We start from the raw sequence: 72089 nt of genomic DNA, 5'->3' as shown, positions 1-72089 counted from the left end.
TTGGGAAGGAGGCAAGGGAAAACATCAATATCAAAAATATTAAAAATGGCAAATGTAAAGCAAGGAACTTCCTGTTCACGCCACCCGATATGCCTTCATTAAGGTGTACTCTTTACGGTTGGTGTGAGCAGCCCAAATGAATAGAGCAGAAGCCATGAACTGTAAAGGAGCGGAAACACAAGCCAGGCAGAAGGACCATCCAAATTCACCAGACACATTCTCAGGCAGCTCTAGTTTCTGGTGGAGTAGTTCAATTCCAGCAACGAAACAACTTACTGAGCCCAGTGTACACAGACCTTGGAGGAAAATTTGGAAAACAAAACATAGTTGGGTAAGAGCACAGAAAAGAGCTTTTCAGGCAACATGACAGTGCAATAATATGTGACTATGAATTATAACTCTTTGGTCCCTAAGGACACAGAAGAAGCTAGAAGTTAAATATGATAACAAGACCCACCTGCAAGGAGATGGAGAATGCCTGTGGCAATGGTGGGATACAAACTTCGGCAGATACAAGCACAAAGTCCAATCAAAGCCCCAAAGCACATCAAACCTAGACTAACAAAAGGTAAAAGGAACTGGCACCGCCAAAGATCTGGTTTTAAAAAGGAGAGAAAGAATAGAATTGTTACCATGATTTCATGCTTTGTGAATTAATCCCCGACAACTCTTACAAAAGATACTATTACTATTTCTATTTTAACTCTTACAAAGTGAGACAGTAAGCAGGAAAGTCAGAATTTGCAGGGGAAAAAAATGGTCTAACACTATGTACAGACAATATTGAAGTCCTTACAGGATTTTTTCTTTCATATCAGAGATTAAATTCAAGGGTGCTCTAACACTGAACTACATCCTCAGCCCTTGTTTTTATTTTTATTTTGAGACAGGGTCTCACTAAGTTACTCAGGCTGGCCTCAAATTTGCAATCCTCCTGCCTCAGCCAATAACTGGAATCATAGGCATGCACCACCATGCCCAGCCTCCTTACAGGATTTTAAAGGCAGGAATAACAAGTAAAGGGATGGTAATTATAAATGTCCTATCTTCAAAGCTATTGAAAGAAAATTCATAGAGTAGATCTGGAGTATACCAGGCACTCAATAGCAGTTTTAATCACCATAAATTTCCTTATCAACATGAAAAGAAAGGTGACAGTCTCACAAAGCATCTCATTCTATTTTCAGATAATTTTAATTATTAGTAATGTATTAATATCAATGTTACTCAAATTTTACTTTTTGGCACAAGTTTTCCTTTTTGGAACTTCATACAAGTAACTTCTTTTCAAACTCTGGTAGTAATAAACTCCTTCCTATGCATTCTCATTGAAAAATTGAGAATCTTCAGTTTATCCAGTTTTCCCTTATAAGTCTCTAAAGTTCTAAAAACTGAGCTCAAATCTAAAGACAGTACTTCATGGGCAGCCTGGTTATCAGGAATATAAAGTTCATAATGAATGCTTTTTTTTTTTCACATCTACACTTGTTACCACCACCTGAAGATTGCTTGAACACTTTTGACAGGACTGATACTCAGTGATCCCATTTACAGTTTGTAGTTAACTTTTTTCACATGAGTATCTGAATGTTGGTAGTGTAAGTGTTTAACTCAAATATCAGAATTTATTATTTAATCCCTAGTAAATTTCCTCTTAATAAACTGGGCCCATAACTTCTTTTGACTATCTAGACTTCATCATCCACTGTATTAGCTGCCTCCCTCAACTTCAAATCATTTGAAATTTGTTAAGTATATTTCTGCCTTCTAAAATATATTACCAATAAAAGAGAGTTCATTGGAATAGTGTTAGAGAATTTATTTCAAGTTAACACTATCTACTAACACATCATATTCCAGAAATACATTTCAATCAACTACAAATAAAATTATTTCTTTTCCTCCCCAACTGTCCTGCTCAGATCAAAGTACTCACAGGTTCGAAGTAGATCAATTCCACTATTGTGGTTTCCGGGATCAACAAATTTCTCCATGAACTGCTCATTTAGAGTGAAACTCATGCATTTTGTAACCACATCAAATGACTCTAGAACAAGAACAATGATTCCTTGTTGTTTTCATTATAAACATTTCACAATAATCTCTTTCATTAAATATCCTCTGAAGTATAAAGTGATGTAGAAAGATGTTCCCAAGGTAGTAAGCTAATTTTTGGCCACAAGCGACACACAGGTCCCTTTGATGCCAATGGATGCCACTGGTTCTCTGTGACAGATTGAAGATAGAAGCACGAAGAAGATTAAAAAAAAAAAAAAAAAAAATATATATATATATATATATATATACACTCACACACATATATGATGAGTAAAATGAATGGTAGAATAGATATGTAAGACTAAAAGGAGAGAGGACAAAGAATGAAATAAGTAAGTTTGATCTTGTCTCCAAAATGGTCAACATTTCAGGGGGTCACAATTCTACCCTTCCAGTTCATCAGATTGGAAACTTTAATCATTCTTGCTTATATATACTCCAATAGGAAATTCTGGAGGATCTTCCTCCAAAATAAATCCAGGATCTAGTGTCACCACATTGGTCTGATTCACAATCATTTTACACCTGGATTAATGCACCAAACTCCTAACCAATTCCCAAGCTTTCACCCTTCCCTGCTGCCTATCTGTTCTTACCACATCAGCCAGGGTGACCAGATGATGTCTCTCCACTGCTCAAAGACCTCTCATATGGCTCTACATTGTATTCAGAGTAAAAATTAAAGTCCTCCCCATTCCTGAAGTCCTTAACAATTTACACCATTCCCAGTCACAATCTGTCTCTGACAGTGTAACCAACTCTCCCCACAACTCATCCAGTCAGTGGATTCCTTGCTAGTCCTTGAACAAGTATGCTCCTGCAACAGGGCCTCTGCAGTAGTTGTTCCTTTCGATCTAAATGATTCCCCCAACAAACTCTGATTACCCATATGGCCAATTTCTTCTTCTAGTCTCTACCACCATCTTCTTTAAGTTGTGTCATGTCAATGAAGCCTGTGCTGATTACCCTAATGAAAATTAGAATCTATGCCCACCAATATTCTCCAATAGTCTTCTCCCCTTGTATTTCCAAAATCCCCTTTATTTTGCTCTATTTGTCCACAGCACGTGTCATCTTTTAACACACTATGTAATTACTTATTCTGTTTATACTGTTGTACTTTGTTATTCTGATTATTGCTTGTCACCCCTTTTGGAATACATGGTCCCTATGAATAAGGATTTGTTCTCCAATTGAGACCCAGGAACACAGAGGTATTCAATCAATAATTGTTGAATGAATAACTAAAGAACTGGTAGGATTCCAATATCAAGTGCTCCTGTGTCATCATAAGTAGAACTGAACATTTTACAAAGAATTTTAACCAAGTTTCTCACCTTTCTTTGCATTTTATCTCCTTTTTCATATATGATAGTCATTCTTCTGATATATAACTCAAGTGTGTTCTGTTATGATTTGAACACACTGCTTCCTTACCAAGAAACGAATAGAAGTTACCACAAATAGAAAAAAAAAAAAAAAGTGTTGTTCCTTACAAAGAGCTTTAAAGTCCTCCAATTTAACAACTAGAAATTAAAATCTTTTAAGTGTTCAATACGAATACTTGCTAAATAAAACTGAGAATCATCTTCAGATTTTTTTTCTACAATAAAAACTTTTTAACCTACAACTTGTATAACAAAATTGTTTTAAAATACTTTCAAATATATTTAAAGGTAGACTTGGTCAAATTTTGTCTTCTAAGTATAAAGCAAAAGGAGGATATTCACTATAACACAGCTAACCCCCCCCAAAAAAATATCAATGAACACTTATTAATTTGATTTTGGATACCAGTCCTTTTATCGGCTACCAAATATTTAGTCTTCCAATCTACTTTTCCAAGTATTTCCTCATACACATGTTGAGATTAAAAATATTTTAGTGAGTTAGTAAATAAAATGATTTCAAGTGGCTTTCCAAAGGCAAGAAGTTACTCATCTAACCCATATTAATGAGTAGTATGGAAATGCATAGAAGTTGGGAAAAGAAGGTGATAAGAAGCACACATAAGATTTATTTCTTTTCAATACATAAATGGGCAATCATTGGGACATTCTGTCTGTTGTTGTGTAGGTAAAGGAGAGAGAAGTTAAAATAGAGAAATACCTGTCCTTTCTGGTGGAGCGTACCAATGTGTGTTTTTGGGTATGGTGATACACCGTCTCCATAATCCCACTGTGCCATTATATCGAAAAAGTGCATCATTATAAGTCTTTTCATCTGCCTCATCACTAATGAAGTCTTCCCAGATGCTTTTATTCAAATCACTTGAATTTTCTTGAACTGGACTTCGATATTCATACCAAAAGTCTGTGCCAATTGAGGCAGCCATGTAGATGGTGGAAATGAGGCTAAGCACACAAGCAATTACAAACGCTGTAGCAAAACGGTTATCCATTCTGGCATTCAGACTGCTCTGTTTGAAAGTTGAAGAAAGAAGGAAAATTAGACTTCAAGAACAAATAAGAAAGAGTATTTTGAAATTATCTAGAAATCACCCTTTACCCTATTCCCCATCCCTTGTTTCTTTTAAGTAATGAATAAACATAAGGAATTGAAAAATAAAAAAGCAAACATTCACAAGTTTAAAACAAAACTCATTCTTATAAAAGTACTTATTGAATGCTCACATACCCAGGATGCTACGGAGACAGAAGTCTTGTTCTCTAGTCTATCACCTGCATACTAAAACAGACAACACTGAAATGGACATACACATTACAGATACAAACAATAGACATGCCCATGGTCAGCAGTGTACCGTACACACATTTTTAATTACAACTGAATTTTTACAAAAGCTGTAGAGCATTAAGTGTCAAGGGTGTGAGTGCGGGAAAAGACAGAAGGAAACGAAGCAGTGAAAACTGGCTCCTCCCAGTTTCCTTTGTAGAGCGAAGCCTCTCAAAACAAGGGCAAGAGTCAGGAACCACTTGGAAATCTGAGTCGAAGATATTAACCCAGAGGGAAAGGTTGTTCTAGGTGTATGGGAGAGCAAAGAGAACAATAACATATAATAATGCCAGGTATCAATCTCCCCAATTCATTTAAGTTAAGCCAAGCTTCTCTAGACTCAAATTCTTCGCTCCTATCTATTCTCCCCAATCATCATTATTCTGATTCTCAGCTGCAACCTTGCTCTCTCCTTAAATCCTTAAGTACAACATGGATCCATAAAAAAAAAAAAAAAAAAAAAAAGATCCCTTCCCAGCAAGAAAGAAAACTCTGAATTGGGCAAAATATGAACACTCCCTAGGCGTGGACAGGGCTCTACAGCAGTAGTAAATGGCCGCGGAAAATGACTCAAGGCGGATCACGCTGAGTCAAATACTGTCAAGTATATACCGTGACCGCCCCAAACACCTTACAAAGGTGGACAAAAACAGGCTCGCAAACTGGGGTTGCTGACTTTGAAAGATGGGAAGTGGCTCAGGTAAGATCAGCGCAATTGCAGTTTTTAACAATATCTCAAAACTTGGGTATTTGTTTTTTTTTAAATCCCCTTTCATCTTGGTGCTCTCAAATGACCTTAAAGGGTCCCGGTACTAGGAGCTGTGATTCCTGGTTCGCCCGGGACGGTCACCTCGCGGGCCGCATCCCGGGGCCGAAGGAGGCCCAGGCAAGCCGAGTCTGGGGCGGGGCAGCTCGGCGCGCCCCCAGCCAGGGGCCCCCGGCACCCGACCAGGCCCCTCCCCACCCCGCACGACCCTGGGAAATCCCCCGCCACAGTCCGCCTCTCAGAACCCGCCCATCCCGCGCGCACCGCAAAGGAGCCCCTCTTCAAACCGCCGGGAACACCGAACGGCGACGCGACCCCCGCGGGCGACGCCGGCCCCGCTCACTCACCGCCCATCCTCTTGCTCCGCCAGCTTCACCCTTCAGCTCAGACCACAGCACCCTACTCTCCCCGCGCCTCCTCTGACGCACTTCCCTGCAGAGCCCGCCCCCTCCATAACTCCCGCGCCTCCGCCTCCGCCTCCACCCCGGGCCGGGCCGCAGCCCCGGGCCGAGGGGACTTGTGGGAGTTGTAGGAAGGACGGAGGGAAAGCTGCCTAAGGCGGCGGAGTGCATGCCGGGAGCCGCGCGGCCCATTGTGGGGGATGTAGTTCCGCTTGGTAGACCAGGCGGTGCCCCTAGCGGAGGTCTAAACTAATTCTAGCTTTGAAAATATGGGGTGAATGTCTAGAAAGTAAGGCGGCCTGTCTCCGGTTGCAGCTAGGCAATGATTGTGACCTACATAACTAAGGTCTGCTTTGAGTCCTGTGTTTTCACTGTTTCACCACCCTCCCCTTGAAAGTAAGCACTGTATAAATGAACAGTGGGATTCTGCTTTTGAAATGTTAACCCCATTTTCCCACTATCCCACAACTACATGGAAGCAGATCTTTCTGGCCTGTTTTCATTTAAACTAAAAATGATATGACCTGGAAGATAGTATGCGTCTAGAGTATAAAGATTATATATATGAATATATATGAATTCTCTATATATATTCATAGCTGCCTTCTCTTCATGACGTTATATTTATTTTTTTATTGCAGTAATTTTTTAAAATATAAATTTCAGTTGATTTTTAAAGTATTTTTAAAATACTAAGTACTGAAGACATAATGCTTCAAAGATTGACTAAAAAAATTAAATAGTCTAAAAAATTTAAATAGTATTAAAAAAAACAAAGTTTAGGGAACATCATCTAAAGCAGTGAGGTCATGGATAACCTTGGAGATTGTGTGGCATCAAAGCAACAGAATGATTTTAAGCCCTCCGGTATTGCACAAAAATTTATTAACATGAACCAGATACATTTTTTTTTAATTATAAAGACAAGTTTTCTTCAATTCACAGTTCTAGTCCGAGATGAAGGGACTGCATTTGGTGATGAACTTCTCACTGGCAGAATCCCAGCATGGCACAGAACATCATATGGGGAAAGACCAGTAATATCAGGGACATCTTGGTGATAACTTGTGTGCATCCATAAATGAGGTCTGAGACCAACCAATAACTGGTTTCTCAACACTGCAGAGACAGCAGACTCAAGGACCAGAGTATCTCCCAAAGCCCCTCTTTACCACCAATGCCTTGGAACTTAGCCACTGCACAGGGGAAAGATGGAAGAGCCAACTTGAGATCAAATTTCTACAACCCTGAAAAACTGAAGGTATGATATCTGTTTTTCTATTTTGGATACATTTCTTTTACCTGAGTTGGTAAACTGATATTCACATTCATTAGATAAATAAAATAAATAGCCAAGTATATCATAATATTCAAATATGACTGAATATCCATCTATAGCATCTAATCAGGAAATAATTTTGTTAAAGGCACTAGAAAAATGGTAGAGGTGCATAAGCAAATGGTTAGTGTGTAATAAGACTTGTGATTGTATTTATGCACCATGAGATGTCTTCATCCATTGTCCCTCATTAGAAATCTGCTACTTTTGGATCTACCTGTCCACTGTAGTCACATGGACAATAAACCCAGGTAAAAGGAAAATTTAAAGGAAAAATAAAGAAAAAAAACCCCTCAGTTTGTACATAGGGAAACTGAGGCCTGGAGAGAGTAACTGAAATGGTAAACTTGAAAATTTGGATAAGTAAACTAGTTTTATGACTTTGGACAGTTTACGTAGCCATCTCTAAGTCTTGGTTGTCTTTTTTTCCAAAATAGGGACTTTTGACCACAGTTATTCCATGTCATCATTTTGAGGATTAAATGAGAAATTGCATATGAAATACTTAGCACAGGAACTGAGACTCAGTAAAGAATTACTGAATTATTATTATTTGCAAATATTTGTTGAGTACTTACAACATTTGAGTAAAGTCTGTATAAGGATCTTTTCAAAACTCCTGGATTCCTCCTGGAAACTGTAAATAAACCATACATAGAGGTATGTGTTCTTGCTCACCTCTCCTGGTTAGCCCATGGACTAACTGCCAGTTGTTTGGGAAAGATTTGTCAGGACAGCATTTATGCCGTCCTTTTTTGTCCATAATCAGGAAATTTTAAAGCCTGGGCTCATATCATACATCATGGCACAGGAAGTAAATGTTTCTTCAGGAACTTGCAGAGGTAAATGATGCTTTTGCCCTTCATGACTGCATGCTCAGAAAACACTCAGGACACACTTCAGTCACCAACTTAGTATGGGCATGTTTGAGGTTTGAGGTTTCAACCATCCTGACCATCTCAGCACAGAAAACCTGCATTACCTTCTCACACCCAGCTCCAACAACCACAGAACTATATTTCCAGTTTATCTCTGCATCTTTGTTTTTTTTTTCTAATTTTTATTTATGCTATTATATGTAGGTGGATAAAAATAAATCCTTAATAAGTTAATGGAAGTAATTCCTGTTTCTGTTTCCTATTCTGCTATTCGGGAAACAATAGCTGGTCATACGTTTTTACAAATGTTAAAGATGATTTAATGCAATCATGTACAGATTATGAAATTCAATTTAAAAATGAAGTTAAACTAAGCTTCTGGTTTAATTTGTTAAAGATATATCTAGACTTAGCAGGAAGATGACATAGTTGCATTGTAAATAAACCAAATAAGTGAAAATCTAGGTTTCAAATATTATAACATGTTTTTATTATGTGCTTATGAAACAACTCTTCACACAAGAATTCCCTTCAATATCAAATTCTCTAGTATCCTTAAGTATGATTGAATTTTTTAATTGCTTCTGGTTAAAAACTAAAAATTACTTTAAAAAACATATCAATATTTTTTCTCATATATTTGTATTAGTTGTTTTCCTTATGAATTTTGGAATTTCCTCATACATATTCACTATAGAACAATGGCAAAAATCAATCTAGGATAAGGCAAATCAAAAACTCTAAAAGACTCCTTTCATTTAGCAATTCCTGTCAAGTGCCTCAAAGTGTAACAAACTATAGTTGTTTGGATGTCCCTGCTTCTGAATAATAGTGAATGACCATATGTAAATGACAAATTCACATTTAAATTGTCCTTTATTTTAAACTCATCTCTGTGGGTCTTTGAATGATGTTTATCTGGGCTACAGTGACCTCATTAGGAAAACAGTTGTACTGGCGATGGCTAATATCACTTGAAGCTCTAAAATTTTATGATTCTTAATTCCACCAGAAGAAGAAGGTAGGTACAAAATACGGCATTTCCAGCCCAGGCAATATACAAGAAGCAGATGAACAGAGAAGAGGAGGAATGTTATATGCCTTCTAGTTAAAAAGATAGAACATTACGGCCTTTACTGTTTCAAAACATGAACAGCAATCATGGGAAAGGTAGAAATTATGAAAGGAAACATTTCCTTATTTCTCTTTATTGACATTTATTAGTTTATAGATATGAATGTTGAGTCCCCAAATAAAGTCTTTGCAAAATCTTTAATGCAGGTATTCTTTATAATCACTAAATGTGATTGACTGATTTGCCTATTTACAAGCTAAAGCAAGAGGTCTTCATTGAGCATGTCTCCATTCCTTCTCATCAAATTTATTGTTAGGTCATGGTAAATGTACTAACAGGATGCATTAAGTGGAAATGTTGGTATAAAATAACCAAAAATATGTTCTGCTAACTTAGAAGCATTTCTCCATGTTAGTTTATGAAGTGATGAAGACCCCAGGATTAAATAGAAAACAGAAGCTGCTGAACAAGTTTGCAAAAGTTCCTCAGAACTCAAGCACAATTCAATCCAGGTCTGCATGACAGACACTGTGCTATGTTGCCAGGAACACCAGTATAAATAAATAATTTTTGTTACACAGATCAAATATACACTAATGAAGAAGCCTTAAGTATGTGTTCCTAGAAAAATAAAATAATTACTATCCATGTAAACATGAGTTGACATGGGAAATAGTCCGATAAATTAAGTGGGGGACTGCACTGATAACAACAAATACATGCCATTTAATTTGGCATATGTTATTACATTGTTTGGTACTAAATTCTCCAAGTAACTGTGAAAATAAAAACAACTAAACTACAGTATAAATAATTTTCTCAAACTGGGCTGCTTAAATGACTCACATGTTATAATAATCAATAAATGGACAAGAGAGTGTGTCTTTTTAGCAAGTACATATATAATTGCATTGTCTTCTAGGTAAGGTTAATGAGAATTAGTTTGCTTCATGCTGTTTGCCACTTATTATGGGTCCTATCAGCAGAATGTGTCTGAACTAAAGGCATGTGTGAAAAGAAATCCAGGGATTTCTTTCTGCTTTGCTGTGTGCATATAATCTGGTGATATAATCTCCACCTAGTAATGGGGTCAGAGCTGAATGATAAGGAAGAAACTGAAGTAATATAATCACAATGCCAGGGATCACAGCCTGACGCTGGTAGCTCTATTCATACAGTATCTTGTCCTCCATGAGGCACAGGCTGCAAACCACGCTACAGCCATGTAATAGATGATAATAGATTCACTTGGGCATATGTCTCAATGAAGAAAACTTCTCTGCTTCTAAAACATCTGATCCAGTTCTGAACATATCTCAATAATTGGAAATACAATAGGTAAGGTGCAGAAATTCAAGTTAATTCCTAAACTGTGTGAGATACAGGGTAAAAGACTTTCATGAGTTTCAAATTTTGAAGTAATTTTTAAACATTTTTAAAACTAGAGTAATACCAAAGCATAACACCTTATGTTGGCTAATTTAGATGATTAAGAACCACTGTTCTAAACTTCAGTGTGTGTAAGATTCACCTTAGATATACAGTTAAATATAGAGTCCTAAACTTTGTCTTCAGTGATTCTCATTCCATAGATTTAGGACAAGGTTTGGGAATGTATACTTTAGTAGGTGTCCCAGGGTCTCTGATGTGGGTAATATGGTCTTGGCGTCCACCAGTTCAAAACAATGACTTTGAAAGTTCATAAAGACTTTAGTTGGGTAACTGCCTTCTGCTAGAGTTGAGCAGGGAGAGAACCAGTGTGCCGTCTTTAAGTTACTCATGATCATCTCAGGGGGTCAGATGCCAAGACAACTAACCACCTGATATGAGATAATAAGTACTTTATAAGCAGCACTTTACAAGTTCAAAGGCAGATGCAATTATTTCTGTCTGGGGTTGGGGAGGAAAATTAAGTGGGTTTTTCTGGGAAAATTCTTAAGAGGTGGCATACAGGCTATTATTCAGTTAACTAATATTTATACTTTTTTTCTTTTTTTTAACAGCTTGTTCACACTGCCTTTTAATATGCTTATGGAAATCTGTGTGTGAATTTCAAAGGGCATGCAAATTCTTAAAAATGGCCTTTGCAATCAACTTTGAACTATGATCTCCCTTGCTTTTTATAGCCAGCATATACTGTGCCTTCTCTCTTTTACTAGTATTGTACTTAGAGTTATGAAAAGCCCAGAACCATGCTATGTGTTCCTTTTATGGCTAAAAATGATTAATTTAATCTATTCCTTAATTTGAGTCTCAAGATACTATCCATAATATATATACTCATATTGCAACTTGTTACCACCAAATATCATACTTTGAAATAGCAACATGTGATAAGCAAACCACTTTATCTACAACTGCTTCAGTAGACTGCTGAGAAAGTCAGATTTATTTGAGATAGATGATATCATCAACCAAGCAACTTTAAAAATGCAGAAGAAATGTAAGGCCTACAGAATGATTGCAAAGTATAATATTTTCCTCCAGAGTATGAGTATGAACTCTTTTCCATTTTATACTTTTGTGTAGAACTCTTGAGACATATGTAAGGATTAAAAAAAAAATCTAAGACCCAAAATCAACCTTATTCTTTCAAATAACAAAAGAACTACTGATAGCAAAATTCTAATATTACAATTAAAGTATAATTAAAAATAAAGAATATATGATTAGTACTTGAACACATGTACATTTACATGTTAAGTAGTGTTTAAATATTTTGTCACTGTATTAATCTTTTTCAAGTAAATATTGTCCTACATCAAACTATTTAGTAAATGAATTCTTCTCTTAAATAATTAAGGTTTACCCAGTGGGAAAGATTTCTGTCCCAGAAATGTCAAGGCTATTAATTAGTTTCTTTAATCTGCAGTCTATATTTAGGGAAGGATATGCTTCCTGCCCCCGTCACCCTCTCCCCTCCACACGCTGGAATTAACGAATAGCACAAAGAAGCCAAGGACAAAGAAGGCAGCCCAGGTCCATAAATCAACCCCAAAGTGACTTCATGGGGCTGTCCCAGGGCAGGGAAGCCCTCATCCTTTCCCTGATCTTGCCTGTCTTGTCTGTGATTGAGATGACATTGAACCACATCAGGAGGGAGAGTGGAGAACAACAAGCAGTATTATTCTTTTCAATATTTCAATTACTGAAAAACTCAAAATGCCACAGAAAGGACTTTAAGTGTTTTACAATTACTTTTTCATCTACAGGCAAACATAATGTAATGGTTAGACCCACCTGAAATTTGAATTTTGGACATTAAATGAGATGCAGAGGAGAAGAGGATAACAGAGAATCTTGAGCCATTTTGGCCTGCAAAGAAATGAAATGAATAGAGACAATTTCAAATTTTGTTAAATTTGACTATGGTCTTCATAATATAACAGAAAACATGTGAAAACCCTGTGATGGAATCCTTTGTTTTAGCCTGTTTCTCAAATGTTTTAAGTATACCAAAAATCCTCCTGTTTAGAATGCCTCTGCTGGCAGCTCCATTATATCTTTATATCTGCTGCTTGGTCAGTGATTCCACAAGTGAAGTTTGCTGATGTGTGGAGGTACTTAATGAACAGTCATGGCTTAAAAGAAAAAAAAGGTCACTGCAACAAAAGTGTGATAAGAAGGAAAGGTCAGAGGCAACCTGGAATCTGATGAAGGGTAATTATTGAAGTTAGTAAGAGAAAAATCTAATCAAGGATGTTAACTCTTAACAAAAGGGAACTTCATTGGTCGAGTTAGAATTTCAGGTAAGAGGGTAAAAATAGCAGTTTGTGATTTTTAAATGTGTATGTAGAGTTCACAAATAACAACAATGCCTGCAGTTAGACCCAAGTAAGTTAATTTCTGCTAATTTTACTAGATCACAAAAACAAGAGTTTTCTGAAGCAAATCTAATAAATTAAGATTTCTAAGGCACCAACTATGCCTATATAATATATAGGTTTAACGTAGTACCTTCTAGGTACTATGATGGAAAATTTGAAATAATGGTAAAAACAAAAGATCACAGCCTTTTGGAGATTTCTTTTTTTTTTTTTCTTTTTAATCTTTAAACCAGACAGGGTTGATTATGTATGAGATGAAAGCCAAATGAATGGGAAGGCTCTTATGCCCTAATTGCAATCATGATGTTTGCCATAGGTGCAGATGGGTATGACTTGGCGAACTTTCAGTTCTCTCTTTATGCAATGAAAGATTAATATTCTTCATATATCAGCAACAGTGCAAATAAAACCTTCCAGTTCTAAAATCAAAACAGTATCTGAAAGATGAAACAGAAGGCTAGATCAAAAGAATTCAGTGTCAGAAAAGCAAAAAGAGGTGAGAATTTTAAAGTTCATTAATTTTTGGATTTAAAGAAAAACCAAATCAAATGTGTTGAATAAAGAAGTCAAAAAGTAACTCAGTTTCATGGGCAAGTGCAAATGAAGAAAACCACAACCACAACCAACCAAAACCAATCAGAGTGGTGTTCCTTGTAGGCCCTTTCTGAACATTGGTAGAAACTACTTTTTTAAATCTGTTTTCATGCTTGTCCAAAATCTTTAAGGGAAGGAAAAAAAAGCACTATATAAAAGAAGCTCCCTTGAGATTTCTAAAATTCATATCAAAACCTTCTAGGCAAGGAACTTACCAGATTTGGTATCTGATCTTCCGTGATGGACCCAGAAGCAACTTCGGTTTATTTGGATTATTACTATGCTACAAGTTCAAACTCTGATGTCAAGAAGACCCGCTCCTACATTCCTTATACATCTGTCTTCCTTCCCATCTTTTATACAGCTGTGTTTCTGACTGGAGTGTTGGGGAACCTCATCCTGATTGGTGCATTGTATTTCAAACGTGGTAACCGACGATTAATCGACATCTTTATCATCAACCTGGCCGCCTCTGACTTTATTTTCCTTGTCACTTTGCCTCTCTGGGTGGATAAGGAAGCATCTCTAGGACTGTGGAGGACGGGCTCCTTCCTGTGCAAAGGCAGCTCCTACATGATCTCAGTCAACATGCACTGCAGTGTCTTCTTGCTCACTTGCATGAGTGTTGACCGCTACCTGGCCATCATGTGTCCGGCTATATCCAGGAAATTCAGAAGGAGAGACTGTGCATATGGAGTCTGTACCTGTGTCTGGCTTGTCTCCTGCCTTCTGGGGTTGCCAACCGTTTTGTCCAGGGAGCTCACACTGATTGATGGTAAGCCATACTGTGCAGAGAAGAGGGCTACTTCAGTAAAATTGACATGGGCCCTGGTAGCTTTGATATTCACTTTTTTTGTCCCCTTGCTGAGCATTGTGACCTGCTACTGTTGCATCACAAGAAAGCTGTGTGCCCATTATCAGCAGTCAGGAAAGCATAACAAAAAGCTGAGGAAATCCATAAAGATCATTTTTATTGTTGTGGCAGTCTTTGTCTTCTCCTGGCTGCCCTTTAATACATTTAAGCTCCTGGCCATTGTTTCTGGATTACAGCAGAAACCCCATTTTTCTTCGGCTCTTCTCCAGCAAGGCATGGAGGTGAGTGGGCCGTTGGCATTTGCCAACAGCTGTGTCAACCCTTTCATTTACTATGTCTTCGACAGCTACATTCGTCGGGCCATTGTGCACTGCCTGTGTCCTTGCCTGAAGAACTATGACTTTGGGAGCACCACTGAGACATCAGATAGTCACCTCACTAAGGCCCTTTCCAACTTAATTCACACAGAGGATTTTGTTAGGAAGAGGAAGAGGTCTGTGTCACTCTAAAATGAGCACAACATTTCAAGACTTGCCGGTGCTCATCAGGAGTAATTTTTATCAACAGCGCAAAGAAGAAAAGTATTAAAAGATTCATATTGCTTGATTAAATCCAAGGAAGAATTCATTTTTAAAATGAACACCAAAATATGTCACATACTATATTTTCAGCTAAGGGACCTTATTTGAACCTTGTCAGTCAAGACAATCAGGCAAAATTCAATTCTCATCTGTCCTTTGAACTCTTAGATAAAGGCTCCTGCTTGGATCAGTTGCTGTCTTCATGACTATTAATGTACTTTACAGCCTTTTTTCTCAGGAACCTTGATATTTCAGTCAGATCTCCCTTCATATTGGGCTCAAATTGGATTACACTTAAAAGATTCTGCCCACTTTCATCAGTTGAGAAATGTGGTGGCCAGTGCAGGTAACAAGATATATACTACAACTGTTCTCTATAATTGATTGTCCCTGAGTTACTAAGATATTCTGGCCTCAGTCTTTAAAACTTGGAATAGTGATTCTTCATCATCTTCCAGTGTGGTCTATACTATGCCCACTCACAGAAACTTTGGACTGGCACAGAAATGTTCCTGAGGAAAAATCATTTTTAATTGCATTTATGATTCAGGGTTTTATCACTTGGTCTTCTAGAATATAGTAAAAGTAAGCATATTATCTTGTTAAAAATACAACTCATTATAATGCTCTAGTAACTTTTTAATGGGGTTGTGCTATGCTTTTTGTTTTCATTGCCTTTATAAGTTAGGATTTGACTTCACTTTAATTACATGTTTTTAATTGCCTGTTGTCTAGTCATCAAATGACAATGTTACTACTAATATAATTAAAGCTTGACAAATACTTGGTCCACCCCCATACAGATTATTATTTTGTATTTTAATTAAAATATTAGTGCTGCACATTCCCTATAGCATCACTTGCTTGATAAAATTTGAAGATGAAATCTAATAATACTGGAAGACAGGATGCTTCAAAGTGAAAAATCTGTGATAAAAATGTAATTAGTTTTTTTATACACATTTTTTCCAAATCCCAAAATCTTCCTGAGTTCTTTACCTAATAAAATATTTCTTGAGTCATTAGGTACCTATATTCCTTTTAAAGACTTTAAAGGGAAACATGTAATTTTAAAAGAAAAGAGTTTAGAGCAGCAAGCATACCATTGTAACCATCTTTTAAGTTAAAGAGAAAGTGGGTTGTTTTTACCCCACTGATGACCCAAATGAATTGCCATTTTATTTCTAACTATTGGTTTAGAAATAAGGAAAAACTTAAGAATCTTCTCAGAGATAGACAATTTAATTTTATCCCTTGTATCTCTCACATTAAGCGAAATCTCAAATATTAGACATCTTATATCATAACCTGCTTAGAAGTTGAAACAGTTATTGCTTTATTAGTTGTTACTTTCTAAAACTTCTGTTAAACCTCTCTTACATAAGATATAATTTCTGTATATAAATATTCTAAGTGTTAATATTTAATACTGTCAGCATTAATACCAATATTTTAACAGCCTTTTAATAATTTATCATGATTATTAGAGAAAAGAGTGTAAATCATAACAAGCAAAGCTTCTTGGAAAACTTCAAAATTGTACTTAAAATAATTGAATATATCTCCAAAAGTTAAACAAAAACCAAATATAAAAGGCAGTAGACACACATTTCTTTAAAACAAATCAACCAAAGCCCTATCACTAACCTTGAAAGTTATTACCTTTGAGAAATATTCCTTAAAAAAATAACTCAATTAACCAACTACTTGCTGGAAAGTTAGAAAACCTAGGTTAATAGTTTTAGCTTTGTTCTTAATGTCGGGGCATTGAGAAAGTCATTTTAATCTTTAATACCTAAATGAAACTGAAGGAATATTTATGTCTATAAAATTCTCAAAGATATTATAAGCTTAATAAATATAAACAAGATATTTTAAAATATTGAGTAAAAATTTACTATATATAGTAATTGAATTTCTGTTAATCAATAATTGAGTGATACTTAAAAATTTCTAGCATAGAATCTCAAGTGATGGTTAAATCACCCTCATTTAACATATATTAAGAACATGTCTTACTTTGATGCCTTTTATTTTTGCCAGAATAATCAAAATACAATCAAATAAAAAACATCTTGTTAGATTTTGAATACTTTAAATAAATATGATAATAATATGCCTTAAGAAAATCTTAGTATATTTTATATTCATAATGTACCAATTGTGGAGGAAAAATAGAAACAATTTCACAGATTGTATAACTTTGATAGAGAAAATTTTAAATCTTGACTGAGTTGGTATGTTATTGTGTCATATAAGAATACAGTATTCAAATTGTTATGAAATGCACTAATATTCTAGTAAGCATTAAAACTTTATTAAAAATGTTTAGTTACATGCCATTTTGTGTATTTTTAAAACCATATTATTTTCCAATGTTTAATATGAATTCAATTCATATACATATGTAGATACAGATACATGTAGAAACAGACATATATTTTATCTCAAACTGCTCCAAGGGCTAATTTGTCATAATTTAATGTCAGCATAGAAAAAATTAACACTCAGTGCCAAGAATTTTCAAAACATTAATTGGACATCCTAACATAATCATACCTTGCAGGTTACCTCCAAAGTTAGAAAAACAACAGAATAAAACTTATTAATCCAGAGGGAATGTGTAAGGAAAACACTACAGATTAACGTTACATGTTGTTATTTACTTACGCATTCTAAAGGTACTCCAGGACTTTAATGACAAATATAAAAGAATATAGTCATCTCTGAAGCATTTCTTAAGTAGTTTTTCTTTAATTTATCCCCCAAAACCCTCCATTAAGCCCTGGGTAAAGTGTTATCTGATAATTTTCAAATAAATATAATTAAGGCACACATGTCATAAGCATACATTTATCACATTTGGACCATAATGAAAGATTAAAACTAACCTGTTATTCCTTGGAGGCCTGTAATCTGTCTACACTAAGAAGTCAAAACCACATGTGGTGATGAACAAGTTATAATAATGATTTTGAAGGGAAGCTGTGTGCGTGACTGAGAGTGATCTATTACTAGGGGTCATAAGTTAATTTTTAAATAGATGCAGAAATGCACAGCATGATGGTAAAGTGAGTAGAAGAAATCTTCCTCTATGATTCATCTTAACTCCTCAAATCACTCTCTATTCTCCTTAGCAATCTCAGAAGTGAAAAATGACTCGCTGAGTGTGCATGCCCCAGACAAGAGTAAGCCTTGGTTTTCCTACAGAGCTCACTCACAAAGCCAAGCAATACTAAAAGAATTACAGATTTACTTCTAAGTTCAGGTCACATGTTAAGACTGTTAGTAACATGACAGCTCCAGTCTTGCTAGAAAGTGAGGTGACATCAGGGAAAAAATGCAAGATATTTGTAAAATATTTGCAATGTTTCTGGCTTCTGCAAATTCCCTTTTGCCTTCCACAGCGGCTGATGTGCAATGGATTTCCCCCTGCAGATACTTGTTCTTATTACAGTTCTTTTCTTTAAGTTAACAGACTGTTTTTATTAGTTCCAGGAGTAAGCAATAATGACTAGAATTTACATTTAAGTGTGCAGGGATAAGCAACATTACCAGTGACCTAATTTTATATCACATTAATGTAAAAATATACTTTACAGTGAGTTACCCTCATCCCTCTTGTTATCTTTGTCATTTTCTTAATAGAGCTACATTTCCTAAATGAACTTGATAAATAAGAATTGCATCCTGAGATAAAACTACAACATTAAAAAGCAAAACCAACTTCTAGTTTGTGCTTCCAGTGTATTGGACTATTAATAAAGAGTCTTAGAACTTAGTAAAATATAAGCTCATATAAAATGTACATTTATTAGCCTAACACTGAGACAAAGCATTCTGTTAGTTCTGCAGACATTATTAAACTAAAAAATTCGTAGTTCATGTATCCAAATACCAAATCTCTAAGATCCAAAGGTATTTTAAATACATTGAAACTTGTAGAGTTAGCTTTATGTAGTTGAGTTGTGGCTAAGTTACACGAAAGGCCCACTTAAAGGATTTATGATACAAGTTCATATTATGTTTATGATTCTTGGCATAACTAATAAAGAATGTCAACAGTCTGTCATTATTTAGTGACTGTCTTATTTGCTAATTAAAAGTACTCAATAATCAACTAATTTCCTTTTATTCCCATGTTAACAAGAATGTGGCTTCATCAGTGAACATTTCATATTTATCAACATTAATAGGAAATTAAACATTTTTATCTGAGTTCCTATCAATTCTGATTAGAAAGATTTCATTTCCATCTTACAGTCAGCTCACAGTAAAATAGAAAATGTTCTCCTTGCTGCATTTGTGATCTGTATCAATAAACGTACTCTGTATCATAATCTGTATCATAATTTGCTCTTAATTATGTATCAGACAGGATATAAAAGGTGACAAATACTTCAGCAAGCAACTCTTTCACTTATAAAGACCCTCTGTATTTAATAACTGTAAATTGCAAAACCTTCACAAATCCCTAAATTTGCCAGTTCCATGATAACATATGATCTACTCCATACAGATTTAGTTAAATATAAAATTTCAGAGCTACTGCCTGATGTATAGGAAATAAAAGTTGAATGGAGATATCAATCATAAGTGTTGGGTCTGACTCACTAGCTAAGTGACTCATTCCTCTGCAAAGATTGGGTCAGTGGTTTGAATTTATGCTTTTTATGCTGTACACCTGTAATGTTCCTTGAAAACCGTTAAAGTATCACACATTAAACTGAAATCAAAGTGTCTCTTGTATGCAGTGCATTATGACAGCCATAAGTTTGTTAAATCTCCTTATCATAACTAATAGATTTATATTGCAGTTACCTCACTAAAAACAACTTCCTTTCTCTTATACACATACATACACAAATACACACACATGCTATGTACAACCATAGCCAATAAGCTTGCATTGAATTTTGTTACTAATTTTCAGACTAAAGTAAGTATGGTATTTTATATCCAGCCAACAGAATACAGAATACAAAACAGAAAAAAACAGCAAATAGAAAAACCAACAGTAACGTATAAATATAAACATATAATATTTACCAAAAAAACACACAAATTGATTAAAATTTCCTACTCAAAGTTTAAACAAATACCCTGCAACAAATTTTGTCTATCTGTCATCCATCATTCATCCAGCATTTCATTGGATTCTAATATTTATAGAGGTAGAAGTTGTTTCTTCATGGTTTTCAATTCACAAACTACTTGTTTATTTAAAGAATGAAGTACTAACACTAGAGAAGAGCCTAATATTTCAATAGAAAATTACAAGTCTAATAACTTTCTTTAGTCTTTAACAGTGCTTAGGGGAAAGCCCATATTTAGCCCATATAGAACTCATTTCATGTAACTGCCATTTCAGTAGGGTTATTTCCTAAATGCTGTTGCATTTCCTTGCAGAAGCATTCACATTGGCATCCCCTACTGAAAATACTGTCACTGTTCTTAAATTTTTTTAGGCTCAATAGATTTTTCAAACACGAGTATGGATGTTAAACAGTTTGTTTTATGTTTATCTTAAATGACAAACTGAAAGATATATGTAAAGCAAAGTAGATAACTCTGCAAGAACCTTGCCCAGATACAGTGATTGATGAGATGCCCTCTCATTTAACCTCAGTTTAGAGCAAAAGCAAAACTGACAACTCAGGTAGAGAAGTGGTAAATGAGAAATGAAACTTGGCCTGTGGTTTCATTTTTTAAATAAAAATACAGATTCAAAGGACTTGAAGGTCAATGGAAACTACCACTTTATTTCTAATGGAAAAGGTACTTATGAAATGCAGATCTGACTCTTGTACATTAATAAAAATAGTATAAAATCAGAAAAAATCGTGAGGAATTGAAAAAAAGTCAATGCAGAACACCATAATTTATGCAGTCGTTGGGATTTCAAATCATAATGATTTCATTTCTATAACTAAAACACCAAAAAATACTGTCAATAAACTTACAAAAATATTCATATAATAAATAATAAAAGATGGCCAAATTAAAATAACAAAATTCAATTTCTACTTATAAAATTGGAAAAATGTGAACGTTAAATACTATTTGACTAGCATTGGCACTATAGAGTATGGGGAGGGATTGTTGAATGTCATTTGATTAATCTTTCTAAAGAAAATTTAGAAATCTGTATCAAAAGCAATTCCACTTCTAGAATTTTACACTAGACAATAAGAATGACACTGTGCAAAGATAATTGTATACACATTTTTATTGCAGTATTGTTTGTAAAAATAAAAAAGTGAAAACAACCCAAATATCCAGAATTGACTGAATAAGGTTCACATATATTCTTACAACTGAATATTATGCATCCTTTAAAAACACTATACTATATACTGAAATGGAAAAAAATTTCATAAAATTTAAATAAAATTGAGTTTTAAAAGTAGCCTAAAAAACAGTTATCTACAGGATGTCACATGTGTGTGACTATTTCATTTATATAAGAACGTAAAAATACTGGAACCCTATTCACCAAAAACATTAACTTCATTCATCACTAGTAGAAGACAGAGGTGATTTTCATTTTTACTTTTATTATTTCTTGTATTTTCCAAAAATAACATACATTATTTTTATATTAAGAAAAATAAGCTAAAATTAAGTTCATTTTTTAAGTGCAGTACACAAGACAAAAGTAGTAGCTAAAGTAAATTTTTTGTAAAACAAATTCTAAACAAGTCCTCCCATTCTTCATTGCACTGTGCTTTTGGTCTGAGTTAACCTCAGCATGAGCTTGAGACCTGTCCTAATGATCTTTGGATTCTTTCTAGGAATGGCCTCTGTCACCTTTACAAGTATCTAATTGCTTAAGAACAAGCAACAGTTTGAGGACTGCTATGTATTTAAAGTTTTAAAATGATGGTGACCATTCTAACATTCATATAGACTTTCATTTCCCCATGCTGTCCCTTCGTCCATTGCATCCTAAGTATCAAGTCACCTGGTGCCATGTCTATCTACCAGTGAGGAGGAGAAGGTTACCCTAACCCTAGAGGTGTGGGAAGGGAAGGGAGCCCAGTCTTCACATTTAAATATCCATATCCTTGTTTGTTCCATATCAGACACTTGTGATTATTCAGCTAAGCTAAATATACTAGAGACATCACATCATTGGCTAAAATTAAAGTGAAGAATTCTTAACTGTTAAAAGTTTATATTTCTATTTCTTTATGTTGAATTTCTTTTGTTTCTGGTAATGTTGTACTATGAGGGATAGAGAGTCTATTCCAATTCCACGTCATTTAGAAACAATCTTACCACTCTCCTTCAACTTTTTAGATCATTCTAGCCACATTGCGATTTTTAAAAAATAGATGATGCAGTAACTTTCACTTGATTTGCATTCAGATCTTTCTCTATGTAATACTGATTTTTTTATTTAAATGAAATACTTTTCTGTATATAAATCCAAAAATAATCACTGTGCAGAAGTCAAAGGTGCCTCCAGATGTTACCAGACATCTTTCTTCAAACTCCAGGCCTATATTCCATACTAGGTAATATATAACTTACATGACTGTGAACTTTTGAGAGGAAGTGAGAGGAATATTATGGAGTCAAATAATCTATTGGAAGAAATTGCAAGACGAACTCCATAATGACTGTGAAAACATTATAACCAGCTATATGGTCTTACTGGTATTTCCTGAAAAGAGCAGAGAAAAAAAATTTTTTTTTGTACTGGGTATTGAACTGGTTTTGAAATAGAAATCCTCCTGTCTTAGCCTCCTGAGCCGCTGGGATATTATAGGCATGAGCCATTGTGCTCAGCAAGCAGAGAAAATTTTATAAATTATATTTGAGAACTATTTTGGATAAAAGCAATATAACCACATTTTTAAATTTAACTATCTCGTGCTATAGCAAAAAATGTTTTTAAAAAGTGATCAGTACTTATCCCTGTGACCTTGTCTTTCCTTAGAAGTTTCTATAGATTTTTCAGTTATGTCAGTTAACACATATGAGTATATACATACAACTAAGTCAGAAATCATATAGAATTATTTATAAAGAGGGAGGAAAAGGCTTAAGGTTCTATTGAGCCATGGTTTTTCTCGGAAGATAGGAGAAAATGATAGCTATAGGCAAAATTTCTTTCTTCAAAGGTCAACAGCTTTTCTTGACTTCAACATTTTTTCTTGGCTTCAACATTTTTGATGACAAAGTACAGAAAAATCCACAAATATAGATCTGTGAATGTTTAAAATACTCCATCACACCACAAATTCCAAATATCATAAATATTTTATCCACTTTTTTAGGTAGAATCGAATTGGAGATATGATATTCTTCCCTAAAGCCTATAATTCTTGTGGCCCACAACACTGCCTTTGGGACTAATTAGCTGATTTGAGCCCGGTGGGCAGGGTAGGACCAAAAAAAAAAAAAAAACAAAATGGTGGGAGGTAGGAAATAGCATCATATTTTTGCTGATTTTCTATTTATTTATTTTAGAGTAAAAGAAAAATCTTACCCTGTAGTTTTTATATCTAAAGTTGTCTCTTTTTTTTTTTTGTTTTTTTGTTTTGTTTTGCTTCGTTTCATTTTTGTTTTTGCTTTACACAGTGCTGGTAGGGTTTCCATATATGCTTGGCAAACACTCTGCCTGATTTATATTTCTGGCCATGATTTTTGCATCTAAGGTGACTAGCGAAACCAAGAGGCTTCTTAGGGAGTGTTCGAGCAGGCAGGTAGAACCCTGAAGAAAAATGCCCAGCCTGTGAGGACATCCAGCCCCATGGGACTTGGGTAAATGTGCCTGCTGCACACCGGCCCTGTGAAGGGTGATCTTGCTAAGAGCAGCCCCTGTGAATGGATCACTTCAGCCACTGGCCTGTCTTCAAGTGAATGAATGACCTCCATCTAACTCGAATTTTCTTTTAACTATTTCTGTCATACCTCTCTGCTTTCCTTTAAGGTTAAAACAGGATTAGCGGTTTTTAACAGTTAAATGGCTGCATATGCAAAACACAGAAAGCGAGAAACAATAAGAAACCCCTCATACTGGTAGAAACAACGTATTTGAAAATGTCAATGTTGCGATCCAATTAAATTCAGACATATATTCAGTTAAATTTAACGTGCCAAATTTCAAATGGAAATTTGGTTCTCTGCATTTTAAAATGTGTAGCAACTGTTTATTCTTAGACAGACATATCACAATGTACATGTTAGATAGAATTAAAGGTTCATTTATATAAATTGTTACAAAATACAACACAAACTGTGTTCTCAGAGGAATCGTTAAAATGATCTGATTCAACCCACTATTTTTCAAATGAGAAAATGGAAATGAAGAGTTTATTCAGAAGTCAAATCTTGTGGTATTTGAAAAAGAAATGAGCTAACATTCATGGGTTTGATGACAAAGGTTAGAATGTTGACATGTGGCTGTTTGCACTGGTAATAGCCACGGCCATAAGTCCTCTGAGTGCCCCATACAGTCATGGTCCTCTACTTTCCCTCAGAGCTCTTGGACCCTCAACATTAAGCAGCTAAACAATTACCACATTCTAAATAAGAGCCCTTTAGGATTCAGGGTCCTGCACTGAGAGCTATGTCCTTCAGGATTGATTGGTGCCTACAAGGTACACACAAACTATAGTTTTCTGATGTCACCCCTGCATGCAGTCAATGACAGAAATTTCGATTTTTAGTTTTAGTGGACACTTGTTGGTTGACCTGGCACCCTTTCTCACACCTTTTTTTTTTTTCTAACAAGGACTAAGGACTCTCCAACCCTCACCCCCAGGATTATCTGTCTGCTTTCTTCCATGTAGCTCATATGTTTTGGTAAAAGTTGAACCCACTCTCTGCCCCAAGGCAAAGACTGAAGAATTTCAGTCCCTCCATGCCCAGGGTAAGCATGTGATAAACCAATCAGGATGTTAGGAATGCAGAGTCAGCATTGCTTTTTCTCCCACATGACCCACTGAAACATGTAGCTTCCTCATTAACAACTGGGGATCCAGTCTTCAAGTTTACATTGTTGACAATAAAAAGAGCAGCCAAGAAAACAAAGCAATTAAAAACAGAAACCTGAGTCTTTGTTGGCACAGCTGAGCCTATAGATCAACCAATCCAGAAGTCTTTCTCACACCTATGCCTTCCTAGAAACTTAAGTTAAATTTTTTATTTTGTTATTTAGGTCCACTTAAATTGAATTTTCTTTTACTTGAACCCTTCAGGGACCTAACTCCTACACTATCCCCCCCAGAAAAGTTTTATGAAGATTATCCAGTACAATCACTGTTATGCCACAAAGTTAGACACCAAATAAAATTTCCCAAAATATATTGTGAAGAGTACAAATTACAAGAGAAGTTAATAGTTATGGTCCTAGAGAAGAACCACTCAATAAACAAAGTTAAATATATAGACTGGGTTCATTTAACAAGAGGATTTGTGGAGTACTCAAAACAGAATTTTCATGTTTTATTCTTACCCAGTTCTTTTAAAATTTATTCAGTGGGTCAATCTTCCTCTGAAGAACTTGGAAGGTCAATTAGCTTTTCTGCTTACTCCTTGGAAAGAGTTTTGAAGTCACAAAACACAATGTCAATTCAGAAAATAAAGACCAACTTCTGTTCTTTCCTTCCCCTCATCATTCACCTACTCACCAGCTGCTCAAGGAAAGGTGGAGTGTGGATAAGGCTGCCAGATTTAGTAAACAGAAATATAGGATGCTTAGATAAATTTGAATTTCAGATGAATAGAAAATTACTTTTTTTAATATGAGTATGTACTAAAGATTGCTTGAGGCGTACTTATGATAAGAAGTATGCATAATTAGTCTAAAGTTCAAATGTAAGTGATAATTTTTATTTTATCCAACAACCCTGGGTGAGGGCAGGGAGAAAAGATAAGTGGATTTATAGTCCTTACTTTGCTGTGTGACTTCATGTTCTTTGGGCATGGCAGATAGTGAAGGTGACTCGTGTGGGACACTTGTAAGGGTTCTTTGAAAATTCATTTCATCACAGGAGAGGCATCGATTTTCAAAATTGAGTGATACTCCAGATTGAGTGATACCTTACAAGCATCACGAGGAGGTCCACCCTTCTTTAGGCTCTGGTAGACCTGTAGAGAGGTTCTACAACCAGTTATCACCCCCCACAATCCACCCTTTGTCCATGAGGAAAATGAGTCATCTTTGCTTCCATGAAGCAGTGAGCTCCTGCCTTAGTCACCAAGATGCTAAAGGACCAATTTTTCCACCAATATTTCCCAAGAGGAAATGAACTTGTCCTCATTGCTCCTGACATACTGGTATCACACACCAACTCTCCAGGTAGTCCCACTGAAGCCCCTGATTGGTGGGCTTGTAGGATATGCTAAGTTTTCCAAGTGAAAAAGGTTAGGACCCCATAGCACAGCTACTAGTAACTCCTGAGGAAATCTCACAAAACCCTTCTCTTTATTTTCTAAAGGAATACAAGAAACATGGAATATGTTCTCAGAAATTATGCTGTTTCTATCTACATGTTGTAATTTAGCAACCTACTTGGGAGCTTTGCATTTATTTTATCTTGAAGCCTAGTTGAAATTTCAATTTTAACATTCTGTTATATAGGTTTCTTTTCTGGGAAATTTCTCACAACTTTTAATATAGCATGACTAAAGCAAACCTGGAGGAGGCACTGAACTCCTTTTCTAGGCTGACTGTCTAATGCATGACCTCTCCCCATGACTATTGACTTAGAATATCTCCTCCATTAAAAAAAAAATGGAAGGAATTTTAGGGGACTAGATTGTTGTGGGATTCCTGGTGAAACCACAGTTCTCAAAAAATTCCTGCAGTTGATAGAAACATTTTCCCTTTTTTGTATTCTTCTATTCATTCTACTAACACTCTCACAGAATTTGCTCCTTGGTCTTCCAAGTAGTGTCATGTGTCAAGTCCAAGGTCCCTGGACAGCAGTATTAGACCAGGGAAAAAAGGGCTGTGGGTTTTATGAGATCTGGCACCCACAATAACCACCAGCTATGGAACTTTGGTGAGGAACCTCTAGGAGACCTCATTTTCTTCTGTGTGATGAGAGAAAGCTGGATTACATGGTTTCAAATGACCTACCTTGAAAATTCTGTGACTTTGATTCTAAGTTTACAAGGGAGTTAGGGTATGAATGCTGCAATGAGCTTAAACATCAGGTTAGTTTAAGAATTAAAAGAACCCTTGCTGAAAGGATAGTAACATTAACAAAGGAAAATAGAGAGCTTTGTGGTAGATTCCTGTGGAAAGTATTACAGTATTAAATGATCTTACTTGAAATAAGGAGAAAGACTTCCAACTACAGCACGCAAAGCCATTTCTGGGCAATGTATACCACAAGGCAATCAGAGACTTGGCGTTACTCAGTGTAGCTGGCCCACTTTCTACATTCCACTTTCTACTAAGTTTGAGATCAAGACCTGTTACGAATTGGGTGGTCCATTAATGGAATCTCAATCAATCCCTTCCTTTCTCTCGCTTTCTAAAATTCTTACTTCACACTGATAAATCTTCTTATAGTCTTTCATGATATTAGGTGATGTATCAAGATTCCAGGAGGAAACAACTCGTTTGCCAAAGTTTTGATAATTCAAGGGGGACTTTCTAATGGGTAATTATAAGGGACAGTGCAATGACCTGGGATTGGTAACAATGGAGGTTTTAGCTATATCAAAAGAGAGAGAGAGGGTTGGGGTTGTGGCTCAGTGGTAGAGTGCTTGCCTACCATGCATGAGGAACTGGATTCGATTCTCAGCACCACATATAAATAAATGAATAAAATAAAGATCTATCAACATTTTAAAAAGAGAGAGAGAGAGACAGAGAGCAATAAAGAGAACAAATTCCAGCCTCTGAAAGAAGAGTGTGCAGTTGTTTGTATAGCTATCTCTAGAGAAGACTGACAGCTTGAAACAACCTCACAGAGAGGAGGGCATCAGGGGAATACCTGTGAAGCCAGTACAGGTATTTTGCAAACCTCTCAGCTCTTGCTAGTGGAAGTACTTCCTGAAGCATTACTCTTAATGTCTCCAGTCTCCTGAAAAGAGAAAACAGAGGTAGGAAATTCTTCTGCCAATGCACATTCCAAATAATGCTGACTTTCTGATGTGGGATAGGTGTGAGTGTAACACTAGTCTAAAATGATTCCCTAAATACATTCTTCTACCACAGATGAAGATATAGGGGGAAAAAGTGCTAAGACTTTGCTAGTTGTTATTCTTGTAATTAAATACATGAGAGACTGATTTTTTTCCCCCTCTGGATACATTTAGTGTGAATATACTTAACCCATGACCAAACTCCTAGATTTAAATCTGAAAGGAAGGCAGCTCCAGAGTCCTCTCCTACATGCCCAACATCGTTTCAGAAGGCCACTGGGGCCAAACTGCCACACTCTTGCCATAAAGTTATTTCAATCTGAAAAGCTTTAATGGAGTCCTACTCTATCTAGGGTCTGTCTTCATTTAAAACTTTCAATTGGATCTATTCTCTTAATTATATTCAACCCAAAAGAATAAGCCAAATTTTTGGCAAGGTCTAACCCAGATTAGCAAATACATAGCAAATTACTTCCACTTGTCATTCCTGTACTTGACAAATGTGACTAATCAACTCAGGTGTGACTAATCAACTTTTTAATTCCTGAGAATTGTAAAATATGATTGTTAGCTTCTCAGTCACCATATTCTCTGCCGGCAGAAGGAAATTGGCCTCTGTCTCCTCCCTCATTTAGTCCCTTCAGGTCTTCAAAAATGACACTAATATACACTATAAAAGCTTTGCTAGGGTCTGTTGCAATAAATCATAGTCACATAGTAATAGCTCATTCCCCTGTAATTATCTTTCTACCAGCATTACTAATAAACCATGTTTCTCTTTCTTATCTGCTCCTATTAATCTTGTAACATCCCTGTGTTAAGTAGTCCTAACTAATTAGCATTTGTTCTTCAGTGAAGCCATGCTACTTACTATAAACGCTTTGCCAAACCATGTATCTCCTTACACGTTTATTGTTCTTTACTTTCCAGTGAGACTGGTATTCTGCTGGGGTAACAAGTAAATCTCATGGCAGGTATATTCCACTTCCTTGTCTTTAAGACTAGACAAATTAAGTCTGTAATACCAACGTTAGAAAAGAATTTTGTTGATGCTTAAGAGAGGTGCTTTTTAAATAATTTAAGATATTCAAAGCAAAACAAAACAAAACTTGCTGTATAAAATATGTAACATCAGATGAGCTTCAAGGGTATTTAGATAATGATGGGAGGGTGTCTTTTTCATTCATATAAACACACCCACGCCAAACACTAGCCAGGCACTGTTCTATGCATCGTACATGCTCTTCCTAAACTTTAGCAGCTCTCTGGTGGGCAATCAACCAGTCAGTCATATCAACCCTGGGCCAGTCTGAAATGGTAGGATTAGGGTCGCTAGAACATACTTTGGGTTCAGTTTGACATTTCTTTAATGTTGCAGTGTTTTTGCTGTGTATATTGACTTACTCTAATGTGTAAATATCAAGGTACCTCCAAACCCTTTGATTTGAGTGATTTTAAGGAATTGGTAGAGACAAAAAAATAGACTCAATTCTTATCTCTTCACTTGATTAAAGTTCTATTTCTTTGAAAGACAAATGCTTCAACCAGAGTTGACTTTTTCTGATCTGTATTACTGGATGAAACCAGTTTCTCAAATATCAAAGTTTCCTTTTCCACTACCTCGATCCACCCTCCTCATGCCCAGAGTTCCTATCTTCAGACCTTCACTTTATCCAAACTTACACACTACATTCTAAAGAACTAGGAGAAGTGCTCACAGAACATGGTTAGCAGCCAAACTACTCCAAAATGCTATGGGTTTGCTTTCTTTCTAGAGGATACACATACATGAACAATAAACAAAAGCTCAAAAGAACCAAAATTATTCTCCCTAATTCTATCACATGACTAACCACGTCCTTTGTAAGCAAGTGGTTATTCACAAAGCTGGTTTAAAAAGTAGTTTAAATTTAGGTGTCAGATTTCTTTGGTCCCATGTTTGCCTTATTCCTGCAATTTAAGAATTATTTTATTGTACATCCATCCAAGTATTTAGAGCAAAATACTGTTGTTGTTTAAAAATATAGAAAAACAACGGAGGAAAAAACATGGCAGGGGGCTGGGGAGATAGCTCAGCTGGTAGGGTGCTTGTCTTGCAAGCACAAGGCCCTGAGTTCGATCCCCAGTACCGCAAAAAAAAAAAAAAAAAAAAAAAAAAAAACATGGCAGGGGTTATGAAAACAGTCACTGAAGCAAAGCTTATCTCAGGAAGAAGAGGAAATCAACAGTGCAGCCTAAACAAAAAGATCTTTCTAAAATTGTACTTGTTGACTAAAAGGTGACAGATAATCAGGAGAGCTAACACACCTGCCCTCTTCTACTTTTCAAAATACCTGTCCTCACATATAATTATAAGAAAACTTAAAGGGGAAAAATCTCAGTTACCGTATCAGTTTTTTATTCAAACTAAAAATAATACATTGGCATTTCAAAAGGTTAAATGAAATCCAGAAAGCCAAATAAGAGACCAAGAGAAAAAAAGAGAAGGAAGCCAGATGCACGCCTGTATTTCTGGAAGAAGGGTTTAAGAAGGCTTTTTTTGGAACCTCTTCACAGCGAAGGCTGAGGTTAGTGTGAGCATCGCGTGCCATTCTTGAAGGGTCCTGGGGGATGACTCATTTGTTTTATCATTTCTCATGAAAGCAAGAGGTGGTAGCCATCACTGGAGAGCAGAGGGTGATTTGCTGACTGATCTCGTTACTGAACTGAGGAAAGCAATCACACGCAAGTTTCAAAACCTCCCTGCTCCCAGAGAAGCCCAGCAGCTTCGTAGAAAATAAGTTATTTCCACCCAAGAGGGCAGGTGGCAAATGAAAACACAAACACGGAGAAATGAATAAACACCTTTTCCCCAGACTATAACAGTGGTAACAAATGGTCAGGATTTTCCTAGTTCCCATCTTGCTCTTAACTGCACATTGCAAGTTACAACAATTAATCCCTGTCCTGTATTTTTAAAAATTCTCTCTTTTTCTAAATGCATCATTCCACTTTGAACTGTCCAAAGAACATTTTATAATTTACTACTTCTCAAACAGGTGCAATTTTAATAAGAGTGGAGAGGGCAAGTGTCACCTGCCCACCCAAGGGGTCGTTGGGTCTCAGGAAAACATACTCCAAAGCATGGCGCACTGGCATGCCACATATTCGGATCTGGAGAAAACTGAAAGATCCAGAAGCAACCTCACAACCAAGTTCTCTGACCTGCTTTTGCTCTCCTGTCTCTTACCCTCTTTCTCCCTCAAGGTATAGGAAGGGGCTTCTTTTGAAGTCCCCTCATTTGTTTAAGCACAGATCCTTCAATAAGGAACTCAATTGTCGTAAGTCCCCTCCCCAGGAATTTCATCAACTGGAGGCACTGACAGCATCACAAGAGTTGAGGCTGAAGGTACAGCATACTCAGACTCTGTCAAACTGTCATCACCCATTTTGATGACTCTGAGACAGCTTTTATTACCTGAAATACTTTTCTCTGTATGAAAATAAAATCTTTACTCACCGTACATTTCCTCCCCTCAGCCACTGCATAACTTGTCCCCACCTGCCTGCAGAAGCCCCAATTCCTTACTCCTTTCTTTAGCTCAGCACGCTGTACAAACTTCATCAGCACTTCTTCTAGTCTCATGTTTTGTGGGGCTTCCATCAATATGCACATAATTAAAATGTTTTTTCTCCTGTTAGTCTGTCCACTGTTGGTTTAATTCACAGACTCAATTGTTGGACTGTCAGGGGTAAAGAGGAAATTTCTCCCTCTCAGAATTGAGGAATGAGTGGTGGAAACAATGATCCAAGGGAGGTAGCAGATGATAAATGCCTGGAGAGAATAAGGCATTTATTTCTTTACTTTAGCAGTCGGGCATCATTTTTGAGCTAAACTTCAGAGACAGACATTAATGCTGTTCCCTGTAGATTTTGGAAGGAAAAACTAATAACTTTACTTGAGCATTCACTGGAGTGGGGAATAGAGAGACAGGTACATTTCTAAATAAGTATTTCTATTTCATCCTTTAAAAAGTCAGAAATAAATATTGTTCTCCAAGTTCTAGAAATGAGATGTTATCCCAATTTTTGAGACACCAAGATAATGGGAAAGCAGAGCAAAATTGATGGAATTCAGGCAGACTGACCCCTTTCCAGGCTGGAGTCTGCATGCCTCCAAAGCACATCTGTCTTGTGACTAATAACCAAAATGTGTGCAGTATTACAGTTAATGAAGCAAGTCTTCATATATCATCTCAACTTATGCCCATTAAAGCACGGAAAGGATGTTGTATCTTCAGTTTATTACTCAGGTGAGAAAGAGGAGTCTCAAGTAGTTCTCAAAATCACTCAGCCAGGAAGTGATGGAGCCACCACCAGAACCCATATCCTCAGCTCTTTCAGTTTTCCCCCCTACTCTCATGTCTGCTCCCCTTCTTTCCTCATGATTTATGGGAAAGCTGTAGGTACTGTAAACTCTCACACCTACGTGCAACCTGAACCAGTACTTTTAGCCCATCAGCTTTACAGGGATCTTCCCTTAAAACACAAGTAGCCATCGACTCTTTAATTAGTCATTTGCACTTTTATAAAACAAAGAATCCGAGATGAGGGTTTTGTTATTGCTTATAATGAACTTTATTTTTTAGAGCAGTTTTTGGTTCATCACAAAACGGAGCAGAACATATGGAGGTTTCCTATAATCCCCTTGCTCCTTCACATAGATGGTCTCTCCATCATCATCCCCACCAGAGTAGGGTGGCAACTGATGTGCCTACACTGACACTTCAATGTCACGCAGATTCCATAGTTCACTTTAGGGTTCATTCTGTACTGTATATCCTATGGATTTTTGACAAATGTATGATGATATGTATCCACGAACGTAGTAGCATACAGTACAGTTTTAAAAATCCTTGTGCTCCACCTATTCATAACCCTCACCCCCTACAACAACTGATCTTTTTACTGTGAGATGAGTTATTAATGGGAGGTGAAAAATGAAAAATAGAACAGCACACACATGCACAGAAGATGAGGGTATTTAGTACCTAAGGCATATGGGGAGATGTAGGTGGGGGAACTGAAGACCTAAAGAGAAACTAGCAACTTTATGAGTTAGAGACACACCTTTCTCCACCCTGACCATCCCTACATCTTTCTGAAGTCTTGTCTCCTCTCAGAGTTTTCAAGCATTTTGCTTTTTTCTTTCTTTTTCCTTTTATTTTTTAACAAAAAAAAAAAAAAGAAAAAATACGTTGAAGGAAGAATTGACATTTATATACATTATATATTAAGTAAGAACATAATGGAAATAAATTTATGTTAGAACGAAGGATTACCTATTTTAATGAGTCTTCACATGCACTTCAGCATCTGCCATAACTGGATAGAAAAAAAGAAGAAGAAACGGATGGGGCTCCCTTATGTTAAAATATATGTCTTATGCAGTGGGGCACTAGAGCTGGCAGTTACAAGCCAGCAAAAGCCAATTGTATACACCTTTCTTCCTAAATCTGTGTTCAGTGAAGTCTCGTTGCTAGATTGAAATTAGACCTTCCAGTCACCATTGCTAGTAGGAAAAAAAATGTACGATGCAAATCAGAAAATAATATGGAAAATTTTCTCTTAACAGTTTTAGTTGTGGTATGTTTTCATAAGTTGAAAATATTTTTAAAGAAAAAAATATCTATTACCATGAAAAGCCAAAATCCTCTACCTGAAAAAAAATCATAAATGATGTTACGAAAGAATTTTCAAAATTGTGGAAAAAAACAATACACATATTAAAAGGACCAATTTTATTGCACTAACAGTTTTAACTAACAAGAAAAAGATAAATGATCCATTATAATGATGATTAAATGACACCAACTGGCAGTTAACAGAAATATGAGTGGCCAAAAATATGTGGGGAAAATGCTCAACATCATGTAAAACTAAGAAATCCAAATTTAAAAAAAAAATCTTTTTAAACTTATAAAACGACAAAATTCTAAAGCAAGCTGCAATGTTGACGGTTTGTGTGGGGAAGCCCACTCACTTACTGTGGGACATTGTTAAATTAAATTGGACATTCTTTTCAATTCTACTTCTAAAAATTTGTCTTATAAACTCATACTCTGACAAAAAAAAAGTAGATGTAGATGATCACTGTGATATTGTCTACTAGTGATCTATTGCTGCATTAAAAATTTACCCAAAACTCAAAAGTATAAAGCCATAATAAGCATTATTATCCCATTCAGTTTCACATCTCAGTCATTTGACAACGGGTTGTAGTCTATGTCCAGAACAGGCTGCAGTCATCTGGGGATCTAACTGCAGCTAGAAGATTCAACTCCATTGCCACTCACCAATGGTGCTGCCAAGTTGCAGGAGACCTAAGCTTCTCACCCCACAGACCTCTCAATATGACTATGAGAGAATCCCCGTGACTCGCTAACTGACTTCCATTAAGAGAAAGCAAGGAAGAAGCTACCACACTTTTTATGGCCTAGTACTGGAAGCCATATATTGCCATTTCCACAATTTCTTCTTGCTACAATTCAAGAGGGAAAGGAAATGCACAAGGGCCTGGATACCAGGACATAAGGCTTATTGGAGGCTGCCTTCTTTTGACTGCCTGCACAGTTTGCAAGAAAGAAAGGATGAAAGAAAGGGAGGGAGAAGTGAGGGAGAAAGCATCTCAATATCCTTTAATAAGTTACTAATTAAATTTTTAAACTTCATGTAATATTATAGGGTCATTAAAAAGAAAAGAACAACTTAAATATGGATTATGCCCTTATTATAAAATATGTAATATGTATTTATATACTTATAATAGGTTTCCACAGTATTTTTTATAAAAATGGCATTTGTACATAGTTGTATGTATAGGAGTGAGAAATTTCTGCAAAAAATTTAAGATCTATCAGTAGGTAACAGAACCAGAAGTGGCAGTGGTTATTGATAGGCAACTTTTATTTTTTACTTCATATTTATATTAGCAATATTTGAAAACAATATTACTATTCAAATATATTTACCATGATTGAATGTGTCCCTCAAATTTCATGTGTTAGAAACTTGATCCTCAGTCACACGTTGATGGTATTTGATAGGTGTGACCTCTGAGAAGTGATCTGGTCATGAGGATTCTGGCCCTGTGAAAGGATTGGTGGATTAGTGAATTCATGCACTAAAATGTTATTAAAGGAATGGCTTTTTATAAATGTGAGTTCTCTCTTGTCATGTGATGCTCTGCACTGCTTCAGGACTCTGTAGAACATTCCCATCAGTAAGAAGGCCCTCACCAGATGTAACCCTTTGACCTTGGACTTAGCTTCCAGAACTGCAAGAAAGGTATTTATTTTCTCTGTAAATTATCCAGTAGTTACAGGAATTCTGTTGCAGCAACAGAAAATGGACTAGAACAATTCCCTTCCAAAACTAAGATTTGCTGACCCTGGGAAAACAGAGACTTCATTTTATTACCCTTCAGGTTGAACTGAATTGAAGCTTTGCATTGCAATAGACTGAACTGAGTATATTTGCTGAAATTGTGGAATTTTAATAGTAAACCCTTATCCTATGCCTGGCACTGTTTTGAGTGCTTTACATATATTAACACAGAAATCCTTCATGCCACTTTGGGCTTCTAACCTTAAAATCTGGCTGCCAAGTCCACGCTCTTCAGTGGTCTGCAATATTTATGCTCCATGTAGTGACATAAATACATGACCTTATAAGTGCAGAAGAGTGTAGCTCAAACACTGCAGATAGATGAATAAACAGAAGCAGGAAGTGGTTTATTGCATAATGCTGAGTTTCTATTCTATGTCTATAGTTGTATCATCAAATCAGAGGTTGACACTGAAAAAAATCAGTGCCACAAAAGCCTTCATATTATTAATATTCCTAAATTCTGAACTAAGTAAAAAAAATCAGATTAAACTAAAAATGTTAATTCAATACAAAAAAGGATGAGAAAATTATAAAAATATTCATAAAAGACAAGTTCTCTAGTACTTTTAACCTTGTTTCCATAACTATAGGATTTGTTTTCACAGAGCAACAACGACAGATATTTCCAGATTCTTCACTGAGTGCACATCCTGGTTGGGGCTGCAGTAACTGAGCTCTGGGTAAGGGCCTGATTCCAACTGAGCCTTGGTAATTCCATGCCTCAGAGTTGAAACCTTGGAGCCAGAGTTATTCTGGCTCTGTGTTGTTGAGAATATCTCATTCTTCCACACCTTGGTTTTCTCCATGCATGTAATGGAGACAACTCTCTCAGGATTATTTCAAGTATTGAATATGTTAACTTAAAATTTTAGAACACAGCCTGGCACAGGGTCACCCCTCAGTTAGAGTTACTATTAGTATTCGCTGATGTGAGGGGAAATGGATTATTTAAATGCAAATTTAAATTTAGAAAGACATAAATAATATTACTAAATGTCATGGGAGAGTCAGATTCGAGTTAGAGATACTAAATACACCTGGGTTCAAGGTGGGGTGAAGTCGTTATGGGTGGGAGTGTTTGGAGCCACTGAAGTAGACTTTCAGGGTGAGAAGGCTGAGCAAGGCCAGGAAATAGGTTATTTTGTCCGTTTTGATGTGGCTCAGGTTCACATGCTGTCACAAGTATGATGTTTTTGGCTAAGCTAAGGTGGTCTATAGTGGGCACCTACCACAAAGGAAAAGAACAAAGAGAATAAAAAAGTCAAACAATGGGTGGGAAGTCCATACTAAATGAAGAAGTTAAAAGACACTGAGGGTGACAAGTTATTTTCTTCCCAAATAAAACATACGTACATAGAAAAGTGAATATATTAATATTTTGATATATATCTCAATATCTATCACTGAATTGTTATTTTCCAGCCAAATTCCTTCATCAGATGACTCAATTACTTAGCTTAAAATCAGTTATTTTTTATGATGCTCAGAGAAAGTGAAAAGCAACCTACTGATGCATCTGTCTGTATGATATAAACATATATGTCCCTGTGTTTCCCACTGGGAGGGGAGTAATCAAGGTCTGAACATTATTAACTTGCCTCTCACCAATCTCCACACTCTTCCTACCTTTAAGGTACTAACCAATCATATGCCCAATTTCCTACGTATAAAATATCTGATCACCTGTTTTAATGCTTTGAATGTGGCTTCCACTGATTTCCTCAGTGCCTAATGTCCACATGGCACTTAGCAGTTTATAGAACTCCTTCCTGTACTCACAGCAGTTTTTGAGGGACACATTACTCACTCGGTCTTACAGACGAGTTACAAGGAGACATCCCCTAGCTCACACAGCTGTGACTGGTCTGAGACCTGGACTTAGATCATATAAGAATATTCTAAAAGTTTTCAGAAACGACTGTTATGTATTTAAGAGCCATGATTAAAAAGGGAAGGGGAAACAATACAAACTGATATTTGAATCCTGCCTATAAAGTGTTTTTTGTTGTTGTTGTTTGTTTTGTTTTGCAACTTTGCCTCATGTTTATTTCTTTTTTGTTTTTGTTTTCCCTCTGAAAAAAAGTTATATTTTTCCTCACAAGTTTCAGAAGCCTGCCAGGGAGGGCAAGTGAGTCCCACAATCCTGCCTGTGGTCTCGACTTCCTATTCTTCAGGCGAGCATGAAGTGGAGTGGTGGGTCAAGTTCCTCCAAATGTAGCAGAGACAGACGAGGCCACTGCATCCTGTGTAACTCTTCCCAGGGACTGTTCCTTTTGCTCCCTTATGAGGCACTAAAGAAAATTGCTAAACCCATGACCATGAGATAATTTGCAAAGAGAACCCTGTACAGTCTTCATAAGCACCCAGAAAATGTGGTCTAGGGTAGGAAAGGTAATTCTTATCATAAAACCCGTCAGCAGAAATGGTTCATGATGGGCCTGTAAATAATGAAAGGAACTTTTACAAAGAACTGGGAGTACGAAGGACAGGGAGGCAGGGCCACTGGAGGAGAGCTAAGCTGGAAAAGCAAGAGAGCCCAGAATCTTATTTATCAGCATTCACTGGTCACCAGAAAGGAGAATAACTTCATGCAGTCCAGGAAATATGAACTCATGACCTGACAGTCCCTCTAGAATCCTGAGTATCTCTAGTGTAATGTGTGAGAAAAAAGGAGTAAAGAGAAGTCTAACTGACACTTGTGGGTTAGGGAAAATGGAAAGGGGGCATGGAGGAAGGAAAAGAGAGACAGATGGTGGGTGAAGGCAAATGACTGTCCCTAGTATTGTGACGGTGAATGTTATGTGTCAGCATGGCTGCTGGGGCATAGTGCCCAGATATGTGACCAAACATTCATTATTCTGGATGTTTCTGTGGGAGTATTTTTGGAAGAGGTTTATATTTAAATCTGTGGTCTCTGAGGAAGACTGTTTAGCTTCCATAATGGGGGCAGGCCTCATCCACTCAGTGGAAGTTCTAAACGGAAGTCTGACTCCCCCAAGCAAGAGGAACTTCTGCCAGCACACTAGAACTGCAGATTTTGGACTTGCCAGCCTTCATATTCACATGAGCCAATTCCTTTAAATAAAGTTCTCTTTCTGCCTGTATGTATACATCCTATTCACTCTGTTTCACTGGAGAATTGGCTACAAAGAGGAGGGACTTGAATCTCATGAACAAAAAATGGGGGCATAGCACCAAGCCAAACTGCAGCTCGGAGCATGTGGGCCTCAGCTCAATTTTTCACTTGTCTTTGCTAGCTTTTCTTACTTTTAATTGAATCCATTCTACTATATTTTATGCACTATTCTATATTGCCTTAATTCCTTCTTCAGGGTAACTTAGGAATTTAAGTAAATAAGTAGATGTTCATCAAATGAAACAATGACTTAAGCCTAGATTCAGATTTTCTCCACACACAGAAGGACAAATGAATTAGGCAAATCTAAGAAGAAAATGATGACAAGATGTAGAAGTCCAAGTGTGTATGTGAGGGAAAGAATTTAGAAATAACAAATTATTGAGATTAATTGAGGGGATAAAAGATCAAACCACAGATTTGTAACCAGAAACCAAACATTCTTCACTTAAAGAAAGGTAAAATGAGTTTTGCGTTCGTATGCCCACTGAAATTTCACGAGCATCATGAGCATTCACAGAGTATTTTCTGATGGTAGAAAATTCAAGTGTTCAGGATGCAGATAAAGCAATGAAGGTACGGTGCCGTGTTGACTTTGGACATAAATACTCTTCTAACTCTGAACTATTTCCCTGAACTAATAAAAATTTAGGTGCAGTTTTGTGCTTGTCCACAAGAGAAGTTTATGGCACTTCTGACTTTATCTAAAATTACAGCAAAGCACTAAAAAATTGAGGAACAAATAGTAGTGAACTCAGAAAGTCACACCGCAAAAGCAGAGTAAGACTAAGAGTACTCCACCCTACCTGCCCACATAAGATCCTGGCCAGTGCCCAAAGCAAACCCTGTGACATTTGGAGGAAGGCCTATAGAGCTCAAGAGGACACATTCATCTTGGGACCCCTATTTCCAAAACAGAGCGTCCTTTGCTCTCTGCCCTTTGTTCACCTGTGTTGTATCTCACATTAATCAGACTATGCAGCGACAAAGCTGTGGTGGCAGCAAACAGATTGTGTGATAGCCCAAGAAGGGGGCCAGACACTTTCTCTCAGCCCCAGGTTAGCTCATTCCTTTTGTTGAACTTCCTCTAATTTGATGGGGACCAAGGCAGGCAGGGAAGGGCTGTGGGTTTTTTTACTTTAATTAGGTTACTTTTCTTTCATTTCCCTGTTCTGTCGATCGCCAAGAAAACTACTTTGGGGTTTTGTTATTTTTTTAACCATTGATAGCATCTCCTTCAAATTGTCACTAAAATATGATTTGAAGAAAACGTAAAGTAGAGCCATAAAAACTTGAAAATGCTTTCAAAGTTTCTTTCTGTATGAACACAAATACGTTCAAGTTCCTTTAGAACTCATGAGATGTTATCAGGGTTGAGCCAAAGGGCCACGTATTTAGAAAACATAACCCTAGACAATATGGTCAAGGTGTTCAAGGGTCATTGATTTAAGTGTAACCTGAAACTCTCAGGCAAAACTTTTCAAGAGGTCATATGTCTCTAACATCATTCAACATCCACCCTCTGAAATCCCATGTCCATATACCTCTAGGTGGGCAAAATCTGTGATTCAACAATTTGCATTTTACTTACTTTTGTAGGTAGAAAAATACTTGGTATCACGCAGAAAGTTCTATAAACCTTTAAGAACTATTTGAACTTGTTAATTCTTTTCTCTGAGCAAATCTGAGTTCTTAAAGTTAAAACTTGTTGGAAAATAGTGTGTAATTAATCTCAACCGTGAGTTCAAAAACAGGAAGAAGTCTTTAAAAACACTGATAAAATAATGGCAACTCATGATAAAAACTTAATGAAACAGAAGAACAAGTTCTTCCTGGATTAAAAAAAAAAATCTCTAAGTGATGGAAACATACTTAAAAACATTATTAAAATGATGTTTTGAGGGGCTGGAGTTGTGACTCAGTAGTAGAGTACTTGCCTAGCATGTGTGAGGCACTGGGTTCAATTCTCAGCACCACTTGTAAATAAAAGAATAAAATAAAGATCTATCAACATTTTTAAAAAATTTTTTAAAAAATTGTGTTGAAGGCCTAAAAAGTCCATGTCATCTAGTTTCGGATACCTCTATTGACCTAAAAAGTATAATCATTTAAAAAAATCAAATGTATAAAGGCTTATAATGAAAAACATTAATTCCACTCCTATTTCACCCCCATCCTGCTCCAAAAGCATCCACATTTAAATCGTGCCAGCCTTTTTTCTCTTTACCTCCACATTTTGTAAACATTTGATTTCATATCTAAGGATATTAATTAGAGGTCTATCTGTGTCCCTTTGCTTTTCTTTCCCTCTTGTTTGAAGATTTTCCATAAATGTCTGATGATCCTTTGCCACCCATTTGTGCAAAAGGGCCCTAAGAAGCTGATTGGAAGCTCTTGGAAAAAGTTACAGGAGCAAAGAAAGAACTAGTCATTTTGTGGTGAAAACGCCAAAGCCTCCAGAAGTAAATTACTTTTTCTCTGGAACTATTCATTTTCTGCAGAAAAGAGCCCTTGAATCTCCTGCCCAGCTGGAGACCGAGTTTCCTTGGAGAAAGAGGTGGGCCCTGATTTATAGGCCCCAGGGAGTAGTTCACTCTCAGGAAAGCCAGTCTTTTCAGTCCCAGTCTATTCTCTGCCTTTGAAGTTTTTAAATTATAGGGGGCAGTGTTTATAGTATAAAGTTAAGGGGAATGAATCAAGGTAAAAATTATGTATGTAGACACACAATATGATTTAACTATATTAAAATATGCACAATATAGCTAGAAAGAATGTTGACTGGTCATGGTTATTTCTCAGTAAAGGAATAAAAATGTGATTGTTTTTTTTTTTTCTTGACATTTTCGTTTTCCAAAAATTTCACCAAGTGTACATGGTAATTTAAATATCAGAGGAAAATACTCAATTTTCAAACAAATGAATGTCAAGACACCAACAAGAAAAGACACTCAGGTGGTTGTTAGTATCAGAATGGAAAAGGTATTCTTATTCTAAGTTAAAAGGTTTGAAATTAGGTATTTGATATACATTAACATTTATAAGATGTAAGCAGGATGTTTATCAAATATAAGCAGAAATAGTTATTGACATATTGGAATGGCCAGAATCCGGCTCAAGAAAGAGAGTACTCCTAAGCACTTTGAAGTCCTGGGTGAATCCAGCATCTATCCCATTGCTCACTCACCTGAATTTGGTGTTTGTCATTGACTTTTCATTAGAATTTTATTAACTGTGTGTATCCCTAAACAACCTATGGTCTAGCTTTGCAAATTTTGAACTATGTAAAATGTAATCAAAGTGTATGTAATATTCTACAGGTTGTTTTATTTTCCCTTAATATTATGTTTGTGATACTCAGCCATGTTAATTTTCACTGTTCTATACCTTATAATAGAGACCATATAGCATTCCATTTTGTTAATATATCAGAATTTATTTATTCTGTTATGGAGTTAACTTGTATTGTTTTCAGGTTTGCATCAATAAAACCATTTACTTCTTTTCTGGTCTTTGTACCTCTAATTCTTTCTCTTGTCTGTCTTGTCTTGGCATCTCAAATACAATGTTAACTGATAGCAATGATACTGAGTATACATGGTTTGATCCTGACTACTAATTTCTTCTTTTTCCTTTTGTTTGTTTTACTATGTTGTATTTTTATAACTTTTCTGGTTGAGAATTAGCTTATTTCATTCTTTCTTATTTAGCAGGATAAATATTTAAAACTTAAAGAATACTGCATTAGTTTTGTCCCATAGATTCTAGCAAGTATTGTTTATATCATCAATATTTCATAGGTATTGAATAATTTTGGCTTATATTTCATGCTAGAACCAAAGTGGACTAAGAAAAATAATTGTTTTAATTTACATGATGTAGGCACTTTTAACTTTTCAGTTGCTTATTGATTTTTTTGTTTTATGATGTTATGATGTTATGATGTAATATGATAAATGTCAGTATACTAATTTTATTTATTGTAGATTGTTTTATAATATGTAATATGGTGGATATTAATATGCTCTATAGATACTTGTAAAGGTTGTCTCTATTTTCAGGGTGCAAAGTTCAAAATGTATATAAGTTAGAAATACCTTATTAATCATATAATTTAAATCTTCTACATCTTCATATTTTACCCACCTTACTCTGTTAGGAAGTTAGAGGTAAAATAACTCATCCTTCACAAGTGTGCTTGTGTCTGAAGTATGTCCCCTTTAGTCAGTTTTTTATTGTTTCCTTTGTGAATATTGTTATGTCATTTGGTCCATTGATGTTCATAATTCTTTATATTCACACTTTAAATACCCTTCATTTTCTGCTTTTATGCTTTTAGATGTGAACTCCATGATGGCTACTATATCATAACTTCTCCATTTTTAAAATTTGTAGTTGGCTGGGACAGCTAGAATTCTTTACTTTCTAAAATATTTTCTTAAGTGTATCTCTTTATATTTGAGTTTTGTTTTAAAGCTCCATTTATTTAACTTTAACAGAAGATGATATTTTTGTTGATGAGATGATAGTATGTTTGCTCTAGTTTTATCATGTTTAACATATTTTCTAAATTTATGGCTTAAAGTCTCTCACTTTTGGTTTGATTTATAACTTTCTCTCTTTATTTTACATCTTCGTTCTTCATTTCTTTAGATAGTACCTATCTGTTGCCTCTAAACCAAGGGGAAAATCACATAATTCCATTTCTTTTCCTATAACTCCAGCCAGAGGGGGAAAGCCAAGTTTTATTGTCATTAGATTTTCTTTCTTGACTTATCAAGATAGTCTGATGTTTTTACTTCCCCATTTTCATTTTTGGTCTCTAGAAATATAAAACTCAACAAACTACTTGGATATATTACTTTTGAAATTTTTTGGTTATGTGCTGCCAACTCCATGCCCCCCACAGGTGCTCACTTATTTGTGGACTCAATGCATGTATTATTGTACTGATTTATTGTGGATATAATTAAATTATATGCAAAAATTGAGCTTTTGAAAAGATAAAAATATTTCTTGACCTTTCCTCACTAAGTATCACATCTAGCCTCTGGAGTTCAGATACCCTATGTTGGATACTCTATTTTGGATGAATAATTCTTGATTTTTTCAGGATCACATATCTGTGAGAGTCAAATTACCATTATTCATTCTCTACAGATGCACACATTTGCCTAATGATTTCAGGAAAGTCTCAATTCAGGGGCTCCCTAGGAACTCAGACAAAGAACTCTGCCTTGGATGTTCAACATTATTTCAATTGTAGATATTGCCAGCTTCAGAATGTCCAGGGAATAACAAGAGAACTTAAACAGTGGATCCATTGGACAGGTGTAAGCAGCATAGTCAAAGTAACCATGCTTGATTGAGTATGTAATAACTCCTTTAGGTAATCTCTCCAACAACAGCATACTTAAGAAAGCACAGATTTCTAATAGTTCTCACATCTTCCCTTCTTTCCTGCCTCCCTCTTTTCTATTTCTGCTCCTCCCTTTCATCCTCTTCCTCCTTCTCCCTGTCCTTCTTTTCCTTCTTCCCTATTCTTTCTCGCTTCACTGACCTCCCCTCCACAAGAAGCAAGGATTACAGTTTCTTGAGCAAACTTGCTCCACCTACTGGTTCTCTCAGGAGTGTTGTGTTTTAAGCACAGTTTGAGAAAGAGACGTCATCTATACGTCAATGGAAATGATTTTAATACCTAAATTTTAGTACCTGAGAAGACCTTGCTAATTAAGAGTCTACAGTCATTTTTAAAATTAGAAATTTGTTTCTGAACTTATCAAACATATTAGCATAGAGACTATAATATGTTAATATCTATTATCTTTGCAAACATCCATTGTAATAATTTAACCCATTTTGCAATCATACCCAACTTGTCTCTTTCTGTTTCCTTCTTCTCTATTCCATTTGTTTGACCAGCTTCTCCTTCCCTGACACCTCATTTCTCTTCCCCCAGTTCAGCCTGTGTCTTCCTTTCTTATTACACTGTAGGCCTTTTCTTGGATTCCTCGTCTTCTACTTTTTAAATTATCACACTTACACAAATGATAAATAAATTTGTTTCTGAATTGAACTTCTTTCCTAAACTGTGAGGCTCTCCAGAAACTCATCTCTGAAGACTGGTCTAGATGCCTTGCAGGCATTTCAATTTCCCTTCATTTTTGTTGTTGGCGTCCAACTTGTTCCAGTTACCTACTGCTGTTTTACAAACCACCCCACATTTAGTGACATAAAACGACGACTGTTTTATCACGCTCAAAGACTCTGTGACTCAGGAATTCTGATAGGGCGTAACAGGGATGGCTTGTCTCTGCTCCACACACCAGGGCGTCAGCTGAGCAGACTGTCTTGTGCTGTCCCTATCTCCCTCACCTCACTAAAGTGGGGAAGGGGCAGCAGTGCAGGGAGTAAAGATGAGAAGTAGGTCCTTGCTCTTTGCTTCCCAGAAACACATTATTTTTAAGTACCACCTTCATGTTGGAGAACTTACAAGATCAAATACACTTTAAATACTTCCAGAAAAAGAAAGTTTATTTGCATAGTAGACATTAATTGAAAGGTTGTTTGAATATATCTACTGAACTAGTTACTTTTAATAGTTATACTATAATGTGAACTATAAGAAATCGATACGTTGGATTGAATTAACATACTATACTCAAGGTTAGGAGGACGTGAAGCTGCAGGCATGGAACAGAGTTAAAAATGCCTGTCTACCTCACCGAATTGGAAAATGAAAGCAACACTGATCAGATCTGAGCATAGGTAGATCACTGTGCAGTCTTTAAGTTGTGAATGTATTACTATTCACTTGCTATTAAATAAAAGTGGCACTCATCCTTCATGACTTTGTGAACTTCAGTTTGATACCTCCCCAAACATGTCATAAGCAAAGGTGTCCATTACTGGGATGGTGTTGCAACTCTAAATAACTACGAAGTCCCTTGCTTTTTTGAGTGACTTTGTGTCAACTTGTTGAGATCATGATGGCTTAGATCATGCCAAATATTTTGTTTAAACACGTTTAGAAATGTGAAAGGGAATTAGCAGATGAAAGATACTTGAAAATATTTGCTGAATGGAACCAGGCACATTGATGAGCAGAAGGAATGCAGTTTAATTATCTTGTTCTGCTGGTACATGTGTGTGTTCCTGATTTAAAACCACCTGTAGAAACAGGTCTGTGAGGTTTTATGCTACACAACCCATGACTTGGTTACCTGAAACCAAGGAGATTAGTCAAGCCATTTAGAAATATCTAAGCTCCTAAGCTTTACTAACTTAAATGTGCTAATTAAAGTTTATTATGAATTTAGAATTTAGCATGTGTGTCCTTTGGGAAGAATTAAATGTTTAAATGTGGAATTTCAAACATGTAATTAACACTTGTGGTAGGAATAATACATCTTTGAAAACAATGTCTGAATGGACTTTTTTTTCTTTCTTTTTTTTTTTTTTTTTTTTGTACCAGGTTTTGATCCTAGGGGCACTTAACCACTGAGTCACATCCCCAGGCCAATTTTCTATTTTATTTAGAGACAGGGTCTCACTGAGTTGCTTAATGCCTCACTTTTGCTGAGGTTGACTTTGAACTCTCAATCCTCCTGCCTCAGCCTTCCAAGCTGCTGGGATTACAGGCATGTGCCACTGCACCCAGCCTAAATGAGCTTTTAAGAGTTGTGTACTGGGAACATCTTCCTTCACAAATTAAGAATAATACAGATAGCTGAGTGGTACTAAGCTGGACACCATAATATATTCCAGACCCTGTTGGCAAACAAAGGGTAAAAGAGCATTTATAAGGAAAACCCTCATCTTAAGTATTTTGTAGAGTGGAGGTATGTTGAATGCCTGTGAATACAGCCTGTGGGGAGAGCAATACTGAAGGTAAAATGTGCTGAGGGAGAAGAGACTTCCCAAGGAAGGTTTCTAGGAGGAGATTTGAACTGACCATGGAAGAATGGACAGGGACATGAGATTCCAAGCAGGAAAGGCCAAGAGGAAAGGCCAAGAGGGGTCGTAATCCAAAGGATATTCAGAAAAATAGTCTAAGGCCCAAGTACATGGGAGAAATGTAGAAGAAAAGGCTGAGAAAGGCAAGGGCCAAATGTATTGCTCTGGATATCAGACTGAGTTTGTAACCTTTCTGTAGGAGTACTTCGAATATTTCAAGAAAGTAGTGATAATGAGATTTGGAGAAATAATTCCGAAGGGAAGGAATGGAGGTCAGAGTAACTAGAGGCAGGTAGGGTACTGCAAAACTCAGGTAAAGTAGAATATGAGATCAAAGCAGAGTGGAGGCATGGGCACAGGAAGGAAATCAAGAGACATTTCAAAGGTGGACTCTACAAGAAATGATTAGAACAGTGAAGGAGAGGTGTCAAATCTTTTTTGTGGTTTCAAGTGTGAAATGCTAGGTTCAGGTGTTGAAGAGGCCCACAAATTTCTTGACTCCCATAGGGAGTTCAGATTCAATTGCCTCTACTTGAATCTGGAACTAACCTTAATATTTCACTTAAAACTGGAATGTGGAGGAAGTGATAGGACATAACCTGACGCTAGATCAAAAAATAACTATGCTGCTTTCACCTTATTCCGGGGAATATGTGTCCTGAGCTCCACTCTAGGCACTGTAACCTACAGTCCATGGTGTGACCTACAGTCCAGGGTGGGCCTATTCTGTGAGTCATCCTCCAGGCACAAACATTCAATTAAAAACCCAGAGATGATTCCTGCCTTGATGAATTCCAACAACACACATGGAAGGGTGAGGTCCTAAAGGAACACATTTAGCATTTAGATCTGGTTTTCTTTAGCACACAGAATTTACCTGAAACATTCAGTTGAATAGGTGGGTAGTATTGTTTGGACCCCAAAGGTTGATGTTTGGGAGATTTGGTCCTCAGTATGGTGATGCTGAGGTTGTAGAACCTTTGAGATAGGTATGGTGTGAGGTAATTAGGTCAGTGGGGGTGTAGCCCTTTGTTGGCATTAATGCTGGCCTTCTAGAAATTGGTTCTCTTAAGAGTGGGTTGTTATAAAGCAAGACTACCACACCCACTTGGCCTCTTCTGCAGATGACCATTTCCTACTTCTCTGCCATATTGTGACACAGCCAAGAAGTTCTTTACCAGAGGACAAACTGATGGGGCTGGCCAATCTTGGATTTCTAGCCTCCCCAATTGTGAGCTAAAGAAATGTCTTTTCTTTATAAGATATCCAACCTCAGGTATTTTCTTACAGCAACAGAAATAGGACTAAAAAATGGGTAAGAAGAGCATAGTGATGGACAGAAAGTAGTGGTTAGATACTTTATCCAGAGCATTTACATCCCCTCCCACAACACCCCTTGTGATCACTCATATGAATGTGCTGTCTGCAAATTAGGTGTTCAGGGCATTTGGAGGTGCCTGGTCTTCTAGTAGACTTACAATAGACATCAGTGAGAATTTGGAACAGAAACTCACTTTGAAGAACAGTAGAATGATATTTTTCCAATAGTTATGCAATTATATTTTTTTCCAGACATGGCTTTATCCATAATAGAAATGATTATTGAAGAACATGAAAATGGACAGAAAAGTTTTGAAATTTCATATTTGTCCAGTGCCCAGCTAACAGCCCTAATTAAATACAAATAGACTAGCAGATATATCTAAATGACTATCTTTCATTTTTTAAGTTGGGCACAGTGGCACACACCTGTAATTCCAGTAGCTCAGGAGACTGAGACAGGAGGACTGCAAGTTCAAAGCAAGGCTCAGTAACTTAGTGACGTCCTAAGCAATCTAGCAAGACCCTGTCTCAAAATAAAAAATAAAAAGGGCTGGGGATGTGGCTCAGTGGTTAACTGTCTCTGGATTCAATCCCTGGTATGCCCCCAAAATAAAATATGAAAAAAAATAAAATAAATGACTGTCTTTCATTTTTTAAAAGGCAAACAGGTTTATTTGAAATTTGTGCCTATATGCATATATAATGTTGTTTTTCCCCAATATTAGCTTTCTTGAAGTATTATTCACTTATACAATAAAGTTCCATGATGTTAAGTGTAAGTTCAATGAATTTTGATAAATGCATACAGCCTAGAAATCACCACCACAAAGAAGATTGAGAATGTTTCCATCACCTCAACATATTCTTTGATTCTCTTCAGTCAAGTCCTCATCTCCAGTCTTTGGCAATATGGATCTGCTTTCTGTCATCGAAGTTTTCACTTTTCTAAGTTTTCATATGACATTATCATACACTAAGTACCCTTGTGCCTGGTTTCTTTCTTGTGGCACAGTGCTTTTGATATTCATATATATTTTTGCATTCAACAATAGCTACTCCTGTCATCTCTGAGTAGTGTTTAATGTATGTACAGGTCACAAATTATCCATCCATTCACCTGCTGATGACCATTTGAGTTGTTTCTAATTTGGGTTGTGAAGAAAAAACCTGCTATGAATATTGAGGACAAAATTTATATTTCTTTTGGGTAAAACACCAAGGAATAAGGAACTATGATTTTAATACTGAGAAATATTTGTTTTCCTATCTCAACTATTCCAACAAAATAAAGAATACAAATATTTCTTAATCTTATTCTATAATAAAATTTATTAGTGAGTCTATTGTAAGACAGTTGAAGAGTCTGTACATTTTTCTAGTCCTAAAAGAGCCACACACAATCACAAACATTTAACAATCCAGGATAATGCTTAATGTATGAGACACTGTTTCTCACAAACATCAATATATTATGAATCAAATAATACATTCATATTACTATATGTTGTGGTTTTTTTTTTCTTAAGAGCAAAAATAAAAGTTGAAGAATCTCTAACTTAGGAAACAGGACAATTTCAATTAGTCCAATTTATGAAGAAATACATGCACGAAATACCTACATGTCAACACCAGTTGTATTTGCTTTAAAGGAGGAAAATATTTTTCATTTTCATTTTCCAAATGAAAAACATTTTCTAAATTCACATCCTAGGATTGATCTTAATCTAAACTGTCATGTAAAAATGTCTGGAATAGAAAAATTTTAAGTATCAGAATCCAGGGATATCATGTTTGCATTCAAGAATGCAAAGAATCTTAACATTAACAAATTATGACTCCACAAAAGTCAAAGTTACAACTTAGATGCCCCTTATTTAAATAACTGTAATGTCACTAGGAATTAAAAACTATTGGTAATCACTGAATTATAACACATGCAGACACTGAGAAAATTTCAAGTGCTTTTAAATACCTGTCATTATAAAAATGAATACTTTACAATATTATGGTATGTAGAGAAAGATACATAAAGATTACATCAAAGAGACTTCAATAATGACAAGTCAAAATTTGACCTTCAAAGTTTCATTCCAAAATTACCAAGAAGTCTCAACTTCACTGAATTAATAAAGATAAAACACATCCCATGACTAACTACTATGGTAGAATCTAAAATTTTAAAAAATACACGAAACAAAAATAAGATGAGGAGTTTCCTGGTATGCATTATAGTATTTGTATTCCCTTATCTTAATACCTAGAAACTTGATTCAAATTTTATAAACTAGACACATAAAATTATTCTAAAAGTATAAATGAGTTTATGCAGAACAATTGACCAACCATCTGCCACAGTCTGACAGCATCCAAAATATTTTACCACCTGACAAGATCAGGCCCAGACTGGAGAAGACTGGGGCCAAAGGCACAGGGAACTCAGTACCACACAGTGGTAACAGTGCCTGCTGGTGGAGGGGGCACACAACTGTGTCCTCCAAACCCCACACAGCTCTGCCTGCATCAATGCACCCAGTCCCGCGGATGGCGCAGAACTTCCAGAATTTCAGCTTCTTTGGAATTCTCCGAAGGTGAATGCATGTACTCCCATCTAAACATGATCAAAACAGAAGCAAAAAAAAAAAAAAAAAGTTAAAGAAAAGTAATAATAAGTAACATACAACTCTTAAAATAAGTGAAAAACTAACAACAACAAAAATAGTCTTGTTTCTCTTTATCTTCACTGGGCTTAATGTGCCTTGCTCCTACTAGCTTTTTAAAAATATCTACTGCTGAAGAAATAGTTTTGTTTTGTTTTTTTTTTAATTCTTGGGCATACTTGGGCTAATATGAATATCCCAGAGCCTACATACACTTTAAATGTAAACCGAGGTTTCATAATCTGTAGTACCTCAGATGATCCATGGGCAGATGTTAGCTTAATTCTTACACAAAACTCTTCCCGGGGGTCAGGGGGGATCATGTAGGTAGGGAGGGACAGTCAATCTGGACCCCTCAAACACCATTTCTCTTTCCCCGTTCTCCACACACAAAGCTTTGACATTCACCCTGTAAAACCTGATATGATTTACCTGAACTATTTAACCATGATTTTCTTATAAAATCAGCAAAATCAAAACCAATGAAGTCTTAGGTAAGATGCTGTCGGCATCGCTCATATTTTAGGAGGGTTGGTGGGCTGGGCATGGACGTGTGAGTTTATCTGCTTACCGGGCAGTTAGAGGTAAAGACATCAAGATGCTTTCAATCCTGGATCCTGGAGTGAAGAGGCCAAACTTTGTGCCCCGATCATACAGCAGATTAAATTCTACATACCTGAAATAAACATACCAAATAACATTAAGGGCCTGCCGAATAATATCTTTCTATTGAGCCTGTAACACATACTTAAAGGGGGGGCTTCTCCCTCCTACTCTGTCAGCTGGAACTGGCACAGAGAACACCAGCCTACAGCCCACTGAGCTTCCTCCATCTGGCCAGCATAAATAAAAGGGCATTCTACCCCTGGAACAATAGGATACACATTCTGCCCCAACACAGAGCAGTTACAAAACAAGAAGGTTATGTTTCCCATAAGTAAACAGAATGAATACAAAACTGGGAACTTTAAGGCACAACAATTAAGGGGAAAAAATGGCATCCTTTCTTAGGATAACACAGCTCCTTCCCACCCTCCCCGCAGGCTGATGTTTCAGAGCAGATGATTTATTTCACTGCCTGGAACTCATAAGTACTACTAAGACAGTGTAAAACTTATGTAACCATAGACCAAGTACAGCTACAGGTAATCTATCAATAATGATTAGAATATTCTAAATATTTCTCTTTCTCAAAATAGGCAATACCATTCATAAGCACTGGTATAATTCATTCTTCCTGCAGATTAGTAGCAACCTTAATAAAAAGTAGTGTTTAGAATCACAGTGCTGTTTTATCTTTTTAGAAAAATATCGCTGGCATCAGCTAAAACTTGGTTCAGTACATTAACTTGTCCAAGTATTCCGTTAACTGCCATAGAGAAAGATATGGACTCCAGCTAGCTTAAAATTCTGTATCCACCCTTAATAACATGGGATGTCAAAGGGTTTCTTCTCCCAAATTTTAAAAGGATCATTTCTACAACCCAAGGAATTTAGAATGATTCATAAAAGTGAAAATTTCATAAACAGTCCCCTTTAAGATCATTTCTCAACTCATTCAGAAACTACGCTGCTGGTCTTCAATTCCCTCAGATCATCTCATTTATCCCACTGGTTACTATCTTTAAGACCACCTATAGCAAAATATTCTTTAGAATCCATAGTATTTCATTTTTTTAAAAGGCATCATCTTGTGTGAAAACTTGTAAAAAAAAAAACCTATAAAATTAAATAATTTTATCCATGTATCCCTTTCTAGTTCTCTCCATTTATCACTAATTGATTTTTATATACTAACGACTATTTTAGACCCTCATATTCCTGATTCAAAAGATTATTTAAGTCAATTTTCTTAATATTTTTCTTAAGATCATAGAAAAGAGTTTAATCTCTCAGCTACCTTTTTACTCAATATTACATTCTAAAACATGATCTCTAAGTGACCATTGATTTCCTAGTGTATATTGATGTACGAAGAACTATATCAAAGGTCCTTGTAAGGGGTTCCCAAATGCATTCCTGTGATTATGTGATTCCTGTGTTCCTTTTCTTTTTTGAGTGAATTATATTCCTTTCTCCACATCAGCCTCCCTGACTCCCAACAGGTTTCACTTAGATCTGATCTTCCTAATCCTTTCCATATATTTATCCTCTTTGAGGTGTTTATAAATTATGAGGTTTAATCAACCTCTTTGATTTAACTAATGTCTTCATTTTATCCTGCTTCCCTTTCCCAAATCAAAAATAAGGTAAAGGTCTTTAGTTTCGATACTATGAGAAAAAAATGACTTTGAGACTGAAGTTCAAAGTCAGAGGAAATAATAGTAGTAACAGAGGGCAAGAGACTAGAAGAGGTGGTCAAATAAAAGACTAAAGTCAAAAGGGAACCAGAATGACCACTGAAAAGGAAACTCATATTTGGAAGGGTGGGGCAGGGGAGAAGTAATCTATAAAGGAGACAGTACATTACGAAGCATGAGAGACTGAAGACAGCACAGGCACCTGTGAGTCCCTCCTATGAGGAAAGAGCTATTCTCTTGCCATCTTAAGGCCCAGAGATAAGGGCAGCAGAAGGAGGCTGTCTCAAAGAGAACTCCTACACCATACTACAGAAGAGAGTTTATTAGTACTAATCTAACACTCAATGCTTCTAAACGCAAAAGACCAGACAAGCAATGGTACACATACGATGAAACTTTCAGAATGATCGGCCACCAACCAATGTAAAAAAGAAAAATAAATAATTAAAAACTATTCCTATGTCTAAGAAGTTTTAAAAGCTTCATCTGATTACTTGTCACAAAATTTGCCAGCTCTGCAAATGAAATCTTGCACAAAACTAGGACACTTTACTTTTCACAGTTTTAAATTATCTTCTTAGGTATGTCTTCCCCACTAAATGAAGACCCTCTTCTCAGCAGGTCCATGTCATGTCCTTTTGTGATAGAGATAGTGCCTGACCATAGGAAGCCCACAATAAATGTCAAGTGAAAGAAGGAAAGAGTGGCGAAGGTATATTTGAGAAATTTGACAGCAGGGTGGGGACGTTAGTAATGTCCCAAACAGATGCATTGTTTAAGAAATTTCTAAAAGGAAAAGTTTAGGAAACTTTCATTTTTCCAAGTTGATAAATAGGGACTGGATAAACACAGGCAGTTATAAAAATGGATAAATGCAAATATTTATCTTTAGATTTGGAATATTACTCAAGTTGACATCTTTGGAGCAAAAGTTTTATTTCCTTAGTAACCAAAGCTTCATGTGCCTGAGAGAATTAACATAAATTAGAAAAGCTATGTCATGAATGAGTGGTATAGGTGCCTTTAAGATGGTAATGAGAAACTGATGTGGGCTGGCGGGATGGATAATTGGAACAGATTCACAAGTATGCCATGGCTGTAAATGACCCATTTGGCCACCCAATCAAGTTCCTCAAGCTCAGTGCTCTGAGCAGGGTTGAATAAAGTGAGTATCACAGCTTGCTGTTACACATCTCGCTTCAACCACTCTCTTCCTTGTACAGAAGGAAACGTTGGAGAGTCAGGATGACCCAGTTCCACATCTGGCATCTTATGTGTACCACCTGTGTCATCTCACAAAGACAAGGAACTTTCCTTTCAATGCTTTATCATTTTAAAATATTACACCTGTCTCACAGGTCTGCTGAGAAAACCAGATAAAAAATACCTAACATAGGTGCTGCACACATCAGTGCACAAGGTTCCAAAATTAGTAAAGTGTTCCTTAAGCGTAAATAATTTCTGTAATTATCTCTATTAAAATAACTTTTAAGATGGATGAAAAGTATGATCGCAAATTTACAAATCAGCAAAAAACATTAAACACCGCCCACGTCTTGGAATAAGACTGGAGGGCACTGCCAGAAGTCTAACAGAAATTAGCTGAATTTCCTTTAGCAAATACTTACTGCACACCTACTATAAGTCTCTAATGTAGATATAAATTAAATAAACTTTATTTTTAGAATAGTATTTTACTGTGTTTTCAGTTTCACTTTTAATACTTATCTGGTTATAAAATGAAATCAGACTGCATATTAACATCTGCCCAAGACAATATGACCCCCACCCATTATAGTTAGACCTTCACCCACTTGCTCCAGCTGTACAGAGCCAATTTATTCTCCTGTCACTCACCGTCCTCTTCTAAGTTGCTGCCACAGCTTCTCCTGGGGGGTGAATGAGTCATCACAGTGCTTTTTCACAAGGGGAATATAAGAAGGAACCACAGCCTGGGCACAGCTCTGCACAAAACGAAACACCTCCTCCTTTGATGGAGAGTCAAGATCATCAAAAAAGATACCACCAATGCCCCTGCGCTCTCCACGGTGGGTTATAAAAAAGTAATCATCGCACCTAAAAAACATGGCAGGATCAAATTAGGAATCAAAGGAGAAAAAAGACAGACATGGAAAATCCCTGTGAGTCTCTTAGTTCAGAGCCCTATCCTCAATTAATACCAGCACAGGGTCCTTAACTTTGTGTCTAACCATGAAAATGAAACTAGGACTTTAGACAGATACTCTTATCCACAGTGTAACCAGGCAACTGAACCATGTCTGAAGGACATGGGATTCCAAGGACTTTAGTAAAAAGAGCAACAGAGTTCAATGGTGAATCCGGTCCTTGAAACAAGTGCTGCTGCTGCTCTGGGAGGCAGTGTTGCTTTTGCAGGAAGTAGGAAGACAGGAGTCTTCCAACAATGACACCAAGCAGGGTGCAAACCTGAGCTCTCTAGAGTCAGTTCTCTATTCACCAAAGGAAGTTACTGAAATAATCTCAAAGATTTCCTTCAGCAATAGGATCTGATGACTCCATAGCATGTACAACTGAGGGAAGGGCTGATGGAAGGAATTTTTCAGATATCAAGTCTTTAAGAGCTTGCCCTCATTAGTCAGCTTGTAAAACTATCAATCTGTTCTGGAGTCTTTTGCCTTCTATGTCTGTCCAAACAAGCTTCCTAAGTCATTTCCTAAATGCTAAACTTGCTGAGTAGTTTACAACTTGCAAACAGTTTTGATGATCTCTATATAATAATGGTCCCTCAAAAGAAAAAGCTGTTTCAACAAATAAAAGTTGTTTAAAAGATCACCTTATTATAGCCTCAAATGATTAAACTTGGGGTTGGGGTTGGGGTTCAGTGGTAGAGCATTTTTGTAGCACGTGTGAAGCACTGGGTTCAACCCCCAGCACCACATTAATATAAATAAATAAATAAACCAAATAAACCAAATAAACCGAATAAAGGTGTTAAAAAAAAAGGATTAAAATTCAAAAGAAAAAAAAAAAAAAAAAACAGCAAATACCTGGAACTGACCTCAGTGGTGAGCTGCTGGTTTTCCTTTATATGCATATTTTATTAGCACAGTTCTTTTCAAAAGTATGTCCTGAGCAAGTGTGTGAAGTTAGCTTTTAACCCAAATCATCTCTCAAAATTTCTCTTTATAATATTATAAAATACAGAGGTTTACTAATCACTCACACTAAGAATTTATTGTTAACTAGTCTTCATCCTAGATACTTTACTAACGCTACTTAAAAGTCATTTCAGTAACAGCTGGAAGAAGAAACCAAAAATGAGGACAGAACCCCACCAGGACTCCTCCTGGAAAGATGCTGACTTGTGGGAAAGAGAAAAAACAAGACATAAAACCTGAATCTTTTTATTTGCATGCATCCATAGCTTATAATTTTCATTGGTAATGTTAAATCAAGAAGATAATATTCCAAAGTTTGATCTTTTGTTTAAAAATATTTTAAAGCTGAATGTCAAGCTCTTGAATAAAAGATAACTTTCCACAATTACTAGCCATAAAAAAAAAAAATTCTGTTATTTCTTTTTAAGAACAGAATGGGGTTATTTACTCTGATTCCAAACAATTTATGCTAAGATTCCACTTGGTATATAACAAATATCCTGAGTCTATTCACAGCTTCAACGGTTTATATTATACCATTCTAAATCATTTGAGATCAAAAAGAGATGCTGCTACACAATATGTATTACAGACATTAAATATAAATTTCTAAGTAAATAATTTATTTAAAACATTTAAAATTGGCATCCCATTTATTTTAGTGAGCAAAATATTAAAACAGTTCAATCTTTATAACTAAAGAAGGTGTTTAGTGATATAACAGCTGCCTTCAGGACTCACCAAAGGAATGATACATACTTTTAGGGTCATTAAAAAGTTCAATATCTTTACCTACCATTTTTTAAATTTGGGGTAGAGATCTGGACCATGCCGGTCACAAGCCTCCTTTAGAGTTCTGTGAAAATGTACAGCATCCTCTTGGTTCAAGTATGTTGGAGTGAGGTCACATCCACCACCAAACCACCACTGCTTGGTACCTAACGGTCAAGACACTGGATTCAATGTGGACTCTTGAGATTCCTCACACTGCTGACTGCATTAGCAAACTTAATTCATCAGCTTAATTTATTAAGCATGATATAGTGATAATCAAAAAACATTTCACTAAATTTATTTCTGAAGGTCAGTTAAGGCTTAGGCAGAAGAGACAAAAGGAGAAAAAAAGACATAGGAAATTAGAGGTGAGAAAGGAGCTGCAGGCAGAGAAATGATACACAGGGCAGTGAGTGAAACACCCACATAGGTGGACCAGAGAATGAATCTCAATGCTGGCTGTACATCAGAATCACAGGAAGAACTTAAAGACCTCTGCTAGATCACCATTTTCCAAAGCAAATTTCTGGCCCAGGCATGTCTAGTTTGTAAAAGCTCCCTAGATTCTGAAACTCCCCAAATTAACAACTACTGCCACCCCTTCCCTTTGCCCAGAAATGGACAAAACACTTTCTAAAGTCTTATCATTTGAGAGTAACTGTTTCATGCACTTACTTTGGTTTGTTGGTAATCAAGACCAGTTACCAACTAGTCTTTTGTTTGTTTGGTGCAGGAGATTGAATGGGGCCTTGTGCATGCTAAGCATACACTATACCATTGAGCTATACTCCCAGTCAGATAGAGTTTTAAACATTAAAAGGTTGAACCAAATTGAATAGCTTCAATATGAAAAATTAACACAGTGACTTTAAATGCCATCACCTGTAGAGACATAAACAGGAGTGGGCATGGCATTGCATAAATGCTCCAACAATTGGTAACAGAAGGATCTGCTGATGGCAGTCATAGGCTGGAATTACATGCACATGAGGCCAAATGCATCCTATTTTAAACCAACTGATACTGCCATGGAGACTAGCAAAGCTATGCAGGTGAAAAATATTTTCCAAAAGCAAATTCTCAATTTCAACTTAACTTCATACATGGAGTTTTCCTTCAGATATAATGAACTTATATTTGCAAAGAATCCTGATTGTTAAATCATTTTTACTGTGCTAGAGGAAATATGGGGAGGCCAGAGTCAATCAATACCATTCTCACTTTCCATGTCTAGTGCATAATCCACTGTATCTGCTGAGGAATAAGCTGTCATATACTTCCTGCAAACCTAGTGAAGGTTGTATTTATTCTTCCTCACTTTTGATGTGATGCTCTATTATCTGCTTTGAAATATACATTTTGTATAACAGTGCTTTTCACAGTTCCTGATTCACTTACCATCAGCTTCTTCTACTTCAAAGTATCTGTAGTTGAAATGGATAGTGGGAGCATGAGGATTCTTAGGGTGGATAACAGAGCTCACACCCATAGCAGAAAATGGCAATTTACCTGGAAAGTAAAATATACACTGAGCTGCATTCAATCACCTGGCCTGACACAAATGAACTCTAATGTGATTTCTAAATCAATTTCTAAAAATTGATTTAAACAAATTTTTAATTTGTTTCCTAAAATATAATTTTGACAAAGTAACTGTGAACATGCTTATCTAGCATAAGGCCCCCAAAGAGCTTTTTCCAGAGACACTATTTATTTTATATAAAACTTATGTGGTGGTAAGGGTAGTTTTGCAGAGACTATTGAACACTGTTAAGATGATCTGATTTACCATCTTTAGTCTTCAAAACTTTTCCTCTGCTTCTCATTTGTTTTGCTGCTTCCTCAGAAAGATTCCCATGAACGACAGAAATGCTCACCCCAGCCTTCTCAAAAACACGCCCATCTTGAAGTACACAACTGATGCCGCCACCTCCTGTTTATAGAAATGGAAAATGAGGAGCGTATAGATGTCTAGAACCTAGACCCTCACATGAAGGTGGTGAGATAGTAGTTATTTTTCTCCTTTATTTCCCAAATATTGTGTAGTAGTATGTTTATGATTTTTACTTACAATAAAAGTATATAACTAGCATGGTTTTAAGGCATAAGTTATTGATACTGGGCAAATACTGAAACTCCTCATATCTTTAAACTGAATATTTTCTCTACATTCTTATGCCATCACCTAAAACAAATCACTAGTCTATTCTCCCTTTAGATACTGCTCTTCAAAATGCAACTCTTATGATATATCAGGAAAAGCTGAAGTTAAATAATAATGGGTATACTTGAATGATGTTCTATTATTACTGAATTTAAAAGCTTTATATTGCCAGCTGCAGTGGCGCACACCTGTAATCCCAGCAGCTTGGGAGGCTGAGGCAGGAAGATCATGAGTTCAAAGCCATCCCCAGCAAAAGCAAGGTTCTAAGCAACTCAGTGAGACCCTGTCTCAAAATAAAAAATTAAAAGAACTGGGGATGTGGCTCAGTGGCAAAGCCCCTCTGGGTTCAATCCCCAATACAAAAAAATAAATGAAAGCAAGATCACACAGCTCGCAATAAACTAAAACAATCTGTTCAAATCCTGTTCCTGTTTCAGGCAATATTCTAAGCACTTTACATATGTCATTTCATCTAAATTTCTTAATATACATGCATAGATTAATTTTCATCCCCTTTCATAACTAGGGAAACAGGTACAAAAGGGTTAAGTTAACTTCCCAAGATCACATAACTAGTCTAACATTTAAGGCTGTGTCCTGATTCATCGGTCTTCACTTGAAAACATTACAAGATGGAAAATACTAACTAAATAGTAACCTGACAGAACATCACTTAATATAGATGTAGCAGTATCACAGCTCAAAATCTAGTGGCAAATAGTTGCTGTTGTATTCCCCCTTTACGATCAAGATGTGGGGTTTCATTGCATAGGCAACAACAATGGTCGCCAATACATGACTCCATAAGAACTGGGTTTTGATACTTAAGTATTTTGGCATTAGATGGAAATATTTTTCTAGCAGGAAATCTGATGGGTGCATTTGGTAGAGCTACAGACAAACCAATCAAATATTCCTTGGGCAAAAGAAAAAAGAAGTGGGAGTATTCTCGACAAATGAGGCCCTCAGATGAAGGAGTCTGACAAGCATTTTGAATTAAGCCAAGTGCCTCTATCTCCAAATGAGGACAAGGGACAAAAGCACCTGGAAAAACAGACGAAATGCGGGGAAACCCAATTCAAACGATAACTTTAGCTGTAAATATTCCTTAAGATTTCTACGAAAAATGTCATTATGGAATTGAGAATATTTTCAAATACCCAGTACCCAGTCTGTTGTCAAACAGATCCGGGTGCACACCTGCAAGCAGAAGGCTGATGGCTGTCTCAGTAATAATTTCTATCGACGTCCCTTCTAACCAAAGGGTCCCTCTGAGGCACCCCCTATATACCACCATCCCCAATTCTGAGGCACCCTCCTTCCGCAACCTGGAGCCCAGCCCTTTTTTTTTTTCCAAGCTCCACCTCCCTCTAGAGTCCGAACACCTCACCTTCCTTCCTCTCCCACCGGTCCACAGAGAAGCTAGCGCCCCCGTCTACCTGTGCCAGAGCCTGGCACACCTGGGCCTGTGTCTCCAGGATCAGTAGCTCCATTTTGGTCTTCATGTCACCTGGCCTCTTCCGCAGCTCGCCCAAGTCAGTCACAGGCAAGGCCATAAAGCAGCTGCAGCGTCGGGTCAGGTCATCCTCCTGTGGCCTCTCCGGCGAGGGACTGCGCACCCCAGAGCTCTTGGGCACCATCTCGGCCCGTTGCACATGCCCGAAGGCAGCGGTGGCCAGCCCTGCCAACCCTGCTAGCGCTGTGGCCAGACCGGCCCCAGGCCGGGAGCCACCTCCAGACGAGGGGCCGTGGGCCAGCCCACGGCTGTGCTCGGTACCAGCCGTGCCAGGGGGCCGGCAGATGCGTCCGGCCGCGCAGCGCTGGGACCAGGCACGCAGCTCTCCGCAGCCGCCCCGCGCCAAAGCGCGCCAGCAGGGGCCTGCGCTCAGCCTGCCCAGGTGCCCGGCCATGCTCCCGCGCTACTGCACTGGGCACTGCCCTCGACCTCGAAACTGACCCCTTAGCCGCTGGGGTTCCTGAGCCTGCTACCGATACCAAAGGTGAGAACCTCCCACGGAGAAGCGCTACTGCCGGTTTGGGCCGCGGGTGGCTGACCCGAAGCGGAGACTGCTGGGAGCTGTAGTTCGGCTCCTATCGCCACCTGCAGCCAGCGCCCCGGCTCTCTGGGACCCGGAGATAAGGATCCACCGCGCCTTGAAAGGCTGGTTGGACGAGAAGAGACTCCGGCATGGGAAGGTGCAAGAGAGCTGTGCAAGCAAACAGCGAGATAAGAGAGGCTTTCATGTCACGTACAACCCTGGGTGTGCAGGCAGCCACAGAGAGAAGGCAGAGTCGAGATAGGAGACAGAACCAGGGGCGGAAGTATGGCAGAAACACACCCCCACCTCCACCCGACCAGGCAGTCCTGCCTTACATTTTCAAATGAAGGTTTGCAGAATACAGAATCTGCAGAATTCCAGGTCTATGGAATATATGCAGAGTGCCCCGTCCGAGTCCTCCAGCGCCCTTAAAACGTGTGGGAGAGATAAGGGCGGGGCCTGGGAAACTCCTTGCCTAAGGAGTGGAAAGTCAAAAAGGTAGTTGAAGGCTCTTAAGAGAATCCTAGGGAAAGATTATCTGAGATTATCTGTAATCAAGTCCGTATCACAAATCTGTCCTTAAAATATTCCCCGGGCCTTGCTTCTCCAGTACCCACTTGATAATTTTAGAAATAGGAAAAGTAAGGTGAATGTTTTACTTAACCAGTACGAAACTCCTGATCTGGTAGATGTGCCTGATTAAGAAATACCAGGCCTGGCCTGTAATCCAGTGTGTCCAGAGGCTGAGGCAAGAAGATCACAAGTTCGAAGGCAACCTCATCAATTTAGTGAGATCCTGTCTCAAAATAAGAACTAAAATTTAAAAGGGGGAGAGCCGGGCTGGAGATGTAACTTAGTAGTAAAGCACCACCCGTTTGGATCCCCAGTACCAAAGAAAAGAAAAAGAAAGACACGCCAGCTTCGGTTAAATTCCCAGTAACCATAAAAATAATTTTAAAATAATGACTTAGCATTATAGGATGCTGCCAATATTTTTAACATTCCATACTTCCAATAACTCCTATAAACTAGCCACAGCAAACATTTAAACTCCAATCCACTCCTTCCCTGCCTTCCTTCTCCTTGCCCCACTTGCTTTTAAAAAATGAAGAAGCTAACATATTTGAAATGCAGGGGTTTTGTCTTATAACTATAACCCAGTACTGTGAAGCCTAGACATAAAGGTGTAAGAATAATTGTCTTAATATTTTCAAAATTTCTTTTAAGAACTAATTAGTTCCTTAAGTATCCATGATGATTTTAATTTCTAGTAGCAGATAATACTTCAAGCCACTGGTGGTTGTTCTTTTAAGTTTTTCTATGCACTGATGAAAGTTTAGTGCCTTGTGCCAGACCCCTTGTGCACACCAGTGTATCTTATCCACAGCAAAAACAGGCAACTTTTGCACTAAATATAATGCTACTTGGGTCAGCATGCCTGCCCAAGACTAGAGACAAAGAGTCCATGGAAGGAAATGACCTGGATTGAGAAGTGAATAAATTACATCTAAAGATGAAAAACCATCAGCTTTTTAGCCACACAGTAATCTGTCAGGAGGCCACGTTGGAAGAAAAGGAAGCATAAGAACTATCTATCACTCTAGGAGAGGTGTTTGCCCCTTCTGGATGCCTGCGATGAGTTTGGCAGGGCCCACTGAAGATAAATGCACTTCATTGGTGAGAAGAAACCTCTCTGAGCCATTTATCTGTCAGAAGCCACTTTGTTCTTGCTCTGATTCTACAACTGCCCATAAAGTTAGTGAAAGATAAGCAGAAACAGACCATTTCAAACATTTGCTAACTCACAAATGCTGGTTCTGAACAAATTGTATACTGCTAAGTCATATTTGTCAATGTGGAACATGCATGAAATTGAATCCCTTCTCTAAGCAATTTTATGCATCATGGAGCTCCTGGGGACAAAAAAGAGTTCACAGTAATTTGTAAGAAATAAGGTATAGATAGGGGTCTTCATCTATCAGGATTTTTCCTAGTGACTGGATACACATATAGAAACACACTGCTGTATGATTTGTTGTCTATATGACCCAATAGCCAAAACATTCTGACTAATTTTATACAAGCTTAGGAGGTATAGGAAAATACATGTCAATTTTCAAACACACAATTCTCAGAATGCTCTTCCTCTGTCCCCCAAAGCCCTATAGGACATAACTGATTTTAGGTCAGCTGGTAGTATATTATTAGTCTCCCTTTTAGAGAGAATTGGAGGCCTCCACTTCATCCCTCTGGTAGCTTTACTGCATCTAACAATATAAACATGCGTATACCCATAACTCCCACTATCTTTACTAAATTATACTATTTTCACAAATTCCCAAATTTTGAAAGACAGTCTTAAGAAATGTACTATCAAAGTGACTCGGTTGCTTTCAGATAGACACAGAAACTCAGGCTAATTAGTAACAAACTATTGCTAAACATGTTTGCCTTGGCATGCTTCTACCCAATTTAGAAATTCTGTTGGGGGTTGTAGGGGTAGTAAGATTAGGAAGGAAGGGGAATGCTTGAAAAAAGGTACAAAAACTAATTTTTGTCCTGGAATTTATATTTTTAAACTTGTAGAGTATCAGAGGCAAGTGCTTACATAGGTCATTAAAAGAGCTATCATAAGCTATATATAGACTAAATATCCAATGCAATTTAATGTGGTTGAACTGCTTTTCTTTAAGTGATTTTCTAATTAGATCTTGCTGAGATACAGATACCACTCAAATATTTCAAGAGTGTTTTATAAAAGGGACAAACTCCTATTGCCTGTCACTACTGTCCTTTATTTTTTGACTTTAGTTTCTTTCTAACTCTTCTCTGTAGTAATATGGATGTGATGTCTGGTGTTCTAGCAACCATTTTGTGACCCAGGATTATTAAGGTCCCATGGAAAATCTTGCAGATCAGTTAAAAGCAGCCTGGGTCCTGATGATACACAACAGCCCTTTTCCTTACCTTTGGAATAGGAATGTTTACCTTGTGCCGCTGTACATTGGAAGTATATAACTTAACTTTGTTTTGTTTTGCTTTGCTTTTCTTAATTTTGTTTTGTTCTACAGGGGCTTGTAGCTAAGAGTTTGTCTTGAGTCTCCACAGAGACTTTGAACTTAGACTTTTGAGCAGTGCTTGAACTGCTGGGACTGTAGGGAGTCTTGGAATTGAACTGAAATCATTTTGCTTTGTGAGATGGGTACAAGCTTTGGAGGGCCAGAGGTGCAATATTATAATTTGGATCTAGAATGACCCCCAAAGTTTTATGTGTTAAGGGCATGGTTCACAGTTGGTGGCACTATTGGCCTATGAGGGTGGGGGATGACTTTTGGAGGTAGAACCTACTTGGAGGATTAGGTCACTGGGGGTGTGTCCTTGAAGGGTATACCTTGTCCCAAGTCCTTCCTGCCCCCTGCTCCATCCTGGCTGCCATAGGGTGAACAGATTTCCTCTGTTATGCCCTTCTGCCACACTATACTGCCCACCATGGCACCAGAAGCAATGAAGCTAAGTAACCATGGACTGGATCCTCTGAAACAATGAGCCAAAATAAATCTTTCCTCCTTTAAGTTAATCTTCTCATGTGTTTTGTCAAGGTGGTGGAAAGCTAACTGACACAGATATCCTGATACATCCAAAGTAATACAATAGCTCTCTACCAACATGGCCCCAAAAGGAAATCAATGAATTCAAAATAATGATTTTAAGAAAACTCAAAAAGGTAAAAGAATACAGACAGAAAATTCCATGGAAATTAGGAAAAAATACAAGAGAAATTTAAAAATTTATTGTAACAAGTAAAAATGTAAATATGACATACCAAAATTTATGAGACACAGCAAAAGCAGTATTAAGAGGAAAGTATATAGCAAGAAGTGCCTACTTTTAAAAAAAAAGGTATCAAACAAACAACCTAAAGATACAATTCAAATCAGAAAAACAAGAGCAAATTAACCAGGAAATTAGTAGAAGAAAACAAATAACAAAGATCAGAGCAGAATGAATAGATACAGATGCAAAAATACAAAAGACAAATGAAACAGTTGTTTAAAAAAAAGAAACAAACAAAAATCAACAAACAAACCTTTAGCTACACTAACAGAGAGATGGCCCACAGAAATAAAATCAGACATGAAAAAGGAGACATCATAATTGATACCACAGAAATAAAAAATATCACCAGAGACTATTACTAACAACTATATGCCAACAAATTGGGAAACCTAGAACATTTCTGGACACAGATGAAGTACCCAAATTGAATTGTGATAACAAAGAAAATCTGAGCAGACCATTAATTAATAACAAGATTGAATCACTAATTAACTCTCAATAAAAACAATTTCCAGGTCTGGATGGCTTCACTGCTTAATGTTATCAAAATGTCAAGAACTACCACAAATTCTTCTCAAACTACTCTAAAAAATTGAAAAGGAGTGACTTCTTCTAAGTTTATTTATCAGGTCAGCATTGCCCTGACACCAAAACCAGAGAAGTGTAAAACAAAATGATAAAACTACAGTCCAAAATCCTTGATGAACATAGATGTAAAAATTCTCAACAAAATACTTTCAAATCAAATCCAATGGCACATAATAAGACTAGAAGCAATGATCAAATGTAATTTATAGCAGGGATGAAAGGATTTTTTTTTTTTTTTGCTCAAGACTGTTACATTAACACCAAAATCAGTATCAGCTACTTCACAGAAATAGAAAAACATAAACCTGAAAGTGCATGGAACCATCAAAGATCTCAAGTAGCCAAAAAAACAAAACTGGAAAATTTACAATACTGCCTTCAAAACATACTAAGAAGCTTTAGGAATCTATAGAAATCAAAAGAGCATGCCATTTGCATGAAGACCAACCCATAGAACATGTCTCCAAATAGAGAACTGAGAAATATATCTAGGCATCTATAGTTATATCAGTTCATTTTGCATTACTATAACAAAATATCTGAGGCTGGATTATTTGTTTAAAAAAAGAGGCTCACTTTGCTCACAGTTTTAGAGGCTAAAATTCCAAATAGCATTATGGCAATTCTATTGAGGTTCTCCAAGGATTCTTAATATCATGGAGAAATGACCTCATGGCAGGAGTGCATGCAAGAGAGAAAGGTCACATATGACATAGGAACACAAAGAGTGATTCTGAGGTTAGGCTGTCTCTCTTATAACAACTTTCACTCAGAAGAACTAACTCAGGGTCCCATGAGAACTGCCTTAATCACTTCTGAGGGTACAGCTTTCACCAATAACCCCAAATTAACTGTCACTAGACCTAATCTCTGAAAGTTTCCACCGTCTTTCAGTATTTTCATAGTGGTGACCAAACATCCCATACATGAAGCTTTAAAAGCCAAAATCATATCCAAGTCAGAGCAACAGCCAATGGCTCTTTAACAAAGGGGAATAAAGTATATATTGGGAAAAGGACTATCATTCTTTACAAGAAATGGTACTGAGAAAACTAGACATAGAGATGAAGAAGAATGAAACTGAACACTTATCTCCCATCATATATAAAAATCCACTCAAAATAGGTCAAAGTCATAAATAAGAGACCCAAAACAATGAAACTGCCAGAGGAAAACACAGGGGAAAGACTAAGGCTTTGATATAGAACAATATAGTGATAAGACTTCAAAACCACAGGCAAAAAGACAAATGAGATCATATCAAAGTACAAAGCTTCCTCTTGGCAAAAGAAAACATCAACAGAGTAAAGAGACTACCACAACATGGGAGAAAATATTTGCAAACTATTCATTTGATAGGGGATTAAAATCCAGAATATAAAAGAATTAAAAAAACTCGGCAACAACAACAAAAAAATCAGATTAAAGCCAAATGATCTGCATAGACATTTCTATAACGAATGTACACAAATGACCAACAAGTATATGGAAAAAGAAGCTCAACATTCCTAATCATTAGTGACTACAAAGAAAAGTCACAATGAGATAGTATCTCACCCAAGTTAGAATGGCTATGATCAAAATGGCATGAAATAAAAAGACAAAAATGTTGGCAGGACAGCAGAGAAAGGGAACCTCTTCCTCACTATCAGTGGGAATGTTATTTACCATAATCATTTTGGAAAACGATATGGAGATTCCCCCAAGAAACTAAAAATAGAACTACCATATTATCCTATTATCTCACTACTGATAGATAGCCAAAAGAAACAAAATCGGTATATCAAAGAGGTATTTCTACTTCTATGGTTATTGCAGCACTGTTCAATATAACCAAGATATGGAGTCAACCAAGGTATTCATTGACGAATGGCTATAAAAAATGTGGTAGTTATATATAATTGAATATTATTCTGTCAGGAAAAAAGAATGAAATTCTGTCATTTAAAGCAACATGAATAGAATTGGAGAACATTAAGCAAGACAGTACAAAAAAGATAAATACTATGTGCTCTCACTCATATGTGGAAACTAAAAAAGTTGATTACACAGAAGTAGAACATAGAATACTAACCACTAGAGATCAAGGAATATAGTATGGAAGAAGATAAAAGGAGGTCAGATGGCTGGTACAAAAATACAGTCAGAGAGAAGGAATAAGTTCTGGAGTTCTACAGTATAGTAGGGTGAATACAGTTTATAATAATTTATTATGTATTATATAAAGAACTACAACACAGGAGTTCAAAGCTTCCTGCACAAAGAAATGATGTAAGTTTAAGGAGATAGAAATACGAATTACAATGATTTGACCATTACGCCTTACATACATGTATCCAAATATCACATCACAACATATAAATACATAAAATTTTTGTGTCAATTAAAAATAAAAAATAATACTTATGAATAGTAAAAATTTTTAAACAAGACTAGAAAAGTATATGTATTCATAAACCCCAACACAAATAAAAGTTTATATTTTCTGATATTCTTTCATATTTTCATGCCTGCATTAATTTATGTTCTAGAGTTTCTTTTGTTCTTTAAATGTTTAGCCATTTACTAATTCACTCATAGTGAATGCACATTCATTGCCAACATATGTTGTCCTATTCTATGCCATCTGCTACATGCTGATACTGTCATAGCACAGTAACTGTCATCAAGGAGTAATGATCTAGTGAGGACACATAGGTGAACAGGGAAAGCAGGCATGGTGGTGCACACCTGTAATTCTAGCTTCTTGGGAGGCTGAGGCAGGAGGATCAAAGGCAACAAGGGCAGCTTCATGAAACCTCTCTCAAAATAAAATGTAGTTTAGTGGTTCAATCCCCAGTAACACAAATTAGTTACTTAAATAACTAATTAATTAATTTTAAAAATGAAGTGTTGAGAAAATTATAATTAAGATAATAAAAGTCAGAATATATGTTCTGAGATCCCTTATAATGAGCAATATACCTCCTACTTCTACTATAAATCTTTCTGATAATGCATTAGAATTTTTTTTGTAGTTTAATAAAAGTACATTCCCGGTTTTCATGTTAATTTATTTAAAGTTAACAAATGCTTTCCTTAGTTTTCTAGTAAATCGGTGTAAAAATCACATGTTGCAGCTCTACAGTTTTTAAAATATTTTAGATATTCTTCATCTATGCATCTTCTTAACATCACTGTCTTGCCAGGTTACCAACCTAATACTAACCCTGTTTAGCTCAAGTACACAACACACCCTTCCTATCAAGGCTTGGCCTAATGATATTCCTTTGGGTCTGTGAGGGTCTGTTAACTGTGCTAGTGCTAATATTCTATACAACTTAACTCACTGGCAAGAACACAGTGTTGGACCTTTCAACCACTAGAATAAAATCTTTTAAATTGATAGCTGCAGAATTGTGGAGCGTTTTCACATTGACCTTTTGCTAATGCGATTAGCACTATGTTTTGCATGTATGACTTAATAGATTCTTAAATTATTAAAAAAAACAATAATATGTTCTGAGGATGTGATGGCCCTGCTGAGACTGGAAGCAGAGGTCCGTCTGGGGAGAGTAGAGGCTGCTGGTGCAGGGCTGAGAATAGATGGTAAGCACGTGGATTTCTGCAGATACTGTCTGCTTCTGTCATCAGAATCACTGCTGGCATTCCTAGCTTTTAAGACCTACCATTCCTTTGAGTTCTCTTTATAAATGTCTTCATTCATTCACTCTTTCATTCATCGAACATTTAGTAAAGACTCACTCAGTGCCTGGTACCATGTTAAAGGCGCCTTCTCTTTTAAAGATATTTATGTGAAATTCCCTACTTTCTCCCACAATTTTCAGGAATTTTGAAATCTTCCTTTCCAAAGTCAAAGAATGTCTGGCTCTTCCTCTTGCTCCTTTTTTTATGATAAACAACCTTAAATGTTTAGGGTCCTTTTTCCTACAAATTGTTCAAGTCAATATCATTTACTGAATAACTTTTATGGGCCAGGCAACATATAAGATGACCTGGGGGATATGAAAATAACTAAGATTTAACCAACCCTTTCCTCAGGAAGTTTATAAAGAAATAAGAGGGCTGGGGAGGTAGCTCAGTTGGTAGAGTGCTTGCCTTGCAAGCACAAGGCCCTGGGTTCAATCCCTAGCACCAAAAAAAAAAAAAAAAAAAAGTATGCACACACACACACACACACCACAAAATGATAAAATATTGAATACTAAATATATTTTATTTTTAGAGATAAGAATTTCTTGGTTAAAAAAATAATAATAAGGACAGAAGAAAGCCCCTGGTTTCTTCCTTAATTGTTAGACACTAAAAGGTGAAGTAAACTGTAAATGCAGAGAGTTTCAATGAAGTAAAAACAAACAAAAACTAATAATAAGAGGACTTTTATAATGTTTTAAATAACTGTCTTTGTATTTCCATGGAAGAAGGTACATGGACGTTAGATAACCAGTCTTATATCCCATTTTTCCAAGGTCAATTCATTGCGTCAGGCAAAATGTAATGATATTATGGATCAAATTACATTTTTAAAAAAATGTAATTTTTTATAGACCTTCCCTTTATATCTTTTGGAAATGTTGGTATATTTTTTAATGATGATTATGCACTACACTTCTAATTAGAAAACACAATATATTATAAATATGTATGTGGAGCTTCTATAAGGGAATGACATTGTACTAATTCTCTAGAGAATTATCTGTTAGATTTCTTTTTCAAAGTGATGAAATGTATGTGATGATAAATTTTGAAAAATTTATCAAAATTTCTGAAAAACAGGAAAAGGAAAAAAAAAACCAATTGCAAATCTACCACACTAGCACAACTGCAATTGATGGTGATGTGTTCCTTTCCATTCTTTTTTTTACATTGGTGAAGTTGTTTTTAAGTGACTGCAGAGAAATATTTCTCAATATCTAACAACAAGAACAGTAATATTTTCTTTGCATGTATTCATCTCTGCCTTTTGGTCCTGAGGGGATGATAGAATAATGGGGTGATTACATGGAAGGATCTTATAGATCATTCAGAAATAACCAAATGTTCCTAATACCTCCCAGTAAGTAAAATCTATATCTTCTAAATATCTTGTAGATTGGTCACATTAGCTAAGTATCCAGATTTTATTGGCACTTGCCCCTAATTGTTCCTATAGTATTCTAGTCTCCTGAAATTTACACAAAATTTTGGAGAAGGGGACATTTGGTGATGTTTTAGAGGTACTAGAGCAAATCTAGTTAACTATCTGACTAGTTACCATCTGCTTTCCTCTTTACTGCTCTGCTCTAACCTTCAGAGTTAGACCTGCAACTGCCCCAGCTTTGGGCCTTCCCCAGGAGGCTGCCAGGGGCCTGAAGCTTGGGAGCACAGGCAGGGCAGGAGATTCTGGAGGATGGGAGATGCCCCATTTTTACCTCCTTACTAAAGGCTCCCCAGCAGTGCCACTTGGGTCCTACAGGATTTTTACTGAATTAGCTTCTTAGGAATGCACTTAAACCTTCCTACTCAAGGTGAGTCCACTAATAGGCAGCACTTGGCAGCATTTTAGAAATGCAGCATGCCAGGCCCCACCAGGTTCTGTAGTTTAACAAAAGCCCCAGGTGATTCATATGCAAACTATGGTTTCACAAGAACTTCCTTGAAGCACCTCTCTTCCTGAGACTATGACATAAATACACTTGGGGCCAAGGGCAGAGTTGGGTCAGGAAACAAAAGTGACAAACAGGCTATTTTTTAATCATCCCTTCCCTAGGATGGCCTCATCTTTCTGTCTTAGTCTAACTTGAAATGCTTGGCACCTTCACTTAGGATACATTCCCCCTCAGGAAGCTCTCTCCTCACCACCTCACCTGGAGAGACTTTTGAAGATGTGCCATTGGTTCAACCAGGCATGGTTTAGTTTACACTGGAAATTCACAGACTTAGGGGAAACCTTGTGCTTTACTCACATGTAAAATATGCTTTTATTTAATCAGCATTGACTCAGCACTTTTTACCTACAAAGCACCCCATTACGGGATATGGAAATAATAAAAAATAAAAATGTTAACAATCCCTGTTCTCAAGGCAGGCAAATGAAGAAGGCATGTTTTGAGACACATTTGGGAGATAGTTGAAGGAAGAAGTCAAAAGGTTCTTACCATGGGGCAGTCTTACTATAATTTAGAGAAACCCCTAACTTGTCTCCTATCTACAGCCTGTGTGAGCCTGTTCTCCAAGTGGAACACCTTTCTTTCCTTTCCATTTCTCCATATTCTTGTCAGCCTTCAAGGCCAAATTAAAATGCCAGTTCCTCAATGAAATTTGCCCTCATCCCTCCAGCTAATATGATTTGGATTCTCCAGAACGCCATTGTCTCCTACCTTTAAAGCAATTGTGTGTAGTGAGGCCTTATGGAGGAGACAAGGGGCTATAGGGTTCCTTATTTTAGGCACTTTTCTTAGATACACCCTGGGATCTAAAATGCTGTGCCATGATCATTTTTGAGGAATGAGAAAAAATTAAAGCTAGTACATCCATTCTGTTAGTACTTTACTTTAGGAAATATACCATCCTTCAGAGAGGAGATGGGAAA

General features: G+C 36.7%; 3 protein-coding genes across 7 annotated transcripts in view; 1 reads left to right on the top strand and 2 right to left on the bottom strand.

Annotated features, from left to right (window-relative positions):
- The window catches only part of Cldnd1 (claudin domain containing 1), a 6581-nt gene extending 587 nt beyond the window's left edge, over positions 1 to 5994 (bottom strand). The window contains exons 1-6 of one of the 5 annotated variants that reach the window (XM_047565301.1): positions 5908 to 5994; positions 4696 to 4746; positions 4168 to 4477; positions 1937 to 2047; positions 458 to 595; positions 1 to 296 (exon numbers count right to left, since the gene is read on the bottom strand). The exon at positions 1 to 296 is cut by the window's left edge and continues 587 nt beyond it. In XM_047565301.1, coding sequence (XP_047421257.1) covers positions 76 to 296; positions 458 to 595; positions 1937 to 2047; positions 4168 to 4459 — 762 coding nt within the window. In that variant the 5' untranslated portion in view covers positions 4460 to 4477; positions 4696 to 4746; positions 5908 to 5994 and the 3' untranslated portion in view covers positions 1 to 75. Of the gene's footprint in view, positions 297 to 457; positions 596 to 1936; positions 2048 to 4167; positions 4478 to 4695; positions 4762 to 5907 lie in introns of those variants that run through there. The other 4 variants (XM_047565297.1, XM_047565298.1, XM_047565299.1 and 1 more) reach the window with 4 other exon arrangements.
- A 7915-nt stretch (positions 5995 to 13909) lies between these two features.
- Positions 13910 to 15957, top strand: Gpr15 (G protein-coupled receptor 15). Its single transcript, XM_047564944.1, has one exon. It carries the CDS (start codon positions 13915 to 13917, stop codon positions 14995 to 14997), a length of 1083 nt encoding a protein of 360 aa, XP_047420900.1. The 5' UTR covers positions 13910 to 13914; the 3' UTR covers positions 14998 to 15957.
- A 33374-nt stretch (positions 15958 to 49331) lies between these two features.
- Cpox (coproporphyrinogen oxidase) lies at positions 49332 to 61380 on the bottom strand. The gene is made up of 7 exons (XM_047565142.1): positions 60445 to 61380; positions 58680 to 58823; positions 58289 to 58399; positions 56913 to 57054; positions 54837 to 55055; positions 51251 to 51355; positions 49332 to 50630 (listed from the first exon to the last, which is right to left on the bottom strand). Exons 1-7 carry the CDS (start codon positions 60962 to 60964, stop codon positions 50543 to 50545), a joined length of 1329 nt encoding a protein of 442 aa, XP_047421098.1. The 5' UTR covers positions 60965 to 61380; the 3' UTR covers positions 49332 to 50542.
- Positions 61381 to 72089: the final 10709 nt, after the last annotated feature.

Source organism: Sciurus carolinensis, chromosome 9, assembly GCF_902686445.1.
Source record: "Sciurus carolinensis chromosome 9, mSciCar1.2, whole genome shotgun sequence".
NCBI classification, from domain to species: domain Eukaryota; kingdom Metazoa; phylum Chordata; class Mammalia; order Rodentia; family Sciuridae; genus Sciurus; species Sciurus carolinensis.
Note: the sequence above shows the minus strand (reverse complement) of the source record. Positions and strands in the feature narration are given on the sequence as shown.

Excerpts from the sequence above, each read along its gene's own strand:
- Gpr15 (XM_047564944.1), top strand. The coding sequence starts at position 13,915 with ATGGACCCAGAAGCAACTTCGGTTTATTTGGATTATTACTATGCTACA.
- Cpox (XM_047565142.1), bottom strand. The coding sequence starts at position 60,964 with ATGGCCGGGCACCTGGGCAGGCTGAGCGCAGGCCCCTGCTGGCGCGCT. Across the intron at positions 58,824-60,444 it reads CCGGTGGGAGAGGAAGGAAG|GAGGTGGCGGCATCAGTTGT; the intron begins GTGAGGTGTTCG and ends TTCTATAAACAG. Across the intron at positions 50,631-51,250 it reads TCTTTACCTCTAACTGCCCG|ATGGGAGTACATGCATTCAC; the intron begins GTAAGCAGATAA and ends GATCATGTTTAG.